Below are 72,089 nucleotides of genomic sequence, written 5' to 3'. Positions count from 1 at the left end.
AGAAGATATTTTTCCAAAAATTCATCAGTTAGGAAGAGAATATAGTTCGCTTGTTCTTGGCTATATACTCTGAGTTCTGGGCATAGTAGGTAGCTGGTGGCACAGAAACAAACTTTTGCCTGCTTCTGAATCTCTCCCTTACTTTGATAGAACTAGAGAACTTTAAACACATTTTGTAAGCTTACTATTTTGGGGACAGAGATGATCTATGATAGTTTCTGTATAGCATGTAACACAAAGTTAACACCATAAATGTACTAGGTTTTTTTTTTTTCTAAACCCATCTTATGGTGAAATACTCAGCAGAGAAGGTTTTACAATTTACTCTCAGTTGAATATATTCCTCATATCATTAAAATGTGAAAAATAAATGGACATATTTTACAGTAAGTTGGTAGTAACCATTTTAAAGGCAATACCTCTGTTTTTCTGCAACATAAAAATATAAGAGCATAATGTTACTCACCGACACTGGCTTTGTAATGTTACAGTGATTCTCTAGAAATCAGTGGCTTTAAGTTTGCATTTAGTTTTATACTTAAAATTTTGTAGGAAAAAAAGCTAGGTATGGGACTATATTTTGTAGTATTTTTTTTCCACAAGTTTTTGGGATTGTACTTATATGCTAGTTTAAAGTAAAACATTTCCACTATTCAAGAGAAGGCAAATGCTTTCTTTTGTCATAAACAAATTTCTTTTTACTCTATATTCTCATGGAAAGGATGCCAGGTATCTGAGTTTTTTGAAATTTTTTTGTGTGTGGCAATATGTAGGGATGTGAGTCCTAAAAGTTATGAAGGCTTATATTTTCAGCACAAACACAAATTTTTCAAAAGTAATTTTCTCCCACTTATTTTCCATACCAGCGTTCTGAGAAGTCTTTCATAATGCTTTGGTAGAAGTTTGTGCATCTTTTAGTAATCTAAATCCTTTTAAAATCGCTCCAAATCAAGAGCATTAAGAAATCAATATAAGGAGATAGGGATGAAAGGGGATTGGCGTAATGGTGTCAGGACTCTCTGCTATGCTCGAAAGAAAGACCTGTAGTTTTGATGCTGACCAGATCTCTAAGGACCTGTTTAATAAATCATATCCTTCTGTCTCTAGCTGGATAAAGAGTTTATTGATTCACAAAATTAAAATTTCACTTTCTTTATCACAGGTTCTCCTGAGACGTGGCCTCTGTAGCTTTAGGGAAGTTCTCTTCCAAGCCAAAGTTTCTATATAAAGTTAAATTAGTCCACATTCTCTGAGGGATCAATAAAGAGAAGTAGCAACTTGTCTGAGGCCCCATTGTTTACAAATAACTTGCCCACCTGAAATATAGATTCCAAAAGTTTCCAAAAAACACAATTTGTGGAGCGAAAAAGACAATATGTCAGCCAAAGTTCTGATAGGAATATTTCAAATATCATTGTGCATATTTTGGAGAATAGAGAGGGGATGTGCAGAGATCCCAATGAGACAAATGTTGAGATATAGTAACTGAAGGACACTGGTGATAAAAATTTGGAGAATTTAGAAGTATCTTTTAGAAGGGCAGTATGATAGAAGTCTTTAGATATGAGAGAAAAGAGTGAGAAGTATCAATATTTAAGCTTATTGACTAAAATACTTCAGAGGAATGTGTGACTTCCCAATTAACATATAAAAGCAAACTCTTTACACTGAAAGACTAAAGAGGAAAAAGATTACTTAGACTTTATTACCTCTTGGTGATACTAAGAAACCCCTAAAGCAGTGTTGCTTTTATCATTTGCCTGCTTAAAATCCACCAGTGGTTTCCTCATTCAAAATTTTCCCAGTTCTCCACAAATAGACTTCAAATGACTTTCTTTCTTACCTTTTCCTACTCTTTCTTTCAGAATAATTTTGGACAGCATTTCATTCTCTGAGGAGCTTTCAGTTTTTCATATTTGATTCTTTGTGGCCACTTTCTCTATATGGAATTCTCATTACCTCCCTCTATATCTGCAAACTGATGCTTTTGAGCTGCGGTGTTGGAGAAGACTCTTGAGAGTCCTTTGGACTGCAAGGAGATCAAACCAGTCAATCCTAAAGGAAATCAATCCTGAATATTCATTAGAAGGGCTGATGTTGAAGTTGAAACTCCAATACTTTGGCCACCTGATGCGAAGAGCCAACTCATTAGAAAAGACCCTGATGCTGGCTGGGAAAGACTGAGGGCAGGAGAAGTGGAAAACAGAGGACAAGATGGTTGGATGGCATCACTGATTCAATGGACATGAGTTTGAGCAAACTGTGGGAGATGGTGAAGGACAAGGAAGCCTGACATGGGGTCACAAAGAGTTGGATATAACTGAATGACTAAACAGAAGTATCTGCAAAATCCCATCTATCCTTCAAGGTCTAGTTCAAATGACATTTTCCCATAATAATTCTCCTTATTCCCCTAATGGAAGCACACTTTCCACCTCTGAATTTTTATTTCACCATTTGCATATCTTTCTTTTTACACTTTATAAGCTGCTTTATGTTTATTTGTTTGTGTACATATCTTTTCCCCACTCCCAGATTTTAAGATCGTAGACAAGAGGTATTATTCAAGTTTGAACTAAATCAAGATGATAAAAATACATTGCACTTATCCACATTAAATATTTGCTGAATATATGGAATTCTTATTTTTTGTTATCTGAGTTTTATTATTTGTATTGGCTTCCCTGGTGGCTCAGTAGTAAAGAATCTGCCTGCCAGTGCAGGTAACATAGACTTGATCCCTGGGTCAGGAAGATCCCCTGGAGAAGGAAACCCCCTCCAGTATTGTTACCTGGGAAATCCCATAGACAGAGGAGCTTGGCAGGCTACAGTAGGACATGACTTAGCGACTAAACAACAAGCACAATTATTCGTAAAATCAACATCTGGTGCACCAAAGTAAAAAAAGAAGACAACTCCAAGGTGCCTGACAATATTATATTATATTCACAGATGGGAAAGAAATTCAGAGGGAAGGAGAGATGTATGTAGGTTACAACTCATTATGACAGACTTCTTAGGAAGCTCATTGAAGAAATGGCTTGAGATCACATATAAGTGATAACACACAGTATTTGCCTTTCTCTGTATGACTTATTTCATTACATATAATACATTTTAGTTCATCCATGTTGTTACAAGTGGCAGAATTTAATTATTTCGTTGACTGAGTAATATTGTGTATATATCTACATTTATATATATCTAGGTCACATCTTCTTTACCCATTCTTATACTGATGCATACTTAAATTGTTTCTGTATCTTGGCTACTGAAATAATTGTGCAATGAACATCAGGATGCATGTATCTTTTCTACTAAAGAGAGATTATCAAGGAACATAAAGGCTGATGGATATGTTCACTACCTTGATTGTGATGATGTTCATTGTTGAACACATATGTCAAACTTTATCAAATTGCACACTTTAAGTATGTGCTGTTTGTTATATATTAATTACACCACAATAAAATTATTTAAAAGAACTAAAAGATCAAATTAAATATATTTTATGCTAATATCAGTGTTCTTTTGAAGATATTTTAATAATTTGACACCCAGTGCATAACTGTCAGGACCTGAAGTAATCACAGATAATGTTGAAACAAATTAGTGAGGTGACCAACACTCCCTGTCTATTTAGAAAACGTTAGGCATGCATTAGAGCATGCCACCCATATCAAGGTTTTCTGTTGGTGGTCATATATCACAGTGGTTAAGATATGATTTCTCTTGGAACTGGAACTATTAATAAAACTTTAATTGTATCTGATGATTTAGATTTAGTTAGAGACTAAGATTGCAGAAGACATCTGCCTAGTACTTATACATTAAATGAAAAATAATCTAAAACTTCGCTTTCTTGTCTCCCTGTTTTGATTCTCAGAATATGCAAAATTTATTGCTCTTAACAAGGAAGTTCCCAAGAGGTGTCCAATGAAAATTATTTTCATGATTCTTGTTCTGTCCAAAACGGAGAATAGGAAAATTTCACTCAAGGGATTCCTTCCAGTGGTAAATATGTGTCAGGCTGAGGGGAAGTTCTTGCAGAGATACTGACTCTACCCAATAATGGAGATTATCTCAAGCATATATTAGAAGAGAAGAGTAAAAAGTAATCTGGTCTTACAGAAAATTGTGTATGGTAAGTTATCTCATATTCTCTGGGACTCTCTTCTTTAAAAGAATTTTAAAAATATATCTGTTTCTGTCTCATACATGCCTGTTATGCTTGGAACTGAGTATGGCTCATTTAACTTCTGAACTTTAAAGAGATCATTCATGGGTTTTCTCCTCGTATTCTATTCCTACTGGAATTTCTGTGGTTTCTTTAACAAATGTATGTATCATCATGATGCTGTGTCTCAGAGATGCTCTCAAGTCTGCTTGGGGAGATCACAGGGCTTTGACAGCTACTTGATTATGAACAACTTTCAGCTATCCTGGCTAAATGGCTCTTATCACTTAAGAAAATAAGTGTTTTATATCAGAGAGAGTATTGCATACTAAGACAAATTTTAGCATAGAGACAGAAGTGAAAAAAGTTATGTATCCTGTGAGAAGTGATATAAAATTCATTTATTATGGGATTAACAGGATTAAAATTAATAACTTGAGAAAAAAGGAAGGCAACTTTAGGTAGAAGAAGGAACTTGGAGTATCTCCCTGTGTACCTCTTCCATGTTTATATCAGGCAATCTATTAAATTCTCTGAGTCCAAGTTTCTCTTTGTAATATTATAAATGTTGAGAATCTCACAGCTTTAGGATTACTATCATGAAAAAAATTAATGGAAGGACATTGCATCCAGACTACGATGAAAAATATGTTGCTATATTTTAATACTCAAAAAGAGTGACTCAGTTTATATCTTTTCCCTATTTTTTTCAATTTCACTAATCCTAACTGAAAAATTCAAAATTTTCAATTTCACCACCCCCTTTTGTGAAAATACACCTTAAGTTACAGAATTCCAAGGGTGCCTTAAAGGAATGTGTAACTACTTCTTGTCAGTCTTTTTAAAATATTAAATGCCTCCTGGATAAAAGCAGAATTGAAAGGTAAAAATGTTGTTAAGCTCGTGGAAAGCAAGAAGCAAGTCTGATAATTCACTTGCATCTACATCCTATAGGGTTGCTAAGCATCTACTTATTATTTTAGAGAAAATATAAGCAGTAGGTATTTTAGGATCAAACTGGGGTCTCCTGCATTGCAGGCAGATTCTTTACCAGCTGAGCTACCAGGGAAGCCCACAAAGAAAGGTTATCCCATGTATTTTGGTTACAGAAGGTGGTTGGCCATTCACTAAGATTTTTGCCAGTAAGTTTTGGAAACTGTAGAGCTTTAGGTTGCATTTTAATGAATTAAGAAGGGAAATAACTAATATTTATTAAACATGCACTATCAAAATTTTAATTGCTTTCAGTATATTTTCTGACTTGACTACAAGTCTATTAGATTGAGTGTTCTCTTTTTCACAGATGAGGAAATGGAAACAGAAATAAATTTAGCTCAAAGGCATAAGGTCAATAAGTAACAGGGTTCAGACTAGATCTGACATTTTTAAAAAGTCCACGGTTATTCTATGAATTATCCCAAATGTTGGACTGATATTGATCAAATAATATCTCTAATAACATTGTGAAATATTAGAAATTTCAAAACTGATGAAAAAATATGATTTCTTATTGATAAACTGTTCCCTTGCAATGTACATGTTCATCTTTTAGCAAATTTCTCTCTCACACACAGTTGAAATTCTACTTTTGCTACTATCTGTCTTCCATGTCTCTTATTCCAATTGGTACAAAACTAATTATTGAAAACTAGTTTTGGAAAGATTTACCTTGACAAAAGTTAAGTTCAAGGTAAAGGTCAAATTATTCAAATTTCTAAGGAGACATAGGCCTTTTGGATATAATACCAGACTATTTTTCTTTAGAAATTAAATAAATATTATGGAGGTTATGTTTATTTGTTAGTTGTGAAATTATTATCACATGTTCCTATTCTCACAGCAAATATGTGACTTACCTAATTCCTTTAAGAAATTCTTCTTTCTTTCCATCCTTTATCTATGCTTCTTAGTTCTCAGTATAAGGGAAGGGAAAACCAGTGCTCATGATGAGGTAATGGTTTTCATTTTTGCTCACCTGCTCTCCTTGGTACCACCCTTGAGATTTCAAAGGATAAAAGAAGATGCAACATATGTACAAATAAACTTATATATAAAAGAGAAATAGACCCACAGACATAGAAAGTAAATTTATGGTTATAAAAGGGGAAAGGGGTGGGATGGGATAAACTAGGAGTTTGGGATTAACATATATGCTTTATTATATATATAAATAGATAGCTAATAGTGACCTACTGTATAGCACAGGGACCTATACTAAATATTTGAAATTACCTATAAAGGAAAGACTGAAAAATATGTGTGTGTGTGTGTGTGCATGTGTGTGTACAACTGAAACACTTGCCTGTACACCTAAAACTAACACAACGTTAGTTATTGTATTAGTTATTAGTTATATTTCAATAAAAAAATAAAATTAAAAAAAAAAGATGCAACAGTCTAAAAGTAAATGAGGTCTAGGGAAATAAATAAAATGGAAAGAGAGAGATATAACTACCTTTCCACCAGCCAGCTTGAGAGGAACTCTCAATTTACTTCAGGATGAATATAAACAATATCATTACTCCGTTTAGAGGTGATCTCTAAAGTTTTAACTTCACATCAGTCAGTACTAACAAAGACATACTTTGCTTACACATGTCTATAGCTTATTTTCACTTTAGAAAAGATACATTTAAAATTTTTATGGCAATATTTCAAATAATCTATTGGCATCATTGAAGGTAAATATTTTCTATTGATAAACTTGAGTTATAAAAAACCTCTGTTCAGTTCAGTTCAGTTCAGTGCTCAGTCGTGTCCGACTCTTTGTGACCCCATGAATCGCAGCACGCCAGGCCTCCCTGTCCATCACCAACTCCTGGAGTTTACTCAAACTCATGTCCATTGAGTTGGTGATGCCATCCATCCATCTCATCCTCTGTCATCCCCTTCTCCTCCTGCCCCCAATCCTTCCCAGCATCAGGGTCTTTTCCAATGAGTCAACTCTTTGCATGAGGTGGCCAAAGTACTGGAGTTTCAGCTTCAGCATCAGTCCTTCCAATGAACACCCAGGACTGGTCTCCTTCAGGATGGACTGGTTGGATCTCCTTGCAGTCCAAGGGACTCCCACTCTGTTGAGAGGTCATTAAATCAGAATGTGAGTCTGGGTTCCACCAAAGTGGAAACTTTGGTCAATCCCTCTCACATAACACTCCCCTGACATTTTTTTCCCTAATAGATTCAGTTTACTAAGTGAATTGCATTTAATTGTGATCCTAACTAATGGTGAATTATGTGCTTATTTTGCATTTGAATTATCATGCCATGGTATTTTTTTATATGGCCTTCTGTATAGCCTCTCTCCTAAAGAAGCTTGTTCCAACATATACTTGAAAAGTGAGGTGGAATTCTTAGTTGTTCAGTCACGTCTCACTCTGGGTGACCCCATGGACTGTAGCCTGCTAGGCTTCTCTGTCCATGGAATTCTCCAGGCAAGAATGCTGGAGTGGGTTTCCACTCCCTTCCCCAGCGGATCTTCACGACTCAGTGATGGAAACTGAGTCTCTTGCACTGCAGGCAGATTCTTTACGAGCCACCTGGGAAGCCCATATTTTAGAGTAATAAACTAAAAACTTTTTTTTGTTTGTTTTTCTCTAGCTTTATTAACATATAATTGACATATAACATTATATAAGTTTAAAGTGTATAACATAATGATTAGAGATATATATAAATATATGCACATATATATAGTGAAATAATTACCACAATAAGTTTAGTTATTAGCCATCACCTCACATAGTTACTTTTTTTCTTGTGATGAGAATTTTTCAGATCTACTCTCTTAGCAGCTTTATTTATTTATTTTTCATTTATTTTTATTAGTTTGAGGCTAATTACTTTACAATATTGTAGTGGTTTTTGCCATACATTGACATGAATCAGCCATGGATTTATATGTGTTCCCCATGCCTCTGGGTCTTCCCAGTGCACCAGCCCTATTTTTAAGTTCAACTGAGGCTTGAAGAAATCATTATGCTTAACAGAGAAACTGTAATCTTGTGCCATGTCATTCGTTCTGGATTTCAGTATCTGTTCACCATCATCTTCCTAAGCAGACTACTTAAATTTTAGTTATTAACTTATAACAGTTGTTGTTGGTCACCCATCCAGATTCTTTCCACTGCAGAAGCAGACTGAAGCTAGATTCTAGGTGGTCCAACAATCTTTTCTCAGCCTTTCATTTTGCTGTCCACCTTTCTCACTTCCTCATTGTGAAAGAAACCTCTCAATCATTCATAAGAATCCGATCTTGGAAAGCCAGTTTTAGGCATTTTACTTCTCTTGTGGGCACACTACACTGAGTATTTTACCAATATTTATCTTGCCAATTATACTTTTCACTTTCAGATATAGATGCTAAATTTCAATGAAATTTAAATTTCAGTGAGATAAATTTTAACCAAAGTCAAGAAAATAAGTACCCTTTCCCATCCTACTAACTGACAATCTATCTTTCTCTCTAGGTTATTTTAGAGGACATGCTGAGTAAAATGGATAAAAGAAATGTGTCTGTAGTGTCAGAATTCATGCTTCTGGGACTTTGCCAGTCATGGAATAAGCAAGTCTTACTCTTACTGATATTTTTTATGCTATATTTGATCATTGTATCTGGAAATATTGTCATCATGATCTTAATCATCACTGACTCCCATCTGCATTCTCCCATGTACTTCTTATTGGCCAACCTGTCCTTTGTTGATATGTGGCTTTCTTCAGTAACTACTCCTAAGATGATCACAGACTTTGTCAGAGAGAACAAGACTATTTCCTTTGGAGGCTGCATGTGCCAGATCCTCTTTGTGCATTTTGTTGGAGGGGGTGAGATGGTGCTATTGGTGGTAATGGCCTATGACCGCTATGTGGCCATCTGCAAGCCACTCCACTATTCAACCATAATGAACCTGCAAAAGTGCATTGGGCTTGTGGTGACTTCCTGGACCATTGGCTTTGTGCATGCCGTGAGTCAAATGGTTGTGATTGTGCAATTGCCTTTCTGTGGCCCCAAGGAAATCGACAGCTTTTTCTGTGATATACCACTGGTAATCAAGCTTGCCTGCATAGATTCCGATAACTTGGGAATATTAATGAATGCTGACAGTGGGGTTCTGGCCATGACCTGCTTTATACTGCTGCTGATATCCTACACATATATTCTTCTTACTGTTCGCCGAAGCTCTAAAGCTGGTACCTCTAGGGCACTCTCTACCTGCACTGCCCACATCACAGTGGTGCTGCTCTTCTTTGGGCCCTGCATCTTCATCTATGTGTGGCCACTCAGCATCACCTGGGTGGACAAATTTCTTGCTGTGTTTTACTCTGTTATTACACCTCTCCTAAATCCAGCCATTTATACCTTGAGAAATAAAGAGATAAAAAATGCTCTGAAGAGATTCAGAAGCTACTACCTACATTCCAAGAGGCATATTAATGTCTAAAATCTCACTGGAAGCACTTCAAATTGACAACATATAGACCTTATAAAAGAGGTTGAAAATTCTAGGCGTTCAATTTATATCTACATGTTATGTCTGTCTCCAAGTCCAGAAATAGGGTTAATATAATTCATGGAATTTCAACACCTTGTTAGTCAACCAGTAGAACACCACGAAATATTTATCTAAAATTCAAACACTAATAATCCCTCTTTGTGAGGGGATTATCTAATCAGTCTTCCTATGCCTTTAACTGAGCTTTAACTTTTTAAGTGAGAGTTTAAACTCTCATTTAAAGTTTAACTCTTTAAATGAGAAGCTTAAATTCATTCAGCCAAGTCATACCTTCATCTTGATAGATAGCATCTGAATAAACTTATCTTGAATTTTCTCCTAACTCCATTTGGAAAATGTTTCTGTAATATTCAGTCTTTCCCTCAAGCCTTTCACTTAACCTCTTGTCAAGAGGCAACTGAATTAATATTTAACAGAGCGTTTTACCCAAATACTAAAGAAAAGCTATATGGGAAAGAATAGAAAGAGAATGAAATAACAGCAGTACAATACATAAGGAATAACAGTGGAGGTTAGAATAACAATGGGGGTTATTCTGTATTTGGCTTCCATTAACTCCACAAAAGTGGGAAAAAAAAAATGTAAAGCCTAATGATTTTTTTTGGTTATCTTAGTTGCAGGGACTAATATTTATGCTTTAAATTATTATTAAACATTTGCGTAAAACTCCTCAATTGCAAGCTCCCTAAGGGCAGGGGCTATGCCTTATCTGGTTAATTCTTGAAATTTAGTACACTAGTTAATATAAAATCAGCATTTAACAAATCTATTTTAATGTAAATATACAGGCAAATTTTTCCATTCAAATACCCATAACATTTATGGATCATGGTGTATTTAATACAGTCTTCAGCCCTTAAAAACAAATTCCTAAAAATTTCAAATTATAAACAAAATTTACCCTCTTTCTTACAGAATTATAAATTAAGTGAATTGAAATTCAGTTGTAAGAATCAACAATATAAGCACTAAAATAAAAATATGACATATATGTGGTTTTTATTTTTCTTAATATGGGACCAAAATACAAAAAAATAAGGCAGAATAAAAATAATGTACTTATCATCCTTGAATGCCTATTCTATGCCATTATATGTGTTATTTTAAATGCATTAATTAGTCCTAAATTGCAAGTAAGAAAATTAGATTCAGAAACATGAGTTAACGTTCCTCAAGATAACACAGCTTTATTTTTCTTCACTTAAGGATTCAAGATTAATTTGATTTCCAAGATTGTTCACTTATTAAATGATACTACACAGTATAATAGAAAACTACTTACTGCAAAGAAAGTGAAATGACTTTTTAAGAGTCTTGCCCATTTTTCTACTTGGAATTTGTCACTTTAAAGATTTAAAAAACACATTTTATGAGTTATATGCATTCCTAGTGTTTTCTCCTAATTATGTGGCTTATTTTTTCAGTCTCATTTTTTGATTGAACAGAATTTTAAATTTTAATGTGTCTATTTTTTTAGAGTTAATTATTTTTTTGCTTATTTCAAAGTTGTGAAAACATTCTACTTTGTTTTTTAAAAGATTTACTGTCTTAACTTTCACATTTAAGATCTACTATCATCTTGAGCTTAACTTCTCTGTAAGAAATAGAAGTCAAATTTCATTTTCAACATTTGACCTAGAAAATTCATTTGACCTAGATTTTTTCATTTTGGTAGAAAAACAAACAAATAAAGAAACCTTTAAGTCCATCCCTGTTATGTATGTAGTCTTATCCCTGTATGTAGTCTTATTTTTATCATCTCCTCCATAGGAAAGTGACCCTTCCCTCCTTTGGGATTAACACAGAATTTACAATAGCACTACTAAATATTTAAACACTGTTTTCATAGTGTATATATTTTTGTTATTTTAAGTGTTAGTATATGCATGGATTGCTTTATGGATTATTTATTTAATGCCATCTGTTTTTTGTACCTGTTGACCAGTTCCACATTCTCTAATTATCATAGCTATTTAATAAGTCTTGATATCTAGTAGGGTAAGTCTTCTCAATTTATTTCTCTTTCAACTTTTTTTGGCAGTCTTAGCTTAATACATTTCCACATAAATTTATGATCCACTTTTCAATTCACATAAAAATTATTGCTGGAATTTTGATTGGGATTACTTTGAATGGGAAGTTCAGTTCAGTTCAGTTGCTCAGTCATGTCCAACTCTTTGTGACCCCATGAATCGCAGCACACCAGGCCTCCGTGACCATCACCAACTCCTGGAGTCTACACAAACCCATGTCCATTGAGTCGGTGATGCCATCCAGCCATCTCATCCTCTGTTGTCCCCTTCTCCTCCTGCCCCCAATCCTTCCCAGCATTAGGGTCTTTTCCAATGAGTTAACTCTTCGCCTGAGGTGGCCAAAGTATTGGAGTTTCAGCTTCAGCATCAGTCCTTCCAGTGAACACCCAGGACTGATCTTCTTTAGGATGGGGACTGGTTGGATCTCCTTGCAGTCCAAGGGACTCTCAAGAGTCTTCTTCAACACCACAGTTCAAAAACATCAATTCTACGCTCAGCGACTTCACTTTCTTTTTCTTTCTATTGTTTACTACAGTCATCATGTTTTACATTACATCCCTAGTACTTGTTGTTCAGTCACTCAGTCATGTCCAACTCTTTGTGACCACATGGACTTCAGAGTGCCAGGCTTCCCTGTCCATCACCCACTCCTAGAGCTTGCTGAAATGCATGTCCATCGAGTCAGTGATGCCATCCAACCATCTCATCCTGTCATCCCGTTTTCCTCCTGCCTTCTGCCTTTCCTAGCATCACAGTCTTTTCTAATGAATTGGCTCTTTGCATCAAGTGGCCAAAGTATTGGAACTTCAGTTTCAGTATCAGTCCTTCCAAGGAATATTCAGGGTTGATTTCCTTTAGGATTGACTGGTTGGATCTCCTTGCAGTCCAAGGGACTCTCAAGAGTCTTCTCCAACACTACAATTCAAAAGCATTAATTCTTTGGCGCTCAACCTTCTTTATGGTCCAACTCTTACATACATACAAGACTACTGGAAGAAACATAGCGTTGACTATCCAGACCTTTGCTGGCAAATCAATGTCTCTGTTTTATTAACACTCTGTCTACATTTATCATAGCTTTTCTTCCAAGAAGCAAGCGTCTTTTAATTTCATGGCTGCAGTCACTATCTGCAGTGATTTTGAAGTCCAAGAAAATAGTCTGTCATTGTTTCCAATCTTTCCCAGCATCAGGGTCTTTTCCAATGAGTTAGTTCTTTGCATCAGGTGGCCAAAGGATTGGAGTTTCAGCTTCAGCATCAGTCCTTCCAATGAATATTCAGGACTGATTTCCTTTAGGATGGACTGATTGGATCTCCTTGCAGTCCAAGGGACTCTCAAGAGCCTTCTACAGCACCACAGTTCAAAAGCATTGTTCTTTGGTGCTCAGCTTTCTTTATGGTCCAACTCTCACATCCATACATGACTACTGGAAAAACCATAGCTTTGACTAGATGGAATTTTGTTGGCAAAGTAATGTCCCTGCTTTTTAATGTGCTGTCTAGGTTTGTCATAGCTTTTCTTCCAAGGAGCAAGCATCTTTTGATTTCATGGCTCAGTCACCATCTGCAGTGATTTTGGAGCCCCAAAAATAAAGTCTCTCACTGTTTCCTTTGTTTTCCCATCTATTTGCCATGAGGTGATGGAACTGGATGCCATGATCTTCGTTTTTTGAATGCTGAGTTTTAAGCCAACTTTTTTCATGTTCCTCTTTCACCCTTATCAAGAGACTCACCCTAGTACCTATTTATCTTTAACTGGAACTTTGTACCTTTTGACCACCTACCTCCAAATCCCCCTCCTGCTAACACTCCATTTATGGTAACCACAAGTCTGATCCCTTTTTCTATGAATTCTGTGCTTTTTGTTTTGTTAAGATTCCATATACAGATAGACTAGTAAATCTTGTCTTTTGTGTTCCTATGGAACTGGGTACAGTTTCACTAGCAGATAAGACTGTCCATTTCACAATAATATTTATTTGTCTTTGTTCAGTTGCTAAGTCCTATCTGACTCTTGGTGACCCCATGGAGTATAGCATGCCAGTCTCCTGTCTTCCTCTATCTCCCAGAATTTGCTCAAATTCATGTCCATTGAGTCGGTGATGCTATCCAACCATCTCATCTTCTGCTGCCCCCTTTTCCTTTTGCCTCCAATCTTTCTCCTGCATCAGGGTCTTTTTCAGTGAGTTGGCTTTTTGCATCAGGTGGTCAAAGTATGGAACTTCAGCTTCAGCATCAGTCCTTCCAAGGTATATTCAGGGTTGATTTCCTTTAGGATTGACTAGTTTGATCTCCTTGCTGTCCAAGAGACTCTCAAGAGTCTTCTTCAGCACCACAGTTCAGTAGCATCAATTCTTTGGTGCTCAGCCTTCTTTATGGTCCAACTCTCACATCCATACATGACTACTGGAAAAACTATAGCTTTGACTATATCAACCTTTGTTGGCAAAATGATGTCTCTGCTTTTTAATACGCTGTCTGGTTTTGTGATGGCTTTCCTTCCAAGGAGCAAGTGTCTTTTAATTTGATGGCTGCAATCACTGTCTGCAGTGATTTTGGAGCCCAAGAAAATAAAATCTATCACTGCTTCCACATTTCCCCTTCTATTTACCTTGAAGTGATGGGACTGGATGCCATGATCTTAGGTTTTGAATGTTGAGTTTCAAGCCAGCTTTTTCACTCTCCTCTTTCACTCTCATGAAGAGCCTTTTAGTTTCTCTAGACTTCCTGCCATTATACTGTCATCATCTGCAAATCTGAGGTTGTTGATACTTTTCCTGGCAATCTTGAATCCAGCTTGTGATTCACCCAGTCTGACACTTACTGTGATATACTCTGCTGATCCCCTGGAGAAGGAAATGGCAACCTACTCCAGTATTCCTGCCTGGGAAATCTCATGGACAGACTGGTGGGCTACAGTTCATAGGGTCACAAAGAGTTGGACATGACTGAATGACTTAGTTCACACTCTGCATATAAGTTAAATAAGCAAGATGGCATTATTTATTTAGTAAGATGTAATCTGATGAGTCCAGGTCACTTGGAAATTTTCATTTTTACATCTGTAAGAGCTGTATAACTTACATAACATTTACTAGAGATCCATGCCTCTAGATGGATATTGGATTCTTATTATAGTAGATGATCCTTTATCAGTAACATTTTGATAAGGGAATTTAAGAGATTAAAGTTCATTTTTGTTTTGTTTTTTTCCTAGAAAATACCTTTGGTTGATTTACTTGGAGTCTAGTTGATTTACTTGAAGTCTAGTTGATAAGGAATTTAGCGTGGTTCCCCTGTCTTCTTTCCTTAACTCAGGAATTTCTTCACGGTGAAGGGAGTGAATGGATAACACACCAGCTGCTTTAATTCCTTCCTCTCATACATTTATAAGCACATATTTGCTACAATTTGGCCACCATCAAAATTTCCCCTATTATGACATTTTAACTGGACCAACAAATATATTCCATATTAAAAAAAATTGTAAGTACAGTAATGTGAAAAAATGGCCAATTAAGACAATTAAATAAAATGATGTTCACACAGTGATATTTGACAATATGGAAATTGTTCAACCTATAGAAACAAAGAAAAGATTGTGAACAAAAGTTTTGACAATACCAATAGTTTAGACATACTAAGCCTTTTTCTATACACTTGCTTTCTTTATAATGTATTTAAGGAAAAGAACTTTATTTTATATATTATTTACTACAATCATTATAGTATTTTCATTAATTACATTTTCCACTTACTCCATATTCCACAATTTGCCTATTCTATTGTTTCCTTTTATCACAATTTATTTCTCATTCATTTTTTCCTATCCTAAATCAATGTTTTAAATATCTCTGTAAAGTCCCATTTAATCATAAATTATGTCAACAATTTATTTTTAAAGGTTAGATCAAGAAATTATAGATTCAAGGACATAATCAAATGGATTCTTCTTGAAAATACGTGATATGAGACTATCATATGAGACTATCATATGAGACATATCATATGAGACTATCATACTACTATATGAGTCTATTCAGTAATATCAAGATTGTGTGCTGTACTGGGCTAAGTCACTTCAGTCTTGCCCAGCTCTTTGCAACTCTATGGACTGTAGCCCACCAGGCTCTTCTGTCCATGGACTTCTCCAGGCAAGAACACTGGAGTGGGTTGCCATGCCCTTCTCTAGGGATCTTCCTGACCCAGGGATGGAACTCATGTCTCTCGAGTCTGCTGCATTATCAGGTGGGTTCTTTACCACTAATGCCACCTGGGAAGTCCATAGAAATAACATGTGACCAAGCAATTCCTCTTGCAAGGATATACCCTAAAAAAGTGAAAATATGTATTCACAAAATAAACTTGTCTATGTATAACTCATACAGACCAATAATGAAAGCAAATGCCATCAACAGTTAACGATAAACAAAATATGGTATATCCATACTGTGGAATTTTATTCAGCCACAAAAAGTAATAAACTACTTTTCCAGTAGTCATGTTTGGATGTGAGAGTTGGACTATAAAGAAAGCTGTGGGCTGAAGAATTGATGCTTTTGAACTGTGGTGTTGAAGACTTCAGAGTCCCTTGGACTGCAAGGAGATTCAACCAGTCCATCCTAAAGGAAATCAGTCCTGAATATTCATTGGAAAGACTGATGCTGAAACTGAAACTCCAATCCTTTGGCCATCTGATTCGAAGAACTGACTCATTTGAAAAGACCGTGATGCTAGGAAAGTTTGAAGGTGAGAGGAGAAGGGGACGACAGAGGATGAGATGGCTGGATGGCATCACCAACTCAATGGACATGAGTCTGAGCAAGCTCCAGGAGTTGGTGATGGACAGGAAGCCTTGCGTGCTGCAGTCCATGGGGTCTCAAAGAGTCGGACATAATTGAGCGATTGAACTGAACTAAACTGAACACATGCTACAACATAAATGAACCTTGTAAACATTATGTTAAGTGAAAGAAGCAAATCACAAAAGGTCACATATTGTATGATTCCATTTATGTGAAATTTCCAGAATACAAAAATCCATAGAAACAGAAAGTAGATTAATTGTTTACAGGGACTGGAGAGGGGGGAAATTAGGGAGTGATAGCTAATGGGTCCAGGTTCTTTTTATAGTATGAGGAAAATTCTGGTTGAGAGCATGAGGTACTAGTGTTCTTGAGATAGTTGGAAGAGGCAAATCTAACAATTTTGTAATTTGAAATATACCTAAGAGTCACTAGTCATTATCTTCTAACCTTAACCTACAGAAGACACAAATGATGTATTAAGAAAAGGCTTGGCTGTTTTTTTAAAAGAGAGCTCTTCCAAAAATAATTCTTAAAAGTAAATATACAATGGAAAAAGTATTAATACCACCTGGATCCAAATAGTAAAATTATTTTAAATAAATTTTGGTGAGAAAATGTAAAGAAATGAAATTATGATAAATCAATGTTTCATAAGAAGGTGAATGCATTTTGCTATATTTTTAATATTGAGATAGTAAAATTTAAATGTTGTTTTATAAGTTTAGCATACAAAACTTTTGACTCACCAGCTAAATACTGGTAATAAATTTAAAATATTGGACAGATCGCATGTACCAGTATGTATGTATGTATGTATGTGATACTGGCAGCAAATATTAACTAGTATTCAATCTGAATGCCAGAAAGATGACTGATCATCGCTTTTGATTATTTTTATTTGAATTTGAAAAGCTTTATTATTAATATAAAATTTTCTCTAACAATAAAAATGGATACAGTTAATTTAATGAACATCTAATTACACTTGAGTATGTTCCTCCTCCTCAAAACACATTTTCCTAATTTAATTAGTACAACTGAATACCAATCTTTAAATTATTTATTTCCCATACATTATTTCAGTTATGAACAGAGTTCTTCAGAGATTTCTTTCATGCTTTTGACTAAATCTTACTGTCTTAAGTAATTTTCTCAGCGCCTCCTTCATCTCCTTATTTCGGAGACTATAGATCAAAGGGTTGAATAACGGAGTTAACACAATATAGGACAAGGTCACGTATTTTTGAATCTCTGCTGAATTGCCTGCCGTTGGGCTCACATATACAACCATGATGGAGCCATAGAACAGGGACACCACAGCCAGATGGGATCCACAGGTAGAGAAAGCCTTATGCCGGCCTTCTGCTGAGGGCACCCTAAGCACAGCCCTGATAACCAGGGTGTAGGAGCTGATAATGAAGATTAAGGTGGAGAAAATGAGGACTGAGTTAAAAGTGGCACAGATGATCTCAGTGGCAGGGGCTGGCACACAGGACAGCTTTATAAGGGGTCCTGAGTCACAAAGGAAATGATCAATCTTATTGAGACAATGAAATGGGAGCTGAGAGATTAGGTGAATAGGCAAGAGGAAGTACAAGAAGCCACACAGCCAGCAGCAGGCTCCCATTCTGATGCAGCGTTGCACCGTCATGACAGTGGGGTAGTGAAGGGGCCTGCAGATGGCAAGGTACCTGTCAAAGGCCATGGCAGACAAGAAGAGGGTCTCAGTACCACCTGTGGAGAAGAAGAGGTAGAACTGGAGGAAGCAGCCAGAGAAGGAGATGGTCTTGGTCTCAGAGAGAAAGTTGGCTAGCATACTGGGGACTGTAGAAGTGACATACCACATCTCCAGGAAGGAAAAATTGGCCAGCAGGACGTACATGGGGGTGTGGAGATGGTGGTCCCACCACACTGCACAGATAATGCACAAATTTCCAGTTAGTGTCAACACATAGATCACAGAGAAGAGTGAGAAGAGGAAGATCTGAACCTCCCAGGTGCAAGGGAATCCAAGAAGAATGAATTCATTCACAGGGTCAGAGCGATTATTTCCTCTTGGGTTTTTCATTTTTTTTCCTCCTAAAACTGCAATAGGAAGACATTATTATCTTTCAGATGACTCTACAGAAGTTTTCTCATTAAGATATTTCTGAACTGCTTTACATTAATTCAATGAGCAGCATGATTTTAGATTACTTAAAGATTTTTAGCATTCTTTAACCCAGTGTGACACTGGGAGGAAACAAGGAACTTGGAGTGTGGGGGCTTATTATGGCCTCATCTTCATGATCTTCATGCCTGTCATGGTCCGTTTACTGTCTTCCTTTGTCTGTGTCCTCAGCAATACATAAACCAAGGTAGGTACTCCTTGCCATTCAGAGGCTTTTTTTTTTTTTTCCCCAGAGAATGGAAAGCAAATTTTAATAAGAATATTTTTTTTTTTACTTTCGATTTTGGAGGATATACAAAATCAAACAGAAGAGTATAATGAATCCTTACACATTTATCATATAGCTTTAACAATTATTCATGGGCGGGCAAACTTGCTGTAACTCCACCTACTTGTATGCCTCCCATATTATTTCAAAGCAGATACAAATGTATGATTTCATTACAAAATATTTCAGCATGCAACCCTGGAAAATTTTAAAAACTATAATAAAAATATCTCTATATAATCCAAAAATTAATAATCCTTAATTTTATAACGAGTTAAAATTTCCAGTTGCTTTATGTCAGACTTGTTTTGTTTTGTCTTACAATTTATTTGTTTGTTTATTTGTTTTTTGGTCATGCCCACTCAGCTTGTGGGATCTTAGTTCCCCAACCAAGGATTGAACCCAGGCCCTCGGCAGTGAAAGCATCAAGTCCTAACCACTGGAAGGAAAGGAATTCTTCTGTTTGTTTGAAGTAGGAGCCAAATAAAGTTCACATTTTGTCACTGGTTCCTATGTCTGATGCACCATTCAATCAATAGTCTCCTTATTCATTCCTTTTAAAAATTTCTATTATTTTTAGAATTAATTTGAGTATAGTTGCTTTACAATATTGTGTTAGTTTTGTGGTTCAGAAATGTCCACCTAAGCCAAACCTACAAAAGGACACATATACATTTAAACAATTGTACAGTTCATTCTCTGTGTAAATAGAAGAAAATGTCATGAGAATATATAGCCATAAAGCAAGAGTTTGTTTATTACTTTAAGCTTTAGTAATAACACATACATAGTTTTAGATGGGGTTTCTGTTTATGTACTATTGGAAGTATTGGAACAGAGATAAAGAACACAATATTTATCAGTGATTGCTTATAGCAAGGCCAATTATGAAGTTCATGTACCCTCTTATTTTTAAGATGTCTATAAAAAGATTCCACAATTTTCATTGTTAATTTCTCTCAGTGTTTGTACAATTCTCCAACGTATTCTTCATTTTTAACTTGGTCCTCTTTGTAGACAGAGGACCTGCAAAGACGTTCTCTGGTAGCTCAAATGGTGAAGAATCTGCCTGCAATGCAGGAGACCTGGGTTTGCTCTCTGGACGGGGTAGATCTCCTGGAGAAGGAAATGACAATCCCCTCCAGTATTCTTGCCTGGAAAATCTCATGGACAGAAGAACCTGGTGGGCTATAGTCCATGGGGTCGCAAAGAGTTGGACATGACTGAGTGAATTTCATGTCACTTCACTTCTTTGTAGGCAAGAATTTCTTGCTTAAGAGGAGTAAGCTTCATGCACAGTCACCTTGAACAATATTTTAAATGAAACTGGTACGCATGAATGAGGTTCAGACTATAAACTAACATTATTCTCTTTTAATTGAAAATTTATCCCAAGTTGAGGACACAGGCTCAGTCTTCAATTGAAATTTATCACATGATGGGAAAGTACTTCATGGTGGTACTTTCTCTCTATATATATATTTTGCCACATAGAGCAGAAACAGCTACTGTGATACATATATCATTAAAGCACTCTGAGTTTTGAATTACATTAACTGAAGTTCCGTTCATGGACTGTTCATTCTCATTTTTCTCTCTCTGTCTTCTTTATTCGAGACTTCTATGTTAGAGTTCCTTCAGGTTCCCTTGACCTATACATTTTTTTTTAGGACTTAGTTCTTGATATTTTCCTTTTCCAATTATGCTCTCTCTGTTAGTGATCTGTCAGCTAGCCACATGATATAGAAACCACCCATGTGAGATGAAGTCACATTTTCTGTCCCTAACTGTGGAGTCTCTTCTACAACCTAGATTTATCTACCCAATTTTGTATTCGATGTCTCCATTTGCTACTGAATGTAACAAAAATGCAAGAAATTGAAAGTCATTCAGTCATGTCCGACCCTTTGCAACCCTATGGACTGTACAGTCCATGAATTTCTCCAGGCCAGACTACTGGAGTGGGTATCCTTTCCCTTCTCCAGGCGATCTTTCCAACCCAGGGATCAAACCCAGGTCTCCCACATTGTAGGCGGATTCTTTACCAGTTGAGCCACAAGGGAAGCCCAAAAGGCAAGAAGCCCATGACAAATCTCTTGGTTCTTCTCACCCTGAACTGGTGGGTTCTTGCTTCTTTGCCATATCACCCAGTAACACCTCCATTTACTCAGTTGCTCAGGCCACAAACTTTGGACACATCCTCACCACACCTCTCAATAGTCCACATCCAAATCATCAACAAAATCTCTATGCCTCATGTTCAAAACATAGGTAAAAAAATCTGATCATGTCAACTACTAGCTGTCAATATTTTTTTATTTTTTAAAAATTATTTATTTAGTTTTAGCTGTGCTAGGTCTTCATTGCTGGGCAAGCTTTTCTCTAGCTGCATTGAGCAGAGGCTACGCTCTAAGTTGCAATGCATGGGCTTCTCATTGCCGTGGCTTCTCTTCTTGCTGGCTCAAGGGCGTGTGGGCTTCAGTCGTTGTGGCACCCAGGTCCTAGAGCACAGGCTCCGCAGTCGTGGTGCAAGGGCTCAGTTGCTCTATGGCAGGTGGGATCTTTCTGAATCAGGGATGGAACCTGTGTCTCCTGCATTGGCAGGCAAATTCTTTACCACCGAGTCGTCAGGGAAGCCAACTCTCAATCTTTTGAACACAATTACAACAAAACAAGGCAACACACTTGTACGGGAGAAAGCCTCAATCCATGAAAACAGATCTATGAAGGGAGCCTACTCAAGGCAACCTCCTCCAAGCTATCTCTCTCTTTGAATCACTGTGTCTTTCTTTATGTCCCCTCTATCCACTCATCTTCATGCTCTGTGCGTTCTTATTGTTGCTAAGTTATAATCATGCTTTAAGGGTGTTTGCTTATATATGTTTGTGTGTGTGCATGTGAACACACACTCTGGTTTTGCTGTCTATGCTTTCACTATTTTTCTGTATCTAATTATAAACATTTTAATTGAGTGGCTTTTTAAATGGGTAAGTGAACTGCTTTATATTTCTCCCTCTTAAAGAAAATGTGTTTATAGTTTATAACTGATTTTTTTCCCATGTGGTTAGCCAAAGTACTTTAATAGAAAAAATGTACTTTTCTTACTGTCTGATATTTTCTTCTGTCCCATATTCAGGGTCAAGAAACCTGGTATATGTGACTTGAATAAGTAATAAGATATAGAATAAAGTGGTCATTCTACAATTATTTCCTGGCCTATATGGTTTTGTGGTTCAGTTAACATCTCAACTTAAGTGAGATATTATTTTTCTTAAATATACTTACTTACTTATATATTTATAAATAACACACATATAACCTAACATTTAATTAAATGTTTTGATACTAGATGCTCTCTTATACAGTTGAGAATCTAACCAATCATATGCAAGCTATTCTAGTTTACATTTTTATATGAAGAAACTACAAAATGGAATTAGAGAAAAGTGAAAAAGACATTATGGAAAATTTTGAGTTGTATCTTACCTGAAGTTTTCATGTGAGAATTATAGTATCTGGTAGAGGCAGACTCCAAATTTATATTTCTCTCTCCTGGGGTATGCAGTCAGCCTCAGTCTCCTTATTCTTTCGTTTAAGCAGAAGGAAATGCACCACGAATTAGAACTGGCATCTGAGTATCTTAGATGGCTTCTTAGTGGAGTGGGGTGGGGGGAGTGAGTGTTGGAAGGTAATATTATCAAGTATAGTAATTATCTGAAGCCCACAGAATGACCATATTATTTAAACAATTTGAAAAGGTGATCCCGTGTGGTTATAAATGGCAATGTGGCCTTTCCTGATTTAAGAAGAACCAATCACACCCTTGTCTCCAAAGAAAAGTATGCATTAGTAGCAAGCACATTCTGAGATATGGCTATTTTGTTCTCAACACTCTACCCTGGGAGGAGATGGTCCAATGTACTCCATGGGTGCAGTCAGACATTACTACTGAGCTCCTGTTCCTAGCCTGCTTTTTAATAAATATATGAAGATTGTGTCTGACTCTCCTAGATTACCAAACTTCTCCCAGTGGCTTCATCTAGGGATAACAATGAGAAAATTTTGGCCAGATCTCAGAAAATGTTGGTTCAGCCTTTAGGAGAAAAGGGAAAGATGATGAGGCAAGCCTGAGGTCCAAGTTGAAGAATAACTTGGCTTTAAGCCTTGAATCAGAGCATTAAAAACAACCAGCAGCATCTGTATATATTTTTATAGTAGTATAGCTATGTTTCTCCACAATAGAGGTGATATTATCATTAGGAATGAGAATGTAAAGGCAAGAGTTCTACTAAGTCAAGGATATAAAGACAGAAGTTAATTATTGAAAAAAATTTACAAAACACTTCAAAATCTTGCTCCATCTGTTCCCTTCTTTCCACAGTTTTACACCTGAAACAACCCCAAGTATGCTATGGTAATGTTTAGATTTTGGGATCAGTAACAAGTGTTCCAGGCTTCCCAGGTGGCACTAGTGGTAAAGAACACACTGCCAATGCAGGAGACATAGGAGACGTGGGTTTGACCCCTGGGTGGGGAAGATCCCCTGGAGGAGGGCATGGCAACTCACTCCAGTATTCTTGCCTGGAGAATCGCATGGACAGAGGAACCTGGTGGACTATAGTCCATAGGATCACAAAAAGTTGGACTGTAGTGACTTAGCATGCACACAACAAGTGTCCCATTTGTTCAGTTCAGCTCAGTCGCTCAGCCGTATCCGACTGTTTGTGACCCCATGAACTACAGCACGCCAGGCCCCTCTGTCCATCACCAACTCCCAGAGTCCATGCAAACCGATGTCCATTGAGTCGGTGAAGCCATCCAACCATCTCATCCTCTGTCATCCCTTTCTCCTCCTGCCCTCAATCTTTCCCAGCATCAGGGTCTTTTCAGGTGAGTCAGTTCTTCACATCAGGTGGCCAAAATATTGGAGTTTCAGCTTCAGCATCACTCCTTCCAATGAATATTCAGGGTTTATTTCCTTTAGGATGGACTGGTTGGATCCCCTTGCAGTCCAAGGGACTGTCAAGAGTCTTCTCCAACACCACAGTTCAAAAGCATCAATTCTTCTATGCTCAGCTTTCGGTATAGTCCAATTCTCACATCCATATAAGACCACTGGAAAAACCATAGTCTTGACTAGACAACCTTTGTTGACAAAGTAATGTCTCTGCTTTTTAATATGCTGTCTAGGTTGGTCATAACTTTCCTTCCAAGGAGTAAGCATCTTTTAATTTCATGGCTGCAATCGCCATCTGCAGTGATTTTGGAGCCCAGAAAAATAAAGTCAGCCACTATTTCCACTGTTTCCTCATCTATTTTCCACGAAGTGATACTTGACTGTAAATATTACTCCACTTGTTTTGTGATCTGATATACATGAACCCATGTTACTATCCTTATTCTACTGATAAGGCAACTGGGTGTTAAAGACTCTTAGTGAGCTAAAAGTGACAGAGTTTTAACTATGGTCCAGGTTTTCTACCTCTAAGTTCAGTGGTCTTTCCACAGCAGAAGTCCTCAGGCAAGACTAAGGGAATATTTCAGGTGAATTCTCCTTTTGAGTTTATTTTGAGTCTATAAAGAGAACCACAAAAGTTATTTCAGGTAAAATACAAAGAAAGTATAGAAAGTAATAAGGTGAATGGAGAAGTCTAAAGGGCAGTTGAAGGAAAATGAAACTTTGATATTTTTGTGCTCAGAATATAATGTGGAGGTAGAAGCTCCCGTTGACTCTTTTTCATTGCTTACTTATCCTCTTCCATAGGAAGAACTCCATTTCCTCACTAAGAAATGGGCCTTAATCATGTGTCCCTCATCTAGGCCCCAGAGAAGATAGAAAAAGGCAGGAGAACAGATGGTTGCTCTGGGAGAACAGATGTCAGTTAACTGCAATGAAGGGTGCCACTCTCCTGAGAGGGGTTGAGACTTTTCAGTAACTCATGACTGGGCAAGGAGAATTTGATATGAAAAGACACAGACTTTTCTGTCTTTCCCTTGAGTTCCCCAGGAGGATAACATGCTTGGATGATAACAAAAATGCTGGCTCTGGAAGATTTGAAGCTATCTTTCCTCAAGCACACTGTTGTATATGTCTCAGACTTCAGTAGAAAGTTTAGAGGAGGCATGAGGAAAGGCCTGGTGAACACTCATCTGGGTAACTTGACCTTGTAAAACCACCAACTTCACTGTGAACATTCCTCAACACATTTCATGCTGAGTCATTCTATTTCCATGGCTATTCCCTGGAGTATTACCCCACAGGTATGTCACCTGGAGTTCAACTGGAGGTGGGAAATGCCAGGGCAAAGAGAAGGGTACTCCATTAACCTATAACTTTTCCCAAATCTACACGAGTTTTTCTCTTTTTCTTCTTAACAAATTTTTCTATTTCATGATGTTCTCTTTTCCAGTCTGATTTGGGGATTTCCATTCTCACTACTTTTGCACCATGTCCAAAGAACAAGATGCTTCTCTATTTTCCTGGAGAGTTTTCTTTCTTGCTTCTATTAATAGCAACATGCCATTTTCTCCATTTTTATACCTGTACTCTGAGTCCTCCCAATGTCTTAATATTAAGCCCCTTTGTGTGAGGAAGATTGAAGATGGGCCCATAATTTTGCTGGAGAGAACTTTATCTTCAAAGTGAGGCTTGCAGTGTAGAGGAGAAGGAAGAAAGGAATGGTAAATTTCTACATGAATGGTACTCCTTTTCCAGAGGATATGGGCTATTGAGATACTTCTGGGAGGAGGTCATGAAATCAGAACTAGGGCTGAGTTTTGGTAACTTAGTATCCAAAGAGAGATGGCCCCTCTTCCCCTTCTTCTTTTCATTTACATCATGCTTGACTTGATTGAGGGGCTTCCCTGATAGCTCAGTTGGTAAAGAATCTGTCTGCAATGCAGGAGACCCCAGTTCAATTTCTGGGTCAGGAAGATCCACTGGAGAAAGGGATAGGCTACCCACTCCAGTATTCTCAGACTTCCCTTGTGGCTCAGCTGGTACAGAATCCGCCTGCAATGTGGGAGACCTGGGTTCGATCCCTGGATTGGAAAGATCCCCTGGAGAAGGGAAAGGCTACCCACTCTAGTATTCTGGCCTAGAGAATTCCATGGACAATACAGTCCATGGATTGCAAAGAATTGGACATGACTGAGTGACTTTCACTAACTTGATTGAAACTCTTTTGACTGAAACTCTTTTTTGATTTTTTGTCTGTTTTTAGAGTAATGATTTCATATCTTTGATTATTGATATATTAAATATTTCTCTCATGTCTTGTACCAAGAATTAACTTTTTGAAGTAACACATGAGGTACTTTTGCTTGTTGAGAACCAGGAACACAAAGTTATGTATATTTTTTCCACACAGCTTCATGAATTTTGGTTAAAATCATAGGCTCTGTGGTGCCTCATTTTTTTAAGTAAAACGTTTATCCTTCAAAACTTTTCCGGCCACTAGCTCTTCCAGCCACTGTCTTTCTTGCTGTTCCTTTTATATAAGGATTTGCTTGAATATTGACTTCCAAAAGTGGCAGCATTGAGAAAATAAGCTATTTCCAAATTTCCACCCCTATATTCATTTTTTAATTTTATGCTCAGTGCATGTGTGGTTGAGTGTGTTAGTGCATACTTACTACCCATTTTTCTTATATTCCTGCCTAACACAATCTCCATTCTCTTACGGAGGCAATGTGCCCAGGTTGAAAAATCAAATGTTACAGCCTCCCTGGTATATAGGGGCCATTATGTGGCACAATCTGGTCCATCAAAAATATATGTGGAATATAGGGGCCTCTTTCCTGTTGCAAAAGTCAACTGCCATTTTCAGATATATATATATATATATATATATATATATATATATATATATATATGTATATATCTTCAAAGTCATCTTATTATCTAAAGATATATATATATGTATATAAGTATATATATACACACACATACATGCCTGCATGTATATAGCAATAATAAGAAAACAAGACCAGGAGCTGACTGTGACTCAGATCATAAACTTCTTATTGCCAAATTCAGACTTAAATTGAAGAAAGTAGGGAAAACCACTAGACCATTCAAGTATGGCCTAAATCAAATCCCTTACGATTATACAGTAGAAGGGACAGATTAAAGGGATTAGATCTAATAGAGTGCCTGAAGAAAATTGGACAGAGGTCCGTGACATTGTACAAGAGGCAGTGATTAAGACCATCCCCAAGAAAAAGAAATGCAAAAAGGCAAATGATTGTCTGAGGAGGCCTTACAAATAGCTGTGAAAAGAAGAGAAGCAAAAAGCAAGGGAGAAAAGGAAAGATATATCCATCTGAATGCAGAGTTCCAAAGAATAGCAAGGAGAGATAAGAAAACCTTCCTCAGTGATCAGTACAAAGAAATAGAGGAAAACAATAGAATGGGAAAGACTAGAGATCTATTCAAGAAAATTAGAGATACTGAAGGAACATTTCATGCAAAGATGGGCACAATAAAGGACAGACATGGTATGGACCTAACGGAAGCAGAAGATATTAAGAAGAAGTGGCAAGAATACACAGAAGAGCTATACAAAAAAGATCTTTATGACCAGATAATAATGATGGTGTGATCACTCACCTAGAGCCAGACATCCTGGAGTGCAAAGTCAAGTGGGCCTTAGGAAGCATTACTATAAACAAAGATAGTGGAGGTGATGGAATTCCAGGTAAGCTATTCCAACTCCTAAAAGATGATGCTGTGAAAGTGCTGCACTCAATATGCCAGCAAATTTGGAAAACTCAGCAGTGGCCACAGGACTGGAAAAGGTCAGTTTTCATTCCAATCCCAAAGAAAGGCAAGGCCAAAGGATGCTCAAACTACTGCACGATTGCTCTCATCTTACAAGCTAGCAAAGTAATGCTCAAAATTCTCCAAGCTGGACTTCAACAGTACATGAACTGAGAACTTCCAGATGTTTAAGCTGGATTTAGAAAAGGCAGAGGAACCAGAGATCAAATTGTCAACATCCGTTGGATCACAGAAAAAGCAAGAGAATTCCAGAACAATGTCTACTTCTGCTTTATTGATTATGCCAAAGCCTTTGACTGGGTGGGTCACAACAAACTGTGGAAAATGCGTAAAGAGATGGAAATACCAGACTATCTTACCTGCATCCTGAGAAATCTGTAAGCAGATCAAGATGCAATAGTTAGAACCAGACATGCAACAGTGAACTGTTTCAAAATTGGGAAAGGAGTATATCAAGGCTGTGTATTGTCACCCTGTTTATTTAATTTATATGCAGAAAACATCATGCAAAATGCCAGGCTGGATGAAGCACAGCCTGGAATCAAGTTTGTTGGGAGAAATATCAATAACCTCAGATAGGCAGAACACCACCCTTGTAGCAGAAAGAGAAGAGGAACTAAAGAGCCTCTTGGTGAAAGTGGAAGAGTGTCGGGAACTGCCGGGGTGCGTCCAAACCGTGACAAGGTCACAGGACTAGAGAGGAACCAGCAAGGCAGCTCTTCCTCACACGGGGCTGCCCCGGGGGCCCAATATGTCCCCTCAGGAGCCTCTAGGATGAGAAAGGACTCTGCAAGGCAGCTCTTCTCCTCGAGGTTGTCCCGGGGGCCCGGTATGTCCCTTTCTTCCTTCTGTCTTATTGTTGGGCTTTCTATTAATTTTTGGAAATATAATATATAGTAATAAGGCCTCCCTGGAAAACTCCAAGCCTTTTTGGAAATGCTCATGATTGCTCTGGCTCAGGACATGACCATAAACATCAAGTCAAAAAAGAAAAGGCCACAGGTATAGTTTGGCTGCTTGCTTAAAAGATTATAATGTTCCAGAATAGAAAAGAGTAGAGGCATTTAGATTTAGAAGTAGATATACTGCTTCAGTTTACTTGCTCCTTGGTTGAGAGGGTTTTCATTATTGCTATTTCCTTGCTGCTATTTGATCATTGTTTCCCTTTCTTTAAACAACATGGGATATTATGGGTATTTTTGTAGAGTTAGGAAATGGGGTACATAGGATTTCAATAGAAGATTTATATTAACCAGCTTCACTGCCATTATCTCACTATTAATAGAGGTGTTTTGCTGTTTGATAGTTAATCATTGTAAATTGAGATTTTGTGGTTTCAGGTAAAGAAAAATATCAGGGTTTTCACATGGTACTATTCTCAGAAATGTCAAACATGTTACTGTGACCCTTCCCATGTATTGTTTTATCGTCCAAAGAATTTACACTATATCTGAGATTTGTAGAACATTGTTTTGTTAGAATGAAAATGTTAGGCCATTGAGGCAAGAAGACTATGTACGGGACATTTAAGAAAAAACCCTGTAATCGGAAATGTAGATGAATGCATAGGGAAAAACATGGGAAAGAAAAATATTGACAGGAGCACGAAACCAATATCTAATGTAATATGTGGTGACTTAAGGGGGAGGTAACGTTCATTCTATAAAAACTGAGTTATCCTAAAAATAAAAAAAAGCTACCTCTTCTACGCAAACTTCTGTGTGTATCTGTCTTCTTCCTTGCCGACGCCACTCATTCCTTGGGTATTCCTGGACCCACTGGGGCTGGACCTTGGCAAAAGAGGAGAATGAAAAGCTGGCTTAAAACTCAATATTCAGAAAACTAAGATCATGGCATCTGGTCCCATCTCTTCATGGCAATTAGATGGGGAAAAAATGGAAACAATGACAGACTTTATTTTCTTGGGCTTCAAAATCACTGCAGATTGTGACTGCAGCCATGAAATTAAAAGACGCTTGCTCCTTGGAAGAAAAGCTATGACCAAACCTAGATGGTGTATTAAGAAACAGAGACATTACTTTGCCAACAAAGGTCTGGATAGTCAAAGCTACGGTTTTTCCAGTAGTCATGTATAGATGTGAGAGTTGGACCATAAAGAAGGCTGAGCGCCAAAGAATTGATGCTTTTGAACTGTGGTGTTGGAGAAGACTCCAATATGATCATATGATCATATTCCTCTATTTTCGGTTTATAAAGGAACCTCCATACTATTCTCCAGAATGGCCGCACCAGTCCATATTTCCACCAACAGTGTATGAAGGTTCCCTTTTCTCCATACCCTCTCCCGCATTTATTGTTTGTAGATTTTTTGATGATGGCTGTTCTGTCTGGTGTGAGATGATACCTCTTTGTAGTATTGATTTGCATTTCTCTAATAATTAGTGATGTTGAGCATCTTTTCATGTGCCTCTTGGTCACCTGGATGTCTTAAATATCATTTTCCTGTGTTCTTTTGAAAGCTTAACTACCAAGAGACAAACAAACAAACAAACAGAACACTATCTTCTCACTGCTATTTCTTGTGCTTTTCCTCTATTCATCTCTTTCTTTGGGAATGCATTTAGGCCTTTAGAAAATATTCTATACAAGTTGTAACATTATACTATGGAATTGGTTGTGAAAATATCATAGTAATTTGGGTTTTAAGAAGGGATCACTGAAAACCAGAGGATGCACAATATATTAATTTACTAACCCAAGGTAGGGAGTCTGACAATATGGTGGAAGCATCCCTTCTTCTTGAGCCCCGTGCTTATCTAATCTCAGAATATTTAAATGTCGTATACCCTGGAAAGGGGTATAGAATTAGAAAAATTCTTCAATGGACTAGATAAGTGAGAGATATATGGCAGAGGTTTGAAAGTAAGATTGACTAAGGAGCTTAGCAAGTTCTCAAGTCAGAAGAAAAATAATTGTCTTACCCAGGATATCTGTTTCAAAACTCACAATTTATTCATATCTTTTGAATCAAGTGCTTCCCTGGTGGCTCAGATGGTAAAGCATCTGCCTGCAAAGCTGGAGACCTGGGTTGGATCCCTGGGTCGGGAAGACACCCTGGAGAAGGAAATGGCAACCCACTCCAGTACTCTTGCCTGGAAAATCCTATGGACAGAGGAGCCTGGTAGGTTACCATCCATGGGGTTGCAAAGAGTCGGACACGACTGGGTGACTTGACTTTACTTTGAACCAAGTTATTCATCTCTTTCCCAGGTAACTGTTCTAAGGGAAAAACTCTACAAAGGAAATTGCTACATGCACAAAATATTCTTATATCTTAGATTTTCTGGAGCAGGTTTGTTGTTGGACTAAATGAGTCCTAATATAGATTTGCAATTTATCATCATGACAAATATTTTGAAGATTTTATTGTGATAATATTTTTAAAAAAAGATTTATTTATGTATTTTATTTTTGGCTATGCTGGGTCTTTGTTGCTGCATGTGGGCTTTATCTAGTTGCAGCAAGTGAGGGCTAGTCTTCATTACGGTGTGCGGGCTTCTCACAGTGGTGGCTTCTCTTGTTGCAGAACAGGGGTTCTAGGCATGTGGGCTTCAGTGGTGAAGGTGAGTGCATTCAGTAGTGTGGTTCGTGGGCTCCAGAGTGCAGGCTCAGTAGTTGTGGCACACAGGCTTAGTTGTTTTGTGGCATGTGGGATCTTCCCAGACCAGAGATCAAACCAGTGTCCCTTGCATTGCAAGGTGGATTCTTAACCACTAGATTGCCAGGGAAGTCCCTGAGGTACTATTTTTAACATTAAAATAGTGGAAAGACTGTTCAAGGAAAGGATTGGTAATGAATGGAAGGAGAGTCTGGTTCTCTGAGCACTAATTCTGTTAGCTGTCATTATTATATATTGATGATATCCTTTTTCCCCCCCTAATCTCTTTTCTTATACCTTTCACTGCTGAGTGCCAAAGAATTGATGCTTTTGAACTGTGGTGTTGGAGAAGACTCTTGAGAGTCCCTTGGACTGCAAGGAGATCAAACTAGTCAGTCCTAAAGGAAATCAGTCCTGAATATTCACTGGAAGGACTGATGTTGAAGCTGAAACTCCAATACTTTGGCCACCTGATGTGAAGAACTGACTCATTGGAAAAGACCCTGATGCCAGGAAAGATTGAAGGTGGGAGGAGAAGGGGATGACAGAGGATGAGATGGCTGGATGGCATCACAAACTCAAGGGACATGAGTTTGAGTAAACTCTGGGAGTTGGTGATGGACAGGGAAGCCTGGTGTGCTGCAGTTCATGGGGTTGCAAAGAGTTGGACATGACTGAGCGACTGAACTGCACTGATAACCTTCACAAGTCAACATCAAGCTACTTGGGAGGACAATCCTCTTTCTAGGAAAATTTCACTTCACCACATAAAAATTTACAACCCATACCACATTACTTGAATGGAATATTATAGTTCCTAAAAAAACAATTATAAAAGCTTGCTATAATAAGGGAACAACTGAGACTTTATATTAAATAAAACATACATATAAATGAAAATAAAAATATTGTAGTTATATTACAGGGATTGGATTCTGGATGCTTTTCTTCTTTAAAAATTTTTCTTAATGTTATTTTAACACTGTTTCAGCAACAAGTAACAACGAAGTGTCATTTTTCTTTTAAATGTAAGTGATTTATCCACAAGATCATTTCCCGCTCCAGTTTTTAGGAGGAAAGGTTCTATTTCCTAAAACCCCATTATTGAATCAATCAAATTTTTAGTGACACTTCGTTTTGGTGAAAATATTATTACTGATAATACTCCTTTTCTGAATACTTTGATAGATACTGTTATATATGGAATTAGAACAACCCTTTAAAGGCTTAGAAAGGGGTAATGTGTAAAGGAAGCAAATTATGTCTGGATGTCATTAGGCTAGCTTGACTTTTATTGTCCAACAGAAATTTTGGATGATTGCTTTTAAGGGCTTGTTTACTAGGAATGACCATCACAAAATAACAAAGTAAAAATGATAGGAACCACAATCAGAAAAGAATATATTTCCTTCTTTTATTTACAACTAGCTGACTAAACATAAAAATGACATAATTGTAATTTTATTGATCCTAGAATTAATAATCTAAATTTCCAAAAAGAGTATAAAATTTTTTATCCCAGATGAATTATGTGATCAAGAAAACACCCATATGTGTACATTTCTCATTTAATATGCAGCCCACATAATAACTCAACACTTCTACTTATCTGAATAATAGCACTTTATGATTATAATGACCCTATAGATGATTAATTTCATAGGCTCATATAAATTATTACCACTAGACCTATTTTTGAAGATTAGATAACAATATAATTCTGGTTGTTTTATGTTAGACTATACTGACCTGATAATGGACGGATCATCTAGAATGTCTTACATTATATTGAAACTCCCCAGAACTCTTCTCAGGGCTGTCTTTATCTCCTTATTCCGGAGGCTATAAATGAGGGGGTTGAAGAATGGGGTCACCAAAGCATAGAACAAAGTTGCAACTTTCTGCATCCCAGCAGAATGTCCAAGTCCTGGGCTCACATACATGACCATGAGAGAGCCATAGAACAGGGATACCACAGCCAAATGAGACCCACAGGTGGAGAAGGCTTTCTGTCTCCCAGTAGCTGAAGGCATACGCAACACAGCTGTTAGGACAAGAGTGTAGGACCCAAGGATGAAGAGGAAGTTCCCAAAGATAACTATTGAGCTTAGACTGTAGCAAAGCGTTTGGGTTTTGGGGGCAGAGACACATGCCAAAGCAAACAGTGGCCCTGGGTCACACACAACATGGTCAATGATGTTTGGTCCACAGAAGGGCATCCGAGAAATGAGAACGATGGGGATCAGGAACCACAGAAATCCACAGACCCAGCAGATAAGGACCAGTTTGGTACAGAGATGCCCAGTCATGATATTAGGGTAGTGCAAGGGACGGCAGATAGCAAGGTACCTATCAAAGGCCATAACAGTCAAATGCAAGCATTCAGTTGCTCCCAAGGAAGAAAAGAAATAAAATTGTAGGAAACATCCAACAAAGGAGATGGTCTTTTTATCTGAGAGGAAGTTGACCAACATCTTGGGGACTGTAGAAGAGACATACCAGATCTCTAGAAAGGAGAAATTCCCCAGGAATATGTACATGGGGATGTGGAGTCGCTGGTCACACCATAAAGCACAAATAATGGCCCCATTCCCTGTTAAGGTCAGAGCGTATACTGTAAGGAAGAGTGAGAAGAGGAGGCTCTGAATCTTCCACTCACAAGAAAAACCTAGGAGTATAAATTCTCTTACAAAAGCAAAGCGGGAATCTGGCTCAGAGATGTTCATGTTCATTGGATCAGTAACCTGCAAAGTCAAGAGACATGTATTTGTCAGTTAGGACTACCTTCAAATGTGTTCCTGTTTAAGAATTAAGAGAAGACAAACACAAATTGGGGCACAATATATAGCTGGCTTCACAGAAACAAGTTTTGCTTGCCTCTAAATCTTTTCCTTACTATGGTATCACTAAAGAACTTTAAACTCATTTTGTAAGCTTTGGGGAAAGCATGATCTATGATAGTTTCTCATAGATTTGATAGCATATAACAGAAAGTGTTAGTTGCTTAGTAGTGTCCAACTCTTTGCCACCCCATGGACTGTAGCCCACCAGGCTCCTCTGTCCATGGGATTCTCCAGGCAAGAATACTGGAGTGGGCTGCCATTTCCTTCATCAGGAGATATTCCTGATCCAGGGATTGAACCTGGGTCTCCTGAATTGCAGGTGGATTCTTTACCATCTGTGACACCAGGGAAGCCCCATAACATAAATTTGCTCTTAATAAATGTACTAGTTTCTTTCCCTAAACCCATTTTGTGGGGCAATGAACTCAGTAAAGAAGGTTTCAATTTTACTATTTATCTTTCAGTTAAATGTGCTACTTAACATACCATTCAACAATGAAACAGAAATGACTATATTTTACCAACTTGTTAGAAATCATTTTAAAGTCAACACTTTTGCATTCCTGCTTAAGCACAATAAAAATGTAAGACCATAATATTACTTACTGACATTGACTTTTAACATTTTAATGTTGCAATGTCTTCTGTAGAAAGCAGTGGCTTGAAGTTTTCACTTAATCTTTCACTTAGATGGAAGTTTGTAAAATAAACCTAGGTATGAGACTTTATATTTTTAAGCATTTTTTTTCCACAAAATTTTGGGATTAAGTTTCTTTATATTTCGACCATGGGGGTCACAGAGTTGGACATGACTGAGTGACTGAACTGACTCTTTATATATCCACTTAAAGTAAAAAATTTCCACTATATGAGAGAAATCAAATGCTTTCTTGGTCACAAGTAAACTTCCTTCATCCTACATTCTCATGAAAACTATGACAAGAATATGAATTCCCTGAAATATTTTGTGTGTGGCAATATGCAGGGGTGTGAGTCCTAAAAATTGTGAGGGTTTATATTATGGGCACAAACACACAATTTTCAGAAGGAATTTTTTCCCCACCTATTCACCACACCAGTGCTCTGTGAAGTCTTCTATAATGATGTGGTGGAAGGAATTAAAATTCCTTCATTTAATAATATGAATCTTTTCAAAACTGCTCCAAATCAGAAACATTAATAAATCAACATAAAGAAATCATAGAATAAAAGGGACTGACAAAGAGGTGTCAGGACTCTCTGCTGTGCTCAAAAGATAAAGGTGTTGTGGTTCTGATACGGATTGAATCTCTAAGGACCTGTCTAAATAATTATATCTTCTTGTCTTCAGATGGATGAAGAATTTAATGCTGCACAAAAATTAAGATTGCACTTTCTTTACCACAGGTTCTTCTGGGATTTGGCCTCTGTAGCATTAGGGAAGTTCTCCTCCAAGCCAATGGTTCATTAAAAGTTAAACTATTGCATATTCTCTGAGGAATCAGTAAAGAGCAGTGACTATTACTCTGAAGCCCTGTTGTTTACAAATCACTTGCCCATCTGATATATGGATTCCAAAAGTTTCCAGAAGACACAGTTTGAGGAGAAATAAGATGCAATGTGTCACAAAAGATTCTGATAGGAACATTTCAAAGGTCATTGGGCATATTTTGCAGGATAAGGAAGTGATGGGCAGAGAACCCAATAAGGCAAATGTTGAGGTGAAGAAACTGTAGCACACAGAGGATAAAAATTTGGAGAATTTAGAAATAGGTTTTAGAAGGACAGCATAGTATTCTTTAGATATGAGAGAAGTATTTAATTCACTGAAATTCTTCAGAGGCACATGTGACTTCCTGATTAATATGAGACATCAATTTTTTTTACCCTTCAATTTTTACCTTAAGTCATTTAGGGTTTACCTAGTATACTAAAACACCCAGGAGAGAATGACCCTTGCTCATATCATGTAGCATAAAATGACTGAGGACATCAGGAATACATGCCTTGGAACACTGGTCTGGGAACCACAGGCTGCTTGTGCATGCGCATGTGTTCAGTCAGTAAGTCGTGTCCAACTCTTTGCGACCCCATGGACCACAGCCTGCCAGACTCCTCTGTGCATAGGATTTTCCAGGCGAGAATACTGGAGTGGGAATATTTAAACGTAAATTGCTCACATTCAAAGTGTCATTCCCTGGTGCCTCAGACAGTAAAGAATCTACCTGCAAGGCAGGAGATCCGGGTTCAACCCCTGGATCTGGAAGATACCCTGGAGAAGGAAATGGCTACTCACACCAGTATTCTTGCTTGGGAAATCCCATCCACAAAAGAACCTGGAGGGCTAAAGTTCATAGTGTCACACAAAGAATCAGATAGAACTGAGCAACTAACACGTTCAAACTGAGAGACTAAAGGGGAAATAGATTACTTAGACTTTTATTACCTTTTAGTGATACTACTTCAGTCCTTAGAAGCTCTTAAAACGTTGCTTTGATCTTGTTATTTGCCTGCTTAAAAACCACCACTGGTTTCCTTATGCAAAATTTCCCCAGTTCTCCACAAATAGACTTCAAATGCCTTTCTCATCTTATCTTTTCCTACTCCCTCTTTCAGATAAATTGAATAACATTTCATTCTTTGAGTACCTTTCAGTTCCTTATATTTTCATCTTTGTGATCATTTTGTTTACTGGAAATCCTCATTACCTCCCTCTGTACCTGCAAAACCCCATCTATACTTCAACCTCTAGTTCAAATGACATGTTCCCATAATACTTCTCCTTATCCCCCTAATGGAAGCAACTTTTCCACCTCTGAAATTTTATTTAACTGTCTGTGTATTTTTCCTATGATACTCATCAGAAACTTCTTTGTGTTGTCCTTAGTTATATACTTTTTTTCTCCCTTCCCAGATTATAAAGTGTCTGGAGGCAGACAACTCTTATTGTTCAGCTTTGAACTAGCAAACGGATAAAAATACATTGCATTTATTGGCCCTTATGAAATATTTGATTAAATGGCATTTTTTGGCTATATGAGTTCTGTTATTTATAAAACCAGCACCTTTGAACCAAAGTTATGGCAGAAAGTGAAGAAGAACTAAAGAGCCTCTTGATGAAAGTGAAAGAGGAGAGTGAAAAAGTTGGCTTAAAGCTCAACATTCAGAAAATAAAGATCATGGCATCCGGTCCCATCACTTCATGGTAAATAGGTGGAGAAACAGTGGAAACAGTGGCTGACTTTATTTTGGGGGGCTCTAAAATCACTGCAGATGGTGACTGCAGCCATGAAATTAAAAGATGCTTACTCCTTGGAAGGAAAGTTATGACCAACCTAGACAGCATATTCAAAAGCAGAGACATTACTTTGCCAACAAAGGTCTGTCTAGTCAAGGCTATGGTTTTTCCAGTAGTCATGTATGGATGTGAGAGTTGGACTATAAAGAAAGCTGAGCACTGAAGAATTGATGCTTTTGAACTGTGGTGTTGGAGAAGACTCTTGAGAGTCCCTTGAACTTCAAGGAGATCCAACCAGTCTATCCTGAAGGAAATCAGTCCTGAATATTCATTGGAAGGACTGATGCTGAAGCTGAAACTCCAATCCTTTGGCCACCTGGTGCAAAGAACTGACTCATTGGAAAAAGACCCTGGTACTGGGAAAGACTGAAGGCAGGAGGATAAGGGGATGACAGAGGATGAGATGGTTGGATGGCATCACCAACTCAATGGACATGAGTTTGAGTAAACTCCGGGAGTTGGTGATGGTCAGGGAGGCCTGGCATGCAGAAGTCCATGGGGTTGCGAAGAGTTGGACACGACTGAGTGACTGAACTGAACTGAACTTGAACCAAAGTTAAAAAAAAATTCAAGATGCATTGCAATATTACTCTACATCTATAGATAGTAAAGCGATTCAGAGCAGGAAGAGCTCTATATAGGTTAAAATCATTACGAGACACTTCTTAGAAAATTCATTCAAGAAATGGTTTGAAATGTGACATAGAACAGTCCTACTCCAGTGCGGTTAATGGATTAGCGTAGTCCTCAAATTGTTAGCTGTCTGTGATAAATTCAGATACTAAGATGAAGCATTTAGAAACTTTCATAGTTGACTAGTTTGTGATGTGTTGAATCTAATAATACAAAAGTGAGCTATATTTGTATTTTTATATTTCATTTTCTAGTTATTATTTTTTATTTTATGAAACTATTAATCTTAGCTGCAGTGAATTGGGTTCTTTCACTTCAGTTAGAGGGACTGACTTACAGGACAAGTAGAATTCAAACTGAATAAGGAGGGCATTCTAAATAGGAGAACTGTGTGTGGGGTACATGGGTTGTTAGGCTGTGATGTGCATCTTTGAAGTTGATAAGAGAGAAGAAAAAGAGGACAGTGGTGGCTGGGAAGACAGCCTTAGTTAGGGTAAAGAAAATGCTTTGGTTAAGCCAGAGAATTAAAGAGGAAGAGGCAGAGTAGAGACTGATCAAATTAACAAAATGCTCCCCTAAAGTAATGTCTTTGAAAGACCATGGTACAGAAAGCCTACTTCCTGAAGTGTCTTCTCCGTTTGGGCTGCTTGAACAGAAATGCTATAAACTATATGTGCCATATAAACAGAATTTCATTTCTCACAGATCTGGAGGCTAGGAAATCCAAGACCAAGGCATCAGCAGTTAGAGTATCTGGTGAAAGCATGCTTCTTGTTTAGACAGCCTTGTTAACACTGTAACCTTACATGGTGGGAGGGATGAAGGCACTCTCTGGGGTCTTTTTTCAAAGGGCACTAATCCCATTTATGATGGCTCCACTCTCATGACTTAGTCACCTAAAGGCCCCAAATGCTAATAACATACTATCACACTGGGGGTGTGGATTTCAACATTTGAATTTTGGAGGGACACAAACATTCAGGTTATAGCATAAAGTTATAAAGATTCCAAGGAAAAGGAGTACAGCCATCCCTCCATATCTATGGGGGGATTGTTTCCAGGATCCCCTAAGGTAAAAATCCAGGGAATGTCAAGTCCCTTATATAAAAATGGCACAGTACAGTCAGGTCTTAGATACTGCAGATTCTCCATCCCCAGTGCACCAGACACAGAGGGCTGACAGTTTTTTCAGATTTAGCAGTGGAAGCAATTCTGATTCACAACTAACGAATTGTTTGGTTTTGAAATGTGAGAGCATTTATATAGAGATATATAGAGAGCATTTATACTATAAGATAGAACACCAGGTTGCCAGATTTCCATCATGCAGCAACAGAAATATTACATGATATTGAATGATATCTGTACAGTGGAGAAGAGTATTTTCAGGAACTGCCCGATTTGAAGGCAAATTCTTTTCCTATCAAAAGTCAGAGAGGTCTGTGATGCCTGAGAAGCAGAACAGAGTATGTGGAGAGAGAGAGAGAAAGAGAAAGAGGGGCATAAGAAGAGAGGGAGAGGGGTGAGGAGAGAGAGAGGGAAAGAGAGACTGAGATCACTCTCAGATTACAGGTAACTGCAATCTATAATTCTGCATGTCCTATGTTCTTTTATACAAGGACATTGGTTTTTAAAGTTGGTAATTCAGTGTTTGCATGTTCATTTGCTCATAACTCATGTCATGTCTTTGTCAGTCATACTACTGAGAAAACCATCTTGTTCTTCAACACAGTAACATCTCTGCTTTGTGATTCAGCAACATCTATGTTATTGATATACTCTATATTTCTATATTGATATACTCTTTATTTCTCTCTAATCTGAGTATACAATGTTTTGACTTGTTAAATCTTTATTATACTGCCCATGTTTTCAGCTACATTCTAGTAATTGGGAATTTGGGGTAGAAAATTAATTTCCAAATTAGAACTTATAATGAGAGCAAATTCCGTATGAACATAAGCATGAAGTATTATAATGATGGAGATATTTTAGGGTTTACTCTTTGCTAGACTCTCTGATAAGATTGATTCATTTCATCCTCACAATGGCACTAGGAAGAAAGCTCTATCATTATTGCTTCTTTAAACATGAGTTAATGGAAGCATATATGAAATCATGTTGTTAGTGGAGACAGAATTTGAATTCAGGCAGTCTTGTTCTGACCATTACCACATATTGCCTGCTAACTGCAAATTATTTGTAACCTGCTATCAGGATAGTTAAGTAGCTTGTGTAGTGAGTATTTGTGAGCTTCCTGACCTACCTCTGATTTTAGTTTCAGAGGTGGTGGGCAGTCCCTTGGGAGCTCAGAATCAGTCTGATGGCATCCCTTCCATCTCAAGCCCTATCCATGAGTCTTCTTGCTTTCTTCCCAGGGCTTTTCTGAAGATACAATGGCTCATTTGGTGCACCAGTCAATGTGGTTTTGGAAACACGAGTAGTCAATATCTCCCTGTGCAACCATGGTTAGTCAATAAATGTCTTAGATGTGTGCCATTCAAATGGACAATTCTCAGAGATTTTAGTGGAATCAAATTTTCATTGGTCATAGTAGCTTCTTCTCATTTCTCATTCCTCCTTCCTACTACCTGAAACCACCTTCTATTAATAATAAACTACCTGCACCCAAGTCTTTGTCTCAGGTTCTTCTTTTATGACAACCCAAAACAAGGCACCCTTTTTTAGTTGTGTTGGAAAGAAAAAATTGTAAACCATTTGTTACAAAAGGATGTATTATCTGTTAAATACACTCACTTTCACAGTAGAGTGATCTTTATTTCAAATTATTTGTTCAGTGTCCCAACTATAAGCTTATGTAACCAAACAATGCAAAATATTAAGGTCAGAATTGGTGAATGGCAGGCTTTATATCTAAAGTGGGAGAAAAACAATTGTGAAAGAGGATGTGTGAAATAAGTCCATTTGAAACTTCAACAAGAGATGTGTTCTTAGACACAGCAGCTTTAGGAAAATGTGCATATGTAAGTTGAGGATCTAGAAATTAAACTATGCATGCTCGTGTGCCTTTTGGAAAGTCTTCATGTATCCCTGGGGTAAACAAGTCCCAATTTCGAAGACTTAATTCTCTAGAACACTGTAAACACACAAACACACACACACACACACACACACACACACACACACACACACACACACACTCCCAAACCAATATTAAACTAAACACATGGTATTTTGGCTACAAATGGAGAAAACAAAATCTAGTTTATGTCTCAAGGAAAGTTGAGAAGGAGAGCTTTTGGGCTTTGCCAAAAGTTAAAGGAGGTGACTTTCATGGAGGATCTGAGATTTTGATTCCGATAAATAACATGAGAACAAAGAATTCATTAGCATTCTTATTTAATTAATATTTATTATGTACTTTCTATGTACTGTTTTAGGAACTTTTGTACTCATGATTTATTAAAACACCACACTAATTGTTCTCTGGGAGTGGCAATTATCATTTCAATTTTTGTTGAAATGAAGTTACCTGCCAAATTCACAGTTGATTAATGGAAGAATTGAGTTCCTACCTAGATCTTTTGAATTTAAGTCTTATATCCTTTCAAAGACATCATAGTAGGATTGAAAAAGAACCCTATTTTTAGTTTTTAAAGGAACATCTGTAGTGTTCTCCATGGTGGCTGTATCAGTTTGCATTCCTACCAACTGTGTAGGAGGGTTCCCTTTTCTCTACACCCTCTCCACAATTTCTTGCTTGTAGATTTTCTGATGATAGCCATTCTGAGTTGTGTGAGATGATACCTCTTTGTAGTTTTGATTTGTGTTTCTGTAATATTTAGTGATACTGAGCATCTTTTCGTGTGCTTGTTAGCAATCTGCATGCCTTCCTTGGATAAATGTCTCTATACATGCTCTGCCCATTTTTTGATTGGGTTGTTTTTTTTTTTTTCCACGTTGAACTGCATAAGATATTTGTATATTTTGGAGATTAATCCCTTGTCAGTTGTTTCATTCACAGAAACTAAGAACTACCGTATGATGCAAAAATCCCACTCCTGGCATATACCTGGAGAAAATCATAAACTGAAAAGACACATGCACGCCAATGTTCATTGCAGCACTATTTATAATTGCCAAGACATGGAAGCAATCATAAAGGTCCATCAACAGGGGACGAGATAAAAAAGATGCAGTACATATATACAAGGGAATATTACTCAGCCATAAAAAAGATCAAATGATGCCATTTGCAGTAACATGTATGGACGTAGAGATTGTCATATTGAGTAAAGTAAGTTGGATACAGGAAAACAAATATCATATGATATTGCTTATATGTGGAATCTAAAAAAACAAGGGTCTAAATGAACTTATTTATGAAACAGAAGTAGAGTCACAAATGTAGAAAGCAAACTTATGGTTGACAGGGGATAAGGAGGGGGAGGGATAAATTGGGAGATTGGAACTGACATATCCACACTACTGTATATAAAACATAACTAGTAAGAACTTGGTGTATAGCACAGGGAACCCTACTCTGTAATAGCCTATATGAGAAAAGAATAAAAAACAGAGTGGATATACGTATATGTGTAACTGTCTCACTGTATACCTCAAACTGACACAACATTGTGAGTCAACTATTTTTTATGAAAATTTAAAATATAATAATAAAAAATGAAAAAAAAAGAAATCTAGATAGAAGTTAAACAGAACACAAGGCTTTCCCCAGCCTCATCACAAAATATACATGTCTGATATGATGCTGACTGAAGTTTTCCCAAACACTAATCCTGACTGACCACGACCCCAGGCAAAATAGTTGTTTTTTCCTTGTGTTTCATATATTGTACACATATTGGTTCGAATATTTATTGCATTTTATATTAATTATTTTCTTATGTGTCTGCACCATTAGAGTGCAATTTGAGGAAGAGATTGTTTCTGATTTATCTTCATAATTACATTCACAATACAGTGCCAAGTGCAGGGCCTAACATGGAAGAGGCATTCAATTACTATTTACTGAGTGGATGATGGTACAAATGTGTGAAAGTTCAAGGATGGCCATTTTACCCACATCACACTAAACCAGATTATCCCACATTCCTCCTGTGCCTGCTGCCAAAGACTTTTAAAGAAATTTTAAACTTTTCCAGAACTTTCCTGAGAGCTTTTTTCATATCCTTATTCCTAAGACTGTAAATCAAAGGGTTGATGAGTGGAGTCACCATGGCATAGAACAAGGTCATGATTTTCGGCAACGAGGTAAAGTGGCTGGATCCAGGGCTCACATGCATCACCATAATGGTCCCGTAGAATAGCAGCACCACAGCCAAATGGGACCCACAGGTAGAAAAGGCCTTCTGCCGACTGGATGCTGAGGGCAACCGAAGAACAGCAAGTAGAACCAGGGCATACGAGATGAGAATGAAAAGGAAGCTAAGGAGGATGATGAGGGAGCTTAGAGTGTAGCTGGTGAGCTTGGACATGGGAGCAGGAGCACACGAAAGGGTCAGCAATGGGCCTGAGTCACATACAAAGTGGTCAATTGCATTAGGACCACAGAAAGGCAGTTGGGAAATGAGAATAACAGGCACCAGATACCAGAGAAAGCCACATACCCAACAAGCAATCACTAGGCTGAAACAACGTCTACCAGTCATAACTGTGGCATAATGCAGAGGATGGCAGATGGCAAAGTACCGATCAAACGACATTGCTGAGAGAAAGAAACACTCAGTGGAGCCCATGGAAAAGAAAAAATATAACTGAAGGAAGCAACCAGTGAAAGAGATGGCCTTGCTGTCTGAGAGGAAGTTGATCAGTGTGTTTGGAACAGTGGAGTTGACATACCAGATCTCCAGGAATGCAAAGTTCCCCAGCAGGATGTACATGGGGGTGTGGAGATGCTGGTCCCAACACACAGCACAGATAATGGCTCCGTTTCCCATGAGAGTCAGGAGGTAGATGATGGAGAAGAACATAAACAGAATGACCTGAATCTCCCTGCTGCAGGGGAAACCCAGAAGGATGAATTCACGCACTGATTCAGAACGGGATGCTGATTCGGAGATGTTCATTTAGTCTGTAAGCTGTGCTGCAATGAAACATTATTATTGTGAAGCCAAATCTAAACACCTGAGCATAACATACAAGGCCCTTCACAATTTGATCTTTATTTACTTATTTAACCTCACCTCTTGAGTCCTACGTCCCAGATAAGAAAAGAAGAATCACATTTCTGTCAATGACATGCTTCCTACTTGAGATAGCTGTCGCTCCTCCTTTTGGGCTTCCCGCAGGGGGAGCAAGTGCTAAAGAACCCGCCGGCCAACGCAGAGGACGTGAGAAGACGTGAGGGGGGCTGATCCCTGCGTAGGGGAGATCCCCTGAAGGGAGGCATGGCAACCCACTCTGGTATTTTTGCCTGGAGAATCCCATGGACGGAGGAGCCTGGCAGACTACAGTCCATAGGGTAGAAAAGAGTCGGACACGACTGAAGGGACTTAGCACCCACGGACACCTTCCCTTCTACCTCCCTCTCTCTCTCCCCTCCCTTTCTTCCCTCCACCCATCCCTCTAACCCTCCCTCTTTCCTTCCTTCCTTCTTTCTTGCTCATCCCTTCTGGATCCCTTCCTTTCTCTTTCTCCATCTTTTTACTATTTATTTACTTTTTTCCTTTGATCGAATAACTTGTACTTGCAATTTACACCGTTTACTAATTGCCACCTTCATGAAATATTGCTGGACTTCACCATCATATACTAATTCTTTGTTTTTGCCATAGCATCTGACATTTGTGTATGTAAACTTATACTATGCCTTCTTGTAACTGGTTATTTTTCTCTTTACCAGTCTGAGCTTCATGAAGGCAGAGATGTGTTTTTCATCTCCATATTATGAATTCCTAGCACAGTTCAGTTCACTTCATACACATGCTAACATATTTCCTGAATCAACATTAAAGAAATGACTCATTATTTTTTAAGGATTGAAAAAACATTCTAAAATGTTTTCCAGAAGGAATGAGAAAACATTCTAAAAATTACAGCATTTTTCTACACTAAACAATTTGTACTTTATACTTTGCATCATTTTTTTTTTTTTTTGCATGTCTTAATATACCTACTAGACTGTAAACCTCTGAGGACAGAGGCCAAGTGCTAATCATCTCTCATCTTTTTTTGGTATGTAATACATCAGCTGGTAAAGAATCTGTCTGCAATGCAGGAGACCTGGGTTCAATCCCTGGGTTGGGAAGATCCCCTGGAGAAGGGAAAGGCAGTCCACTCCAGTATTCTGGCCTGAAGAATACAATGGACTGGGGTCACAAAGAGTTGCACACGACTGAGCAACTTTCACTTTATTTTTTAGGCTATATGTACATTGCAATTGCTAATTAAATGAATAAATCATGATTTCTGCCCCCATTTGAATTTTAATTCAGATAACTTTCCACTTGGAAGCCTTAATCATTTCACTTATGCAAGGAAAGAACCATACCATTGGATCTTGAAGGAGGAAATAGGGGGCAGAGAAGTGCAAGGATATGGCAAAAAGAGGAGATGATGGATCAATATGGTATGAGACTAGAGTACCCAATGTGCCTGTTTGCCTGGGATTGAATTCACTTTAACACTGAAAGTCTTGTAACTCAGGAAACCCTCAGCCCCAGGGAAACAGGGATAGCTGGGTCACCCAAGTGAGGTCCCAAAATTGACCCAGCTACCTCAAAAATTCATGTGCACTGGTCCCCTTGGATCTTACTGAAGTCCCTTCTTTCTCTTATTTGTCCACAGAGAGAAAGGAAAGGGCTTTACTATGACCATGAGAGTATTAAGAGGACATACAGAAGTACTGAGAAGACATTTGAGAACAACAGCAGGGACTGTCCAAATGGACTTCCAAGAAGGCTGGATGTCCTGTGCAGCTGAGTACGCTCATCATCAGCTGATGTCACACTCCAGAAATGCAGGCTGTGTGGAAATACATGGCCAAGGTCCTTGGGTGGGTATATGCAGCCCTGGTACTCTTTCCACTCAAAACTAAATTATTCAGTAATGCTGCATTTTTAAACCCATATTTCCTTTGACTAACTCTGCTTTTTTCTCTTCTTATGGTTACCTGAAGGCAGTTGATTCTTTCAATCAAATTTCTCTGAAAGTATTATTGGAAGAAAAAAACTCCATGAAGACCTTGGAAATGTGGAAATATAATCGGAGGAAGCAGCAGCCAGTGAGACAGATTGACTAGGCATTGTGTTTAAGAAAAAACTGGGGTTGGTATTCTGATCTAGATTGAGTTGATGATTTTTCAAAATATTTAATCATCTGGTTTCCGATGATCAATATACTGAAGAAAATATATAGCAAACTTGGAAAAAGAAAGACCTAAAATAGTTTAATTTGGTTTCTTTACTTAAGGGAAAGAAATACTTTATTATTCCTGAGGGACACTCTGGTATTGGTATGAATCACACTGATGTCTGATACTTCCTTCGGAAGAACTTTGAATATTTCCCTGGCAGTCATTAGCACTGGTTTCGCCAAGATCTGTGTCTCTGTCTCTTCTTTCTAAATGCAGTGATATCATGGAATCTACTTTATCAAATAAAACCATTGTTATGATTTCCCAAGACTTGGTTACTCAGTAGATATACAATTACATATACATATAAGTAAAACCAAAATAGAGCTAATACTTTTAGTTTTAAAAAGAATTTGTGAAACATTCCCAAAGTGATTTGCTTTTCCTAATTCCTTAACCTACCTGGACTTCCAAGCGGATGGTAATTATTGTAGTTTGTCTTCGGTTCTCTCTCTCTGAAACAGTGTAAGTATATGTAGATACAGCTCCTATAAGTGGAACCAGGGAAGCAATACTTTTAATTCTGTTTGACATCATCTCCTATGAATTGCTAGTCATAACTCAACTCTTTATTTGCTTTCAAAGACAGCATACTGTCACTTAGAGTTGTGAAAAAGCTAGAAAAAGGATTCATCTATACTTACTTCCTTTAATGACAAAAATCATGGATTTGCCTGGGAATTGAAGCTATTTGGATTTTGGCCCTCAGATCTTTTATCAAGAATACTACCACCACCACCAAGAAACAAATGTAGGGTTATTTCTTGAGGAAAAAAGAGCAGATAGGGACTTATGTGATTTCTGCATACCTGCGAGCTATGCTCAGGAGGAACTGAGTCAGCTGTGTCCTTGCTTCTCAGCTCCAGTCTCCAAATTGTGATTCCCAGAACTTTCACTGAGAAACAAACCTCCTTTTGTACAATTAACTTGGCAGTGACTGCCAAGATTCTCGTCAGGGGAGATGTCTGGAGGATGATGGTTAGACTTTGGGAGTGGTTTCTAGTTTTTAATTTGGAAGAGAGGATTGAAGTACCATCTACTTAAAGTTTTTAATCTACAAAAAAAAAGGAGATCTGAACCAACACAACATTGTAAAGCAACTGTTCTCTAATTAGAAATAAATTTAAAAAATGGAATTCTGGAGAGCATCCTATTCTCTATTTTTGGTCAGTATTTCCAACAATTTGGGTCTTTGTATATTCTAAAAAGTTGTCCTTTGGGAAGGCTAGTCTCTCAGGCCAGTATCTGCCTTTACCATCTGTGATTAAATACCTTTTAGAAAGCAACTAGGAAAAATAAGTAATTGTGTGAACTGAGCGTACGGTTGTGTCTTCTGAACTCAAAGTTAATTATGAAATATCTTTTTATTCTGTAAGACCACAGTTCCTCTAGGGAAAGGTGACAGTCATATAATCGATCACCAGAGAAATGTAGAAAATGGAAAATGTTTTTCTTAGGAGGAAAAAAAAGGCGGGGGAGAAAACTTAAGGAATATGAGATCTTTGTTTCTAGTGGTGCCATCATGGTTTATTTTTTGTTTCCTTCAGAATCAGTGGTCTAATGGTATTAGCTCTGTACCATCATAGTATGAGGCCTTACCAGGTGGCGCTAGTGGTAAAGAACCCGCCTGCCAATTCAGGAGACGTAAGAGATGGGTTTGACCCCTGGGTCAGGAAGATCCCCCGGAGGAGGGCACGGCAACCCACTCCAGAATTCTTGCCTGGAGAATCCCGTGGACAGAGAAGCCTGGCAGGCTATAGTCTGTAGAGTCACAGAGTTGAACACAACTGAAGCAACTTAGCACACATCATAGTATGATGATTTTTCTCTTAAGATTCTTGAAATTATTCCCAATGTTATTCTAACTTTTTTGTGTACCAAAAAAAAAATTATCTTTTTTGATCAATATAATAGGCCTATTCCAAAAATATCTTCCCTGAAGTGTTACCTACATATTTTTTTCAGAGTCACTATCTGAATGACCATCTATTTTTTTAAACAAAATTCACATTTCATTTAGGTTGAAATAAACTTTACAAAATTGATTTTTTTCACCAAAAATATAACAGGAATATTTTCTGTATCATTCCTGGATAAACCACAAAATACTTATTTTTGTAGGTTTTGTTTGTAAATCAAGATGAGGCAGTACATACAGTCATGGAAAAAGACAGAAAAAATAGAAAAATCAGATGTGAATGACCTTTTTAAAATATCTTAATTAAAAAAAAAAAAATCTCTGGTCATGCTGTGTGCCATGTGGGATTTTAGTTCCCCAACCAGAGATTGAACCCAAACCCTTTGCAGTGAGAACGTGAAGTCCTATCCACTGGACCACCAGGGAATTCCTTGAGTGACCTTTCAGAGAATCTCTAAAGTCAGGTATAGTAACACAGTCCATTAGTGTCCATTTCTATGTGGTAGTGAAAGGTTGAGCAAAAAATTTTAGAAGTTTAAAGGATTTATAGGTCATTATAGTACAAGGTGGGGAGCCATGAGCATCAAGAGCCAGTCTGAGGCGGCAGAACTACAACACGTGTATGTTGATTAGGAATGGAGGACACAAAGCGGAGAGAACATGGACCAAGACACACTTTCCCTACTTGACAATTTTGTCTAGGATCAGTTCTTTCCATCTTAATGTCCTCTGTGCTAGGCATGGCATAGGTTGCCAACTGTTGGTTTTTACCCTGTCCCAAATAAAACTCTTTCCGAATTGTGATGAAATAAGACCAGTGTTTCAAACTTCATGTGCATTGTGGTGGGAGGTTTTCCATTGTGATAGAAATGTTTTTATTAGTATCAAGTGTGCAAAGACGTCCATTCTATTTCACAAATTGGGAATTCATTGGACGTATCTTCTGCTTAGTGGACAGAAACATTTGACATGTAGATTTGTTTTCTATGATGTTTAGAGTCATTTTAGCCGACACAGTCCCTCTTTTTGCTGCTGGGGGAAGCCACTGTTCCCTAGCATTGGATTTAGCAGCCAGTAGGCATCGTTTTCTCTTTTCCATAAAAGCTAAGGCTCAATGGTAAAGAATTCACCTGCCAATGCAGGAGATGTGGGTTCAATCCCTGGGTCAGGAAGATCCCTTGGAGCAGGAAATGGCAACCCACTCAAGTATTCTTGCCTGAGAAATCCTATGGATGGAGGAGCCTGGAGGGTCACAGTTCATGGGGTGGCAAAGAGTCAGAAATGACTGAGCACACACAGATATCTTTTTCTCTTCTCCATAAAAGCTAAGGTTCAGCTTTTTTTTTTTTTTTTTAGCATCCACCTCTTTCAGTCCTAAGAAGGCAGAAAAAGAGAGATAAGAAAGTTAACATAGGGGAATTCTCTGGAAGCTCAGGGGTTAGCGCTATCCACTTTCACTGCTGAGGGCATGTGTTCAATTCCTGGTCAGGGAACTAAGATCCCTCAAGTCAAGCTGCCAAACAAACAAGCAAAAAAAGAATGTCAACATATTTTTTAAAAGGCTAGACATCTGCTTTCCTAATAACTTTTCCTTTTAAGGGGACAGAGACCTTCTTGCCTTCTATCATGGCAATTGATTTAAACTTCCCTGTCATTTAACATCTTTACCCACTAACTTCAGGTAGATGTGTCAACATGTTGATTAATGGATGTGGAAATATTCTTTGGAGAAAAGTTAAAGATGATCAGGAATTAAGAAATTTAATGGACTAGTTTAACAGCAGATTGGAGAGCAGATAAAAAATATATTAACTAGAGACTACATCAGAAGAATAAGTAATGCATTCTGAATAGACAAAAAGAGAAAAATGAAAGAGAAGTTAAAGCAGAAGTCCAATATTAGTTTGACTACTGAAAAAGATGAGAGAGGCAGACAGAAGCAAATATTTAGAGACAAAGTGCTTGAAAATTTTTATAGATTTGGTCAAGCCTAAAAATCTATAGTCTCAAAGAGCAAGCCCAATCAATTACAAACAGTTTAAAAAAGAATAAATTCATACTTATATGAGTTATATGTAAGCAACAGAAAACTAAAGACAAAAATATTACTTGAAAAGGAACAAGAGAAAAAAATTGATTGATTACATCCCCAGAAATAGGACTTATGTAGAGAGTTGATTTTTCAACATCTACAGTGAAAACTGGATGTGAAATTATATCTTGAATATTCTGGGAGGGAAACTGCCAAATCAGAATTGCATCAGCAGGAACAGCATCCATGGAGGATGGGTGTTAAACAAAGACACACTAAATAAAAGCAGTGTGGAGAAACATGCGAGGTGTACTCTTCCTAACTCTAATAAATATCCAAACTTTGTGTTTTACTTCTTTAGACATAATTTTTAAACAATTTATATCTGAGAGTTCTTTTATAAACCATGTGTGATAAGCCCAGTGTCTGAGGTCTGGGTGTCTGTCTCTTCTGTCTGAACTTTTTGTTGGCTCTAATTTGTGACTCTTTGTTTTACTGTATATTGTGATAAGAAAAATAACAGCATTAAAGATGTCAGAAGCCTAATCCTCAGACTAATATATTCCAAACCTGTGAATCTGCTACTTCACCTGGTGAAATGGACTTTGGTGTACTAAGATAAGGAGTTTAAGCTGGGAAAGCTTTCAGTTTCTAGGTGGCCCCATTCAAGGTATATCCTTGTGCCCTTAAGAGCATTGAACCTTTCATGGTTTCAGGGACCATAAAGATGGTAGGAGTGAGACAAGGCTTGATTTAGTGTTGCAGGCTTTGAAGATTCTTGCCAAAGCCTCCAGAAAGGATATTATAGCCTTGCCAACACTGATTTTTAGCACAGCAAGACTTTGTTAGACTTTTGACCTATAGAGTTGTAAAGATAATAAATTTATTTGTTTAAGCCACTGAGTTGGTGGTAATTTGTTGCATTACTGGAGCAGTACAAAAGTATTACAATTAAAAAAAAATTTTTTTTAAGTAATACAGTTGTCTTTGGCTTTGTCTGCTCACTGCCCTTGAAAAAGATGTTTTTGTGGATTCTGTGTGACCTAGGAGGAAAATCCCTTCCTCACCCAGGGTTTGGCCTTATGGCTGTCAGGCACCAGAGGACCCTACTTGTGAGGATATCCTCAAACGAAAGCAAAGCAAAGTCTGAGATTCCTGATATGTAAACTAAGGCTGCCACATTTGTGAGGGCCTCTCTGTAACCCCAGCTTGTCAAGGGCTTTTTTTTCTTCCCATCTACTTATTACCAAGGCAACCTTCCCTACATACAGTTCCCTAGAATTGGAGTGAGAAGCATGCTTAGTTCTGATTTTTCTATTTTTATGTATTGTATGTATTATAGAATGGCTATTTGATAACAGTTTGATAGGGTGTTTAGCTACCTTTAGACCATGCTAAAGTACATTTTTATTTTCACCTCTTTAAGAAACAAAAAGGAATTTTTGTGACTGTAGGAATTCATAAAATGTGTGCTTATTCCTAATCTGCTGAGATGTTTGTGTATGACAAAAATTCTCAGGTATCAATCCCCTATGTTCATTTTGTTAACAAGTGTAAGTAATATAGGTAGTTGAAATTCTACTAGATATATTAGTGGCAAGGAAATGCAAATGTATATGCAAGATAATAGATGTGTTTTTACTTATTAAGAGCAAAGAAGAGTAATTTGTTTGAAAACATAAATGGCTAGTTATGCTGGACATATATAAAATAAAAATGGTAAAAGATAAAACTTGAGATGAAACAAAGATTTAGAGGTTTGAAGGAAAGTAAATTATTCACCTTAGTTCAAAGTAACTGCAATAATTTTTTCTAAATAAATATTATTTAGGATTAATCTTCTATCTCTGTTCATTGAAAACCTAAAAATGGTGGAATGTCATCTATGCTAATGGGAAGTAATTCTTAGGATTAAACTGATTTGGAAATTTTTATCTATAGTAAGAAGATAATGAATGGCCTATTAAGAAGCTATACATGAGGCCAATGAAGCCGTAGATTTGGTCATTCTGGAGAGCAATGATTCTAATGACTGGGTATGTTTCTTTCAGGGATCCTGGACGCTACGCTGATGCAGTTGGATGGGAGATGTTGACCCCTACAATGCCTGAATAATCTAACTCGAGGTGGGTCCTACTCTTATCTGTGTGTATCTCATCTTTTCCCTTGAACTGTCACTTTGCAGTGGGAGGGAAAAGAATCTAAAAACCTGTTTGCCATGAGAACTCCTTTTGCAAAAGAGAAATGTCTGATATTATCCTGTTGGTATGCTTTATTTCTTGTTCTTATCCTAAAGTGAAATTCGAGTATAAGTGTGACCTTTTAATGTTATGTTAAAATATTATTTAACAAGCCTACTTAAGGCTCATCTAACTTTAGAAGGGTGTAATTTTAACTTAGTATTTACTACTTGGGATTTCAGATTTGTACAATTATATAGTAAGATATAATAGAAAACTACTAAACTGTGTTAATTTTCTTGTTAGTGTGGGTGAAAAAATCCTAAGTGTTAAGGTTGTGTTTCCCTTTAGGGCATTAACTGGTTTATATATACCTTAGAAATTTTAATTCAGTGTTCTTTTTTATGCTGTGATTATATAAAGTCATTATTTATATTCTCTTTGGAATTGGCTTTGTCATCCTACCATCCCTCATTAAAGAATTAAATACAGTTTTGACAGGTGTTCATCTATTTCAGAATTACTTTTTTTTAATTTATTTTTTAATTGAAGGATAATTGCTTTACAGAATTTTGTTGTTTTCTGTCAAACCTCAACATTAATCAGCCATATCAGAATTATGTTTTATAACATAAAAAATTTTACTTTGACAGCAACACAGTCAGTTACTAAAGATAGCATCTTTGTTTTCTGGATAAGATCCATACATAGGCATCAGTTAGAGAAGATACTTGAAGTATCATCAAGAGACTTGTGTTGTATTAAGGCTCTGTAACACCTTAAGGAAGTGTTCCTGCTTGTACAGTTTCCTATGGTAACTTGGCATTTATCATTCAGCCTAACTCACTCCAGGAAGCATGGTTGGGAAACCACTGAGAATTGTTTTACCCAGATAACAGACTGACATATGGAAAATTTGTAGCACATGTAGTATCAAATTAATCAACACAAAGTAAGTAAATGGGAGGGCTGTGTTGTGCAATAAAGTTTGACTGTTTCAGAACCTTCAGAGCCCAAGGTCAGCTTTCCAGCAAGAACTGACATGCAGACAACTCAAACAGTGGCAGCCTAGGGAATCCCAGGGCTTATTAGGCTGAATGTTGGCATGAGGACCATAAAAGCTTCAGACACAGACAAAGCCCTAGGGAAAGGAGATCTCTCCAGTCCTTACAGCCAGCCCTCAATTAGGGCTTGACTCATAAGAACACCATTAGGGCACAGACAGGGCAGCTTTGATGGTCATCTGAGGATTTCTCATTTTGCTGGCCCAAGACTATTGAAAAAGGGGCTGGTGGAATGAAGAGCAGGGTAAAGTGTTCTTTCTTTGAAACTGCATAGTTCCTGATATGCAATGATGTAAGTTTCTTGGATCTCCAGTCTCCTCCCTGACACCTCTTTCTGACTCTGAAATCCTTTTTATACCTCCTGTTGTTCATACTCTTTTTTTCTCTACATACTGACATTTATCAATCTCAAATTTAAGAAATCATTTGAGTCTTGTTCTCGGTTTATACACTTAGAAGCATTCACAGAACAATGAAATTCCCACAGCATCAGGGAATTCTAGGGATTGTAGTATTTTGGAAGATGACTACAAGATTTAGATAAGATAGGATCAAATTTACATAACAGAAGGCACTGTATTCATGGGGGCTTCCCTGGAAGCTCAACAGTAAAGAATTCCTCTGACAATGTAGGAGATGCAGGCTCAATCCCTGGGGTGGAAAGATCCCCTGAAGAAGGAAATGCTAACCCACTACAGTGGGTTCGCCAACTGGGAAATCCCATGGACAGAGGAACCTGGCAGGCTACAGTCCATGGGGTCACAAAGGAGTTGGACACTGCTTAGCGACAATACAACAACAGCTGGATTCATGGCAATTCTGTCCTAAGCCTACCTAACGTTAATATAACCCATCTAGATCCTAATTCCCATTTCTTGGATTATTTCAGTTGTCTCTCTCTCTCTCTCTTTTTTTTTTTCCTTTTGTATAGCTTAAATCTCTCTTGTTCTAATTTAATTCCTCTTTCTTAGGTCACTTGGTATTCTTGACCTGATGGAAAAAGAAAATGATTCTAAGGTGACAGAATTTGTTCTTCTGGGTCTATCATCATCCTTGGAGCTGCAGCTATTTCTCTTCTTAATATTTCTGTTGTTTTACATGGCCATTGTCCTGGGAAACGTCTTGATAGTGGTAACAGTGCGAGCTGATACTCACCTGCTCCAATCACCTATGTACTATTTTTTGGGCCACCTGTCCTTCATTGACCTATGCCTGAGCTGTGTTACTGTGCCCAAGATGTTAGGAGATTTCCTATGGGAGGGCAAGATCATTTCTTTTTCAGGATGCCTGGCCCAGATCTACTTCCTGCACTTTCTGGGAGCCAGTGAGATGTTTCTGCTGACAGCCATGGCCTACGATAGGTATGTTGCCATATGTAATCCTTTGCACTACCTGACAGTCATGAGCCGCCAGCTCTGCTTTCGGATGGTTTTTGCCTGTTGGTGTGGGGGTTTTGTCCACTCTGTCACACAGGTCACACTGATCATTCAGCTGCCCTTCTGTGGGCCCAACAGACTGGACAACTTCTACTGTGACGTCCCACAGGTTGTCAAGCTGGCCTGCACAGACACGTATGTAGTAGAGGTGCTGATGGTCTCCAACAGTGGTCTGTTGTCTCTTGTCTGTTTCTTAGCCTTGCTCTTCTCCTATGCTGTCATCCTGGTCACCCTGAGAACTCGCTTCCGCCAGGGCCAGAACAGGGCACTCTCCACCTGTGCCTCCCACTTAACCGTGGTCAGTCTGATCTTTGGGCCGTGTGTATTCATCTACCTGAGGCCTTTCTGCAGCTTCTCTGTGGACAAGGTTTTCTCTGTCTTCTACACAGTGATCACACCTATGTTGAACCCCCTCATTTATACTCTCAGAAACACTGATATGAAGACAGCCATGAAGAAGCTGAGAAAAAAACATGTGACATCCTGCTGCCATGTCAAAGAATGAACAGGGAAAGGAGATTTAGAAAATATATTCTTTCTTAACACACTCTTAACTCATCCTGTACCTGAGTACAGGCATGAGAACAAATTTGGTGACTTTGGTATAAGAGAGAAGGCAGTATAAAAATTATAATGCATTGTTCTTGATTATAGCTGGGAGGCATAGGTGACTTTATCAACTGTTAAATGTTAAGCAAGGACCTCAGTAGTGTTTACTGGCCTACAAATGATAATAGGAATTGAGTACTAGTGTCAAAGGGATACCTTGAAAGATCAACTCTTCTAGACTTTTGCCTGTAAGTGGTCTTCCTTTATTCATTTCCCTTTTAAGCTTTTATCAAATGAAAAAAGATAGTACAGCTCCATTTGTGTCCTACTCCTCTAGGGTATAACATTTCCTGGTGGCCAGAAGTTCCTTCTGAGGTCTCACCAGAGAGTCTTCCGAGGCAATGCGAATCCCTTTTGTCTTGTCCCTAACAAAGCTTGAAAACATCACAAACTAGCCTGCATATTAGTGTTCACCCAGGAACCTTGTTGTGCATCATGCCAAATTTTAGAAATGCAGTTGAGCAACTCATTTGATTGAACATAAGCCTTAATGAAGTTTATGTGTAAAGGAAAGGAAGTCTAAGGGTGTTGGAGTGAGGGAAACTCTCAATATTCTGCTGTAGAGACTTCTTTAGAAGAGGCATTCCATTTCACCTAGAGTTTTTCTTTTAGCTGAATTATTGGGAGGGAATTGATAAGATTGTTCCTTCATTATTCACAATGTTTAAGAGCTCTGAACTCTAAAGGAAAAGAGAAAGAAATGAGCGGTGGTTTAAAGCCCCCACCTACCTGGTTCCTGCCCTTGAGGTACTCATGGTTATTATTGCTCTGCCCAGAAGTGCTTTGAAAAGTAAGTAATATTATTCAACTTTGTTTTTACTAATGAACTCAAATTTGTTAAATAATACCCTGTCCAAGATCATTTAAAAAAAGTGTAATTAACCAAAAAACTGGAAAGTTTAATCAAGTTTAAGTTCATATTTTTTCTCCCCAGGAAGAGTATTAACACAGTCAGATGAACTATCTGCTTTATTTCATTTATACCTGCATAGGATCTCGAGACCTAGGAGATCCCTATAAAAGATTCACCAGAACATTTATATTTAAGATCATCTAGGTGGCTCAGTGGTAAAAATCTGCCTGCCAAGCAGGAGATGTGGATTTGATCCCTGGGTCAGGAAGATCCCTTGGAGAAGGAAATGGCAACCCGCTCCAGTATTCTTGCCTGGGAAATCCCATAGACAGAGGATGCTGGTGGGCTTCAGGGTCACAAAGGGTCGGACATGACAGCGACTAAACAACAACTACAACAGACCTATGACACAAGGCTCTTTGCAACTTTTTATGCCTGTGAAAAGGAATTTATTCTGCTTCAGTTCAGTTCAGTTCAGATCAATTCAGTCGCTCAGTCGTTTCTGACTCTTTGTGACCCCATGGACTGCAGCATGCCAGGCCTCCCTGTCCATCACCAACTCCTGGAGTTTACCCAAACTCATGTCCATTGAGTCAGTGATGCCATCCAACCATCTCATCTTCTGTCGTCCCCTTCTCCTCTTGCCTTCAATCTTTCCTAGCATCAGTGTCTTTTCCAATGAGTCAGTTCTTTGCATCCAGTGGCCGAGGTATTGAAGTTTCAGCTTCAATCAGTCCTTCCAATGAATACTCAGGACTGATCTCCTTTAGGATGGACTGGTTGGATCTCCTCGCAGTCCAAGGGACTCTCAAGAGTCTTCTCCAAAACCACAGCTCAAAAACACCAATTCTTTGGCACTCAGCTTTCTTTATAGTCCAACTCTCACATCCATACATGACTAATGGAAAAACCATAGCTTGACTGGACGGACCTTTGTTGACAAAGTGATGTCTCTGCTTTTTGATATAATGTCTAGGTTAGTCATAAATTTCCAAGGAGTAAGTGTCTTTTAATTTCATGGCTGCAGTCACCATATGCAGTGATTTTGGAGCCCAGAAAAATAAAATCAGCCACTGTTTCCACTGTTTCCCCATCTATCTGCCATGAAGTGATGGGACCAGATGCCATGATCTTAGTTTTCTGAATGTTGAGCTTTAAGCCAACTCTTTCACTGTCCTCTTTCACTTTCATCAAGAGGCTTTTTAGTTCTTCACTTTCTGCCAGAAGGGTGGTGTCATCTGCATATCTGAGGTTATTGATATTTCTCCCAGCAATCTTAATTCCAGCTTCTGCTTCATTCAGTCCAGTGTTTCTCATGATGTACCCTGCATACAAGTTAGACAAGCAGGGTAACAATATACAGCCTTGACGTACTCCTTTTCCTATCTGGAACCAGTCTGTTGTTCCATATCCAGTTCTAACTTTTGCTTCCTGACCCACATACAGATTTCTCAAGAGATAGGTCAGGTGGTCTGGTATTTCCATCTCTTTCAGAATTTTCCACAGTTTATTGTGATCCACACAGTCCAAGGCTTTGGCATAGTCAATAAAGCAGAAATAGATGTTTTTCTGGAACTCTCTTGCTTTTTTGATGATCCAGCGGATTTGGCAATTTAATCTCTGGTTCCTCTGCCTTTTCTAAAACCATCTTGGACATCTGGAAGTTCACGGTTCTGTTTACTAAATAATAATAGAATGATGAAAAAGAATATTTCAATAAAAATATTTGAAGAATATTTTTATATTTGTTCTCTTTATTTGCTAATCAATTGCTATAGGGAGGATTTTCTGATTACTTAGTTTAAAAAGTATACTTCAGTGAAAAAAATGTCTGAAATTCTACCTAATACCATGATTTACTAGATAATTTGCAATATTCCCCGCTATGTAAGAGCTTTCTTTACATTGGAATAAAGAGTGGATTTTGGGTTTTCATTTTTATGCTGGGAGTTAGTGACTTTATGTTTAATAAACTATTTATATATATATACATATATATATATGTATATGTATGTATGTGTGGGTGTGTGTATGTATATGTGGCTACAGAAGGACTTCTCAAAGACCAGGAACAAAACTACCACTTGGGTGATTTCTTAACAGGATGAATGAGGGTGCATGGCATCCCTGGTACAGATTACGCCCTCCTGTTTCTCTTTCACTCCATGATATTTCCACAGAGAGCTATTGTCTACCATAAGTATCCAGAAGGGCTGACAGGAGGAAACTGCCAGTCAGAGTAGTGTGTGAGTTGACAGGAGGGACTAAGTGGTGCTGAGAGTCAGCCAGGCACATTGCAGGGACTTGAAGCTCCAGGCTATCTTATAGTATCAGCTGACTGCAACATCCTCTTTTGCTAATGTCTCTTTCATAGGAAAATTGAAGGCCTTAGGAAATCACACTTATTAGAGTGTTACAAGTGTTATTTTGTTTAACTTTCCTGAGAGCCCTGTGGGGCAGATACTATTACTGTCCTCATCGAACAAAGAGATAATTGAGAGGTTAAGTCTCTTGTCCTGCCGTAAATAGTGGAGCTGGACCATGATGAGGATGTCAAACTCAACGTCCACACTTCTCACCTCTCTGTTCTACTCCCTCAGGCATCTGGGCTCACATATTGTCTTCAAATACTATTCACCTTCCCCAGGTGGATATTGAGAGACTTTATAATTAGATATTTGGGTGACCTGTTGATGCCTAGGGGAACCCCCAAATGGCAAGATGTCTACCACATTTCCAAGCACATAATAGGCATTCAACAAATAGCTGTTAAATTAATGAATGGATATTAAATTAATAATGAATTCATAAAGGAACAATGAATGAGTGAATATTAAAGGATCCAAAAATAAGATTTACTTATTAAAGGAACATCTTCCCGGAAATGTTTTTTTAAGATGAGGAGTAAGCACTGTGATGGCATGCTGACTTCTTTTCCATGACGCTTCATAATTTTAGGGCTCTTAGAGGGGATAATTTTGCAGTAAGAAAGTTTCTGTTATCTTATTGTGTATGTGTATATATATACACATACATATAACCTAGCATGTAATCTCCTGTGTTCTGACCACCGCATTTTAAAAGTCCTGTTGATATCTGGAACTGGTAGCATAATATTCAGAAAAGCAAGAAACTGCCTTTTGCATTATCAGTTGTCTGCTGAGTGCTAAGTCGCTTCAGTTGTGTCCAACTCTTTGTGACCCTATGGACTGTAGCCTGCTGGTCTTCGTCCATGAGATTCTCCAGGCAAGAATACTGGGGTGGGTTGCCATGACCTCTTCCAGGGGATCTTCCTGACCCAGGGATTGAACCCACCCATGTCTTTTATGTCTCCTGCATTGGCAGACAGGTTCTTTACCATTAACATCACCAAAAAGTTTTATTAATAACCTTATAAAATTTCTGTTTTTCAGACTGTATGTGGTCAATATTATCTACAGAATTCACAGGGCTTCTCAGGTGACGCTAGTGGTAAAAACCCACCTCCCAAAGCAGGAGACATAGAAGATACAGGTTTGATCCCTGGGTAGGAAGATCCCCTGGACAAGGAAACGGCAACCCACTCCACTATTCTTGCCTGGAGAATTCCCATGGACAGAGGAACCTGGTGGGCTACAGTGCATAGGGTCAGAAAGAGTCAGACAAAACTGAAGTGATTTAGCAAGCATGCATACACAGAGTTCACAATTCAAATGCCCTGAGCCCACTTCCATGGCTTGTCTGAGCTTCTTCAGGTCTGCCTCCCTGAGGCTGGTTCATAGCACTGTGCTTATGTGCACCTTCGCACTGAAGGGCTCTGAGTGCAAAGTGTGTGGCTACAGCCTGGACATCTGGGCTGCAGAATCCACATTCATACATGAGAGATCTCTTGTATTGGGATTTGGAACCAGAAAATGTGGACTGGGAACTGAGAACCAAAACTTGCTAAATCCATACGGCCATGTCTGATGGGTTTTAAATTTGAACCTGGCCTTCCAGTGGTTAGTTGTAAGAGTATGAGAACATTATTTTCTATGGTAAAATTAAAATTCATTTAAATTTTGTTACCCTGATTCATAGCTTTTAAAAAAAATTTTGTTGGATTATATTTGATTTATTTTTATTTATATTTGATTAGTTTCTGCTGTTCAACAAAGTGAATCAGTTATACATATACATATACACACTCTTCTTTTAGATTCTTTTCCCACATAGGTCATTACAGAGTGATGAGTAGAATTCCCTGTGTTATACATTAGGTCCTTATTAGTTATTTATTTGTATATAGTAGTGTTTATATGTGAATCCTAACCTTCCAATTAAATCCCCCCTCTCTCCCAATCTATCCCCTCCTTTATTCCCTGGAAATGATATTTATTTTCTGTAACTCTTTTTCTATTTTGTAGATAAGTTCATTTGTACCCTTTGTCTTAGATTCCACAATAACGAATATCATATGATATTTGTCTTTCTCTGTCTAATTTACTTCACTCAGTATAGCTTTTAGACATGGTACATGGGTTCTATTTGTACTCTTGCTTTGGGTCCCACAGATGCTTGAGGTGGGTCTGCCCCTTCTTTCAAGCTCTTGGAGTCCTTTGGGGTACTGAAGTAAGTGAAAGGCGACAAAGACAAGTCTGATTCATGAAGTCACGGGAGAGTTATTGACTTCACATTTCCAGAACACTTGGGAGCAAAGACTGCGCATTTATGACCTAGCTCTGAACACCTTGTGAATGAGTCAAGAATAGTAAGAACAAAGTAAGGAAGCCAGTAATAAGAAAAGCAGGGTTTTATTTGTCCTTGTAGGGTTAGTGGTCCAAAAGGTAATACTGAGTACCATCCTTCGCTTTACCTTGTGCCAACTTTAAGCAAATTGTGCACAACTATATAGGAATGATTTGAATTTTAACTAGCTATTTACCAAGTCATCTTCAATATAGTTTTACAGAGTCATTTATTTGGGATTTTTAGAAACAGAAGCTTTCTTACAGTCAAATTATTCCCTCTTAGAGCCTTAGAAATTATTCAGTGTTATGGAAAAGAAGTCAGTGTTTACTCCTCATCTAGAGGAAACATTTCCAGGCAGATGTTCCTTTAATAAATAAATCCTATTTTTGGATCCTTCTATGTTCATTCATTGATTCATTATTCCTTTGTGAGTTCATTATTAATTTATTGTCCATTCATTGATTGAGCAGCTATTTGCTGAAAGCCTATTATGTGCTTGGAAATGTGGTAGACATTTTGCCATTTGGGGGTTCCCCCAGGCATCAACAGGTCACCCAGACATCTAATTATAAAGGCTCTCAATATCCGCCAGGAGGAGGTGAATAGTATTTGAATACAATATGTGAGTCCAGATGCCTGGGGGAATAGAGCAGAGATGTGAGAAATGTGGACGCTGGAGTTGGACATTCTCGTCATGGTCTAGCTCCACCACTTACCAGAGGATAAGCGACTTAACCTCTCAATATCTCTTTGTTCAATGAGGAAAATAATAGTATCTGCCCCACAGGGTTCTCAGGAAACTTAAATAAATAAATAACTTAAACAAAATAATAACAAAAAATAGGACTTGTAAAGCTCTAAAAAGTGTGTCTACAGGTGGTCAGAACTTACTAAATACTGACTGGTTATATTAACATTATTGCTAACTGTTCTGTTCAATGGGAAACAAAAGCTGAAAGAAGATTGTACAATTTTTTGATCCTAGAGAATTAAAGGAAACAAACAGGACCTAGAGATTTCAATCCTAGACCCCTGCCACATGGCAATAAAACTCCTGATAACTCTTTCATTCATACTGCAACTAGCTTTGACATAGAAATTTCATGTTAGGGGATATATGTGTACTCAGAATAAGGTAGAAATAATCACATTTAGAATATTAAAAAATATTCTGTACTTTCAAGGCTTTTATACCATCTTTTAAAAATCTAAGTATTTTGTTAAAATTTCACAACAGTTTCAAATCTACAGAATAGTTGCAAAGACAGTGCAGACAGTTTCTGTATACTTCACTTCCTCCACTGTTAATTTCTTACATTACTATGGTACACCTGTCACAACTAATCAACCAATACTGCCACATTAACTAAACACCCCTTTATTGATGCTCTAGCCCCATCACAGAACAATCAACTGTTGCCAGCAGCAACAAAAGACACTTTTTAAATGCTGCAATTTAAGTCCTTTTTGCCTCAGAAAAATCACTAGCCAAGGTGCATTTTCATGTTATTTGGGTTATTGTATCTTTCATGGTGTATGGTGGTACCATTCAAGCACACAGAACTTTAGCTGCGACCTGAAAGTTCACACTGTAATTCACTGAGTAAATTTTATACTCGATTTTACAGGTGTAATCCTCAACTCGAGTCAAGCCTCCCTGACCTAAATCCCAAAGAAACTGGTTCATGTACTAATAGGACTGAGGCACTGTCTTCACAGTGCTATTAAATTAAACATTTTGCTTATCTTCTAGAACTTCAACAAATTTTAAAATGAAGTAAAATACGCTATTAGTCGTCTAAGCAAATATTTATTGTTGAGAAAGGGCCCACTACAGTGATACTGAGGATCACCTCCCTTCTCTTGCCCCGATTTTGAGTAAATTAGGTAAAACTGTGGAAATGGCCTGTGTACTTATTACCTAGTTGTTTATCAAGTAGCCTTCAATGTAGTTTTAAAAGGAGTGGTTTAGATGTCTTTACATTTGTATTTTTTCTGTCCAGCTGCTACCCAATCACCGGCCCCACAAGTCCCTCAGGGTTGTGATGAGACATAAAGATTGCTGATGGTTTCTTTCTTTTGGCAGCCGGGAATATAGAAAGAAGTTCTTGCAGGCCAAGATCAGAAGCTATGGCATGGTTTTAAACTCATGCATTTCTATCTTTGAGAAAGAAAGGGAGAAGGTTAGACATTGTACATATGCTGGGTTCTGCCTAACAGCCTTGTCTTTCTTCTGCCTTATCTGTGGTGGTTTAGTCACTAAATAGTGTCCAACTCTTGCGACCCCATGGACTGTAGCCCACCAGGTTCCTCTGTCCATGGGATTCTCCAGGCAAGAATACTGGAGTGGGTTGCCACTTCCTAGGGAGAAGGTTAGAGAAAGAGAAAGAGGAGGAAAAAAACAAACAGATGATCAAACTCAGGACTTTATCTTTGGCTGTAGCGTAGTCCTTTCTGTGAAATGTGGCACATACATGAGAGAAGTGTCACTATACAGATCTGTTTTTTAGTGTGAATTTCTGGATATATGTCACATTTCTATCTCAGAAAATTTTATTGATCCAAGAAGATCTCAGGTTGTCCAAATCCATGTTGTGGGACCACACTCAGGAAGACAGCCAGAGTAAGTTTTTACCTGGAATGCCAGGTTAACAACTGGTGAAAGAGACAGAGGTAATGTTATTGATGTAAATCATATTCACGCATAAAGGGAAATCTTAAATTCTTCATCTGCTTTGCAATTTTTGTTCTGGTAATACTGTTAATTAAAGAAGTAGTTTGCTACAGTTTAAAGTGTCTATCCTATTATTCAATTGGACTTTAGTCCTAGTTTTACCATTAACAGTGGAACCTCGATAATTCAGTTTCCTCTCTGCATTTCATTTGTTTCACCAGTGGTTAAAGAATGGAAATAAAACAAGTCAAGCGATCTCTCATATTCTTTTTACTTACTGTTGTTGTTCAGTCACACAGTCGTGTCTGACTCTTTGCAACCCCATGGACTGCAGCACTCCAGGCTTCCCTGTCCTTCACTATCTTTATATTTAGATTTCAGATATTACATAAATCTATAAGGCTTTGAGAGAGTCTTTTAAAGTTATTACTCTAAAATGAATGGTTTTATGTCAAGAATAGGTTTTTATTCATCTTTTTATGTTCACAACACAGTACCAGACACAGAAAAAGTGCTCAGTAAATAATTACTAAGTGATGGTTTAGTTGCCAACTCTTGCGACCCCATGGACTGTAACCTGCCAGGCTCCTCTGTCCATGGGATTCTCCAGGCAAGAATACTGGAGGGATTGCTATTTCCTTCTCCAGGGGATCTTCCCGACCCAGGAATTGAACCCAGGTCTCCTGAATTACAGACAGATTCTTTACCATCTGAGATTGAGCAATTACTAAGTGAAAAATGAAAGTGAAGTGAAGTTGCTCAGTCGTGTCTGTCTCTTTGCGACCCCATGGACTGTAGTCTATCAGGCTCCTCTGTCCATGGGATTTTCCAGGCAATAGTACTGGAGTGGGTTGCCATTTCCTTCTCCAGACTAAGTGAAAGGACAAATAAATATCTGTGCTATGTGAAATATAGAAATATGTGTATAGTCTACATTGTGTTACATTAACTCATTTGCAGATTTCTCAACTCTATTTGTTTAGACACTATTGTATAAAGAGTTTGCTGTGGGATGGAGCTTGATATTAGGAAAAAGATCCAGAATATCTGGTCTCTGTCGTTTGCAAATTGCTCACAGGAGAAACTAAGGCTGAGCCTTTTCTCTCAGAAAATTTTAGTGAGCTGCGATCTTGCTATTTGTTCTAATTGAAATAATTTAGGTAGGTCCGTGGAATAGTAGCAACGCTGTTTCTTTAGCAGCATAGATTCCATTATACCTATACCTAGTATATATTCTTTGGCATCTTTGTGGAGAGGCCAAATTTGACCTAGTCTGATACTAATGCTCCTGAAAGGGTTGGCTTTGCACCAGTCTCATACTGATGCTCCTGAAATTCCATCACGAAAATGATCTTGACTTAGATTTGCAGATCACATTGTTTCTGTATCTGTTCATTGACGATCCTCAGCATTTGTGGCATTATTCTCTCATAAAGGAGGACTGAAGTTAATAGAAGTGAGGAAAATCTTAAATCACACAGCCTGTACGAAGCAGAGCTATGAGTCAAGCCCAGTTTTTTTTATCTCTGTGCTCTTTCCCCTAACAAAGATAGTAGAAAGGCTCTTGAGTCTTAGATTTGGATTAATGTCATGGGCTACTGTGGTAGATTCAAAATGAAGTTGAGATAGTCACTGTTTAGGAAAAATAAAACAGCTGTATAAGCATCTTTGGGTATCCTTGCTTGACTCCTAAAGAAAGACTTGCAGGGACATAAACTGCATTGTTCTTTTTTGTTCAGTTGCTCAGCAGTGTCCAACTTTTTGTGACCCCATGGACTGTAGCACGCCAGGCTTCCCTGTCCTTCACCATCTCCTGGAGCTTGTTTAAACTCACATCCATTGAGTCAGTGATGCCATCAAACCATTTTATTCTCTGTCATTTTCTCCTCCTGACTTCAATCTTTCCCAGCATCAGGGCCTTTTCTAATGATTTTGCTATTTGTATCAGGTAGCCAAAGTATTGGAGTTTCAGCTTCAGCATCAGCCTTCCCAATGAATACTCAGGATTGAGTTCCTTTAGGATTGACCAGTTTGATCTCCTTGCTGTCAAGAGTCTTCTCCAATACCACAGTTCAAAAACATCTATTTTCTTCAGCACTCAGCCTTCTTCATGGTTCAAGTCTCACATCCATACATGACTACTGGAAACACATTGTTCTTATTTCAGTTAAAAATGTATTTGAAAGGTTTGTTGCCAGAAGTAGATGTATTTTCTAAGATTTTGACAAGTTTGGAAATATATATAAATGGAAATTAGGAGATGGACATGATAAGAAGGTTAGTGTCCTACGTTGGCTGCTATATAGGCTTCCCTTCCTCCAGTCACAGGTAATGCTAGGTAATGCTAATCATATATTCACTTAACACTGTTCTATGTACATAAGTGCTTTATATGGAACACATATGTAATCTTTACAATACTTATGAGGTATATATTAGTCTTATCCACCTTTTGCATTTGAAAAAAATAGGCAAAGGGAGCTAAGTAATTTTCCTAAAGTCATAGTGCTAGCAAGAATTGTAGTAGAGGTAGAATTTGAATCTAGAAAAACTGGGTTTCAGACTTCTTTGAACAAGTGGTCTTTACCACTGTCTGTTCCTGCTGTCCTCTTACCCTGAGAATCTTTATTTATAATCCCCCAGGTCATCCAAAATAAATTCCAACACTTCAACTTAACTCACAGGGTTCTTTTATGACTTGACAAACTCTTCCTTTTCATCTTCATTTCCTGACATTTCCATCCATGGATTCTGTGCTGAATCACATCAAACCTGTTAATGTTTCCCATAGAAGATGCTATGATGATTTACATCCCATATTTACATAATAGTGAATATTCTATTCACTATTCACTTCCTGCCTTGTCCACTTTTCTGTGCTCACACCCTGCAGGGTCATCTTCAGGTTAGCTCTAATTCACATTCCAAAATTCCACTCAGTGATAACCTTGTGTAGAAATGTGTTCCTGACTCTCCTGGACTTCTTTACCCTTATCTCAGAGAACTGTGATTATAAATTTTTGAGTGGACCTCCTCTCTTTGATTGTTAGTTCATGACAAATAAAATGATATCTAGATTAATGATCAACACCACATCACTTGCTATTGCATTCTTATTGTAAATTAAATTTGAGCAAAGTAGAACAGAAACTGTGTATGTTGCAATGATCTTGCCAGTTGCACTAGTAGTCTTTCTCTCCAAATACTACATATAATTAAAAAGTAAATAAACCCTTCCTGATTAGCAGAAAAGGGATACAGTATTTTGATTATGCAGAAGGTTTAAGAATTTCCAATGAGAAAGAAGATATGGTGATTTTGATGCCATCAGCCCCAGAAGCATGAATATTGGTTTAAAAAATTGAGTTCCCATTTCCTAGGTCCAAGTAGTAATGCCAGTCACAAGCTCCATGACCTTGGGCAAGTTATTTCCTCTCTTTGTTCTTCAATTGCCTCATCTCTAAAGTGGGAATAATGATGATAGCCTATCTCATAAGATTTTTATGAGAATTAAATATGAGTTTTAACTGGCACATATTAAGTACAACATAAGTGTTTTCTCTTATCATCTACATATTTTTCAATGCTTATGATCTTACCAGCTGGTGATAACTGAGTACAGGTTGACTTTCCTGTTACAGTGTCATAGAGGATTTGAAGATTTAAGGACACAGAGCACATCTTCCTATCAAAGGACTTCACACCATAAGAGAGCAATTGTTTTTTAAATGCAATTGTTTTTTCATGAGATGTTTATCTTTCTCTGATCTATTTATCATCTATCATCTATCTGTCCATCTATATCTATACTCATCAATCTATCATTATCAATTATCTATCACCTTTCTATTTATCATTCTGTCTTTCATCATTCATTTAAGAGTTTGTGTATTTTGTGGGTTCTAGGATCAGAATAAAACAATTCAAATATCAACCCCTTCTGCTCAGTGGTTAAGAATACACCAGCAATGCGGGAGACTTGGGCTCGATCCCTGGGTCAGGAAGATCCCTTGGAGGAGAGCATGGCAACCCACTCCAGTATTCTTGCCTGGAAAATTCCATGGACAGAGGAGCCTGGCGGGTTACAATTCATGGGGTCACGTAGAGTTGGACACAACTGAGCACACACACATTGTGAGGATAGAATGAAGTAAAATAAGATAATTGGTTAGCTTACAATCCTGCACATAGAAAAGTGCTTAATAGTACTTAATTACCATTACTAATAGTATTTCTACAATGAAAATGAGCTGATTATGGTTTGTCTCAGGAATAAAATTAGATATGGATTTTAATATTGTCTCTTAGTTGTCTATATAGCTTTTATATAATCACTGACTAGATCAAATTACAAATTCTACTTACTAGAGAGATTTCACTTCATAGAATCAAATTATAAAGTAAAGAATTTCATAAATACAAAAATGTTATATAGATGATCTCATTTTATTTCTATAACAGCTTTGTGAGGCCAAAACTTTATCATCCATCTTTTATAGATGAGAAAACCAATATTCAGAGAAAGTAAGTAGATGTACCCAAAGTTAACAGTAGGTGAGGGTACTCAAATCACTCAGCTACGGGCAGTGCTCTTTCCACTATCCATTCAGAAAAGGGGTTTGATTCAGAGAAAACATTTGCATAATTCACAGAAGCCATTTTCATTCTGTGGATCTTTATTATTTTTTTTCTTTATTTTTTTTCATTTATTTTTATTAGTTGGAGGCTAGTTACTTTACAATATTGTAGTGGTTTTTACCATACATTGACATGAAAGCAGGAATAGAAGAAACATACCTCAACTTAATAAAAGCTATATATGACAAACCCACAGAAAACATTATCTTCAATGGTGAAAAATTGAAAGCATTTCCTCTAAAATCAGGAACAAGACAAGGGTGCCCACTCTCACCACTACTATTCAACATGGTTTTGGAAGTTCTGGCCACAGCAATCAGAGCAGAAAAAGAAATAAAAGCAATCTGAGGATCTTTAAATTTTGTCTCTTGATTCATCTCTTTCAAGAATTCATCTCTGATTATTTCATCCAGTACTTTTTCTGTATGCCTTAAGCACTTCTGTATGTAACTTGTAAAACAATTCATACAGTTATAAAATACTATCATTATCTGTATGGGAAATTTTATTCCTCTTTCTTAACTATAATTGCAAGGACAAAGAGTTATGTGGGGTTTTTCAAGGCAAAAGTATTAAGGATGATAAAAGTTTCAGTAATTTTTAAATTTTTCAACTCTTTAGCACAAAATGTGTATGCTAGTCATTCAGTCGTGTCTGACTCTTTTCACCCCATAGACTGTAGCCCACCGGCCTCCTCTGTCTATGGAATTCTCCAAGCAAGAATACTGGAGTGGGTAGCCATTCCCTCCTCCAGGGGATCTTCCTGACCCAGGAATTGAATCCAGGTATCCTTCATTGTAGGCAGTTTCTTTACCATCTGAGCCACCATATAGGACAAAGTATTTTCCTATGTAAAATACTTTGTATTGTATTGTATTCTATCCAGTACGTAAGACAAAGTATTTCTCTGCATAGTTTGATGTATTTCTTACTGGCAAGCGAAGCTGAACTTCTTTATGCAGGTCAAAGATTAGGACTCTTTGGCCCATTTTTTGATCAGGTCCTTTATTTTTCTGGAATTGAGCTGCAGGAGTTGCTTGTATATTTTTGAGATTAATCCTTTGTTGCTTCGTTTGCTATTACTTTCTCCCATTCTGAAGGCTGTCTTTTCACCTTGTTAATATTTTCCTTTGTTGTGCAAAAGCTTTTAAGTTTAATTAGGTCCCATTTGTTTATTTTTGCTTTTATTTCCAATATTCTGGGAGGTGGGTCATAGAGGATCCTGCTGTGATTTATGTCAGAGAGTGTTTTGCCTATGTTCTCCTCTAGGAGTTTTATAGTCTCTGGTCTTACATTTAGATCTTTAATCCATTTTGAGTTTATTTTTGTGTATGGTGTTAGAAAGTGTTCTAGTTTCATTCTTTTACAAGTGGTTGACCAGTTTTCCACTGATTCATGTCAATATATGGCAAAAACCACTACAATATTGTAAAGTAATTAACCTCCAACTAATAAAAATAAATGAAAAAAAAGAAAAGAATAGGACTCAAACTCTTCCAACGTTAATTTATAAGCATAGGTTGTTGATGAGCCAGGGAGTCAATGTATATGTTGTTCTCAGTCACTAAAAATAACTTAATTTTAAATTGCATTGAAACTTCCAACCTAATTTAGAAACTAGAAACTGAGTCATTCTCCCTTGATTAAGTAGAATGTTATTCTTTTAAAGTTGATCTGTATATATTATATTAAAAGGTTCATTTAGGAATTTTAGACATCAAATCTAAAATGCTAACTCCTTGCTTATATCTTTAACCTCAAAAATTAATTTACCCATTTAATACTTAAAGTGTTTTCTGATTAGAATTTCTGATGTGGGGGTGGGCAGTGTGAGATCAGAGAGAGAGAGAGATGGAGAGAGAGGGACAAGATGATTATGAAGGAAAACATTTGGGAGAAAGGAACTGTAGGTCTAAGCATAATAGCAAATCAAATGAGAGTCAATAATGTGGTAAGACAATTAATGATGAAAAAATATCCATAGAGTATACTCAAGACATATAAATATTTTCCTCTGCTATATTTAACATCACTTAAATGTTTTCATAAGGCTGTTCCTGTTAGGCTTTACCTGCTTACAATGGTTTATAACATTTATTTTTGCAGAGAAACAGAGCCACTTGACCAATTCTGCCTGGATCTCCATGGAAGTAGTCAACAACGTTACCGAGTTTATGTTTTTAGGACTTTCCCAAGATCCTGGAACGCAACTGATACTCTTTGCTCTATTCCTCCTCTTCTACACGGTGACCCTGAGGGGAAACCTGCTCATTTTGCTTATGGTTTTTTCTGATCCCCGGCTTCACACACCCATGTATTTCTTCCTCAGTAACTTGTCCTTTGTGGACGTCGCCTATTCTTCAGCCACAGCACCCAAGATGATTGCAGACTTTGTTTCTGAGGAAAAGATTATTTCCTACTGGGGCTGTGTAACTCAGATGTTTACCTTCCACTTTTTCGGTTGTGCTGAGATTTTTGTTTTGACTGTCATGGCTGTTGACCGTTATGCTGCCATCTGCCAGCCGCTCCGTTATACCACCGTCATGAGCACCACTGCCTGCACCATGCTGGCGTCACTGTCCTGGCTGGGAGCCCTGGCTCACTCCTTTGTTCAGACCCTCCTGACCTTTCAGTTACCCTTCTGCAGCTCTCAGATCATTGACCACTACTTTTGCGATGTCCACCCAGTTCTAAAACTTGCCTGCGCTGATACAACCCTAGTAAACACGCTGGTGATTGCCAACAGTGGTCTCGTCTCCCTGGGGTGTTTCCTCATTCTTCTGGCCTCCTACACGGTAATTCTATTTAGTCTTCGGAAGCAGTCTGCTGAGGGCCGCCGCAAGGCTCTCTCTACCTGTGGGTCTCACTTCACTGTAGTAACTTTCTTCTTTGTCCCTTGTATCTTCATTTACCTCCGTCCATCCACCACTTTCCCACTGGATAAGGCTGTGTCTGTGTTCTATACTACCATCACCCCAATGCTAAACCCACTCATCTACACTCTGAGGAATAAGGATGTAAAGAATGCCATGAATCGGGTGTGGAATCACAAAGTCTCCTTGAAGGAAAAGCAGAAGGCATAGTTTGTTAGAATTACAAAATCAGAATTAGTTGATACCTTCCAAGGCCCTTAACTCCTTAATAATTTTAAGGAATAGTCTCTGACATTCATCTATGTCATATTTCTCTTTGAAAGGGGAATAATTTGAGGCTATTTCATCTTTTTGCCTGTAGGTGAGCTAAACTTAAACCTTTCCATACTGGCTAGGCTTATCCTCACTTATTTCTAGAGTGGAAGAGTAAACACTTCCGCTCTTATCTCATTTAACTACTTTCAGTTCAGTTCAGTTCAGTCACTCAGACGTGTCCAACTCTTTGTGACCCCATGAATCACAGCACTCCAGGCCTCCCTGTCCATCACCAACTCCCGGAGTTTACTCAAACTCATGCCCATCGAGTTGGTGATGCCATCCAGCCATCTCATCCTCTGTCGTCCCCTTGTCCTCCTGCTACTACTT

General features: G+C 37.8%; 6 protein-coding genes across 6 annotated transcripts; 3 read left to right on the top strand and 3 right to left on the bottom strand.

The window, feature by feature from the left end:
- The first annotated feature begins 8,667 nt into the window (after window positions 1-8,667).
- On the top strand, window positions 8,668-9,615 carry LOC133066886 (olfactory receptor 4K14-like). Its single transcript, XM_061158277.1, has one exon. The coding sequence runs from the start codon at window positions 8,671-8,673 to the stop codon at window positions 9,613-9,615; it is 945 nt and encodes a 314-aa protein (XP_061014260.1). The 5' UTR covers window positions 8,668-8,670.
- Window positions 9,616-15,028: 5,413 nt separating this feature from the next.
- Window positions 15,029-18,595, bottom strand: LOC133066885 (olfactory receptor 11H4-like). Its single transcript, XM_061158276.1, has 2 exons — window positions 17,646-18,595; window positions 15,029-15,095 (listed from the first exon to the last, which is right to left on the bottom strand). Exons 1-2 carry the CDS (start codon window positions 18,593-18,595, stop codon window positions 15,029-15,031), a joined length of 1,017 nt encoding a protein of 338 aa, XP_061014259.1.
- A 14,549-nt stretch (window positions 18,596-33,144) lies between these two features.
- LOC133067306 (olfactory receptor 11H12-like) lies at window positions 33,145-34,116 on the bottom strand. The gene has a single exon (XM_061158457.1). The coding sequence runs from the start codon at window positions 34,096-34,098 to the stop codon at window positions 33,145-33,147; it is 954 nt and encodes a 317-aa protein (XP_061014440.1). The 5' UTR covers window positions 34,099-34,116.
- Window positions 34,117-43,182: 9,066 nt separating this feature from the next.
- On the bottom strand, window positions 43,183-44,169 carry LOC133066884 (olfactory receptor 11G2-like). The gene has a single exon (XM_061158274.1). It carries the CDS (start codon window positions 44,167-44,169, stop codon window positions 43,183-43,185), a length of 987 nt encoding a protein of 328 aa, XP_061014257.1.
- Window positions 44,170-54,629: 10,460 nt separating this feature from the next.
- Window positions 54,630-55,630, top strand: LOC133066883 (olfactory receptor 4Q3-like). Its single transcript, XM_061158273.1, is given in 2 exon segments — window positions 54,630-55,551; window positions 55,554-55,630. Coding segments are annotated over 2 exon segments (984 nt in total). The 5' UTR covers window positions 54,630-54,644.
- A 15,085-nt stretch (window positions 55,631-70,715) lies between these two features.
- Window positions 70,716-71,654, top strand: LOC133066882 (olfactory receptor 4S2-like). Its single transcript, XM_061158272.1, has one exon. The coding sequence runs from the start codon at window positions 70,716-70,718 to the stop codon at window positions 71,652-71,654; it is 939 nt and encodes a 312-aa protein (XP_061014255.1).
- The last annotated feature ends 435 nt before the right edge of the window (window positions 71,655-72,089 follow it).

This window comes from Dama dama, chromosome 12 (assembly GCF_033118175.1).
Source record: "Dama dama isolate Ldn47 chromosome 12, ASM3311817v1, whole genome shotgun sequence".
Lineage (NCBI taxonomy): Eukaryota > Metazoa > Chordata > Mammalia > Artiodactyla > Cervidae > Dama > Dama dama.
The sequence above is the reverse complement of the archived record's forward strand: the minus strand, read 5'-3'. Positions and strand labels throughout refer to the sequence as shown.

Bases quoted from the DNA above. Each gene is read 5' to 3' on its own strand.
- LOC133066885 (XM_061158276.1), bottom strand. From the start codon at position 18,595: ATGAAAAACCCAAGAGGAAATAATCGCTCTGACCCTGTGAATGAATTC. The intron at 15,096-17,645 runs GCATGAAAGAAA...AATGTATGAGAG, and splicing joins ACAGTAAGATTTAGTCAAAA to GAAGGAATTAAAGCAGCTGG.
- LOC133066886 (XM_061158277.1), top strand. From the start codon at position 8,671: ATGGATAAAAGAAATGTGTCTGTAGTGTCAGAATTCATGCTTCTGGGA.
- LOC133066882 (XM_061158272.1), top strand. From the start codon at position 70,716: ATGGAAGTAGTCAACAACGTTACCGAGTTTATGTTTTTAGGACTTTCC.
- LOC133067306 (XM_061158457.1), bottom strand. From the start codon at position 34,098: ATGAACATGAACATCTCTGAGCCAGATTCCCGCTTTGCTTTTGTAAGA.
- LOC133066884 (XM_061158274.1), bottom strand. From the start codon at position 44,169: ATGAACATCTCCGAATCAGCATCCCGTTCTGAATCAGTGCGTGAATTC.